The following is a 72,089-nucleotide window of genomic DNA, read 5'->3' as shown; positions in this document are numbered from 1 at the left end:
GGCCACCCCAAAAGTGGAGGTGACCCCTTTCCTTTCATTTTTTTTTTTTGTTGTTATTAAAATTTATTTTAAGTTTTTAATTTCATTAATTTTTACTAAGAGTAAAATTGTCACCAACTGATTAGCTTTGACGTGACATGTTAATAAAATTCGATAAATGTTTTGACAAAATTTTATTATAAAAATAAATTATTATTTTGGCATACAATCATATACTCTTTCTACAGTAAATTAAAAAAAAAAAAAAAAAAAAAAGAGAAGAAGAAGAAGAAAGGAAGCCCCTACTTTAGCTTAGCCAAGTGTTAATTTCATTTGACAAAGCTTTTTGCATTTTAACCCCCCCCCCCCCCCCCCCCCAAAAAAAAAAGCATTAACAAATAATTATAATCTCTTAAAATATTCAAAAGTACTTTTATCTTTATCCCACGTCAAAACATTTTTTTTTCAACTAATGCTCTATTTGTTTCGATGTAAAATGGTTTATGTCGTAAAATATTTTCGACGAAATTATTTTTTTTAAAAAAAAAAAATTTCAAAAATATTTTCCGGTATTTGGTTCGCACGAAAAAAATTACGAACGGTGAAAATGCAACTGTCGCCGGAATCCGGCGACGTTCGGTCGCCGTTGCCGAATTCCGGCGAGCATGTTTGGCCGGATCCGTGACCGGATCCATCCAGATCCGGTCAGATCAGTGGCCAGATCCATCCAAATTCGGCCGGATCCTAGCCATTTTGGCTAGATCCGGTCGAATCAGTGGCCGAATCCATACAAATCCGGCCGAATCCCGGCCATTTTGGCCAGATTCGGTCAGATCTGGCCGGATTCCGACCGGCTTTTGACCATGGCCAGATTCCGGCCAGTTTCAGCCGGGATCTGGTCCTCCGTCATCCGGCGACGGTGGCCGGATGTCGTCGGATTTCGGCGCCTGCAATATTCCGGTGGCCGGATGTTGTAGAATTCTGGTACTGCTTGGATTCCGACGACTGACCATTGCCAGATTTCGGTAATCGAATATCAAACGTGCGTGCAAGGACGAAGAGTTTAATTTCGGAAAACGATTTACGGTTTTTAAAACTGTAAATCGTTTTCCAAAAATTAAATAAGGTTTTACGGTCAAATCGAAAATGATTTTTGTTGATCATTATTTTCGCCTCTACCAAACACCGTAAAATGCCGAAATTATTTTCAGAAAACATTTTACACGGAAACATACGGAGCATAAGAAAAAGTATCATTCAAAATGCGTTATAAAAGTGACCAGAATTACAAAAAGAAAAAATAAAAAAAGAAATTCAAAAGTTAAAGAAAACAAAGGGAAAAAAATATATATTATTTTAGATTGTAGTGGCTCATATGGAATTAATCCTATAGTGAAACCCCTTCTACCCTATTAAATGATAAAAATTTCCTACAAATCGGTTTGTAATAAATTTTACACAATCCATATATAAGATTGACATGTGTCCCCCCTTAACATGTGAGAAACACATGTTTTAATAGCATGTGCTTCTCATATACTTTTTTAATAGCATTAATAAAAAAGGACACAAGTCTTTTTTATATTTTTGTAGGAATTTTATGTCCTTAAAGGAAATGAATTCCGGAGAAAAAAAAAATGAAGAGTTTTTTTTGTTTGAATAGTAAGAGCATCTTTGTCAATAATAGTCAAAGTATCTATTGAAAAAGTGCAACCCTCTACTTTAACTACTATTTTTTTCTATACTCCCTCAAACAGATTCTCTTTTATACTCTTTATTTTATTTAAATATTATTTTATGTGGAAGAGAGTGTGAAAGAAGATAGAGAGAGTGAAAGAAGGAAAGGAAGAGAGATAAAACAATATAAAAAAATGGTAATAGTGTGAATAATGAATAAGAACTTCTGCCTATTTAGAGCATCTTCAGAAATAATAGCCAAAGTAGCTATTGAAAAAGTATAACTCTATTTTAGCTATTACTTTTTCTATATTCTCTCAAATAGATTATCTCAAATAGATTATCTTTTTTTTTTTAGTATTAATAGATCAATAGATTATCTATTATACTTGCATTTAAATATTATTTTGTGTGGAAAAAAGTGTGAAAGAAATAGGGAGAAAGATAAAAAAGGAAAGATGGTGACAAAATAATAATAAAATCTTTGTAGTGTGAATAGTGAATAGGCAGAAGAGCCTATTAACCATTGAGATATGATACATTGTTACTTCAAGGCATAATTCCTGATCACCTTTGCCTACATGATAATTTTTACTTTTACATTTTTTTTATGAGAAAAAAATATCATAAAGCTAGTTAAGGGACCACCTTGCCACATGGGCAAGCTGGTCAAGAGTTATGTCTTAGGGTGACAAAAGATCATATCTTTTTACTACTCACATTAGAAGGAAAAAATATATATTTTGCCTATGTTGGAGACGAAAAATGGTTCATAATAGTCAAATTTGACTATTATACATGAACGGAGTTAAAAGCTCTTATGGGCGGGGGCCAGGGGCAAAAAAAAAATTGTTGGTATGGACTAGTAGGCTATTTATTTATTTATTATTTTTTTAACCTATTTTTTTTTTCTTTTTTTGAATTGAGGGGGGGCCATGCCCCTACCGGCCCCCCTAGTTCCGTCCATGCTATTATGAACTATTTTTTCGTCTTCAGGAGAATAAACATAATAATTTTTTTTATTATAGTGTGAATAATTAATAGGCAGAAGAGCCTATTCACTATTTACATTACAAACAATTTTTTATTGTTTTTTCTCTCTTTCATTCCTTGTTTCATACTCTCTCTATCTCTATTTCTTTCACAAAAAATAATATTTAAAGAAAATAAAGAGTATAAAAGAGAATCAGTTGGAGATAATATAGAAAAAACAGTAGTTAAAGTAGATAATTATACTTTTTTAATAGTTACTTTTACTATTATTTATAGAGATGCTTTGAACCATTTATCTATTCTGTTGGAAATGCTCTTACTATTCATACTAGAAGGAAAAAATATATTCTGCCTTTTGTGTTAGACATGTAAAATGGTTCATAATAATTAAATTTGACTATTATGACTCTTAAAATTGATTTTTATTCTCCCAAAATTGATGTGGCTTTTAAAATCACCATTGAATCTATGATAGATCATTATCGGATTTTGATCCAATGGTGATTTTAAGAGCCACATCAATTTTAGGGGGACAAAAGGAGGACAAATGAATGATATGTAGCATTACTCTTATGAGTCATTTGCCTATTCTGTTAGTTGTAATGCTAGAACTCTTTGTAGTGTCATCCTAGAGTCCTTCTATGCTACCACGACATCATTTTTTTTAATAAAACAAGATAGAAAAATCAACATGCAGTTTTTTTTTTTTTTTTTTATTAAAAACAGGATGCCATATCAGTATAGAAGGACTCTAAAAAAATATTAGAAGGAGGTTTACCATTTTTCATTAGGTTAGAAATGCTCTAATAAAAAGTGATTTATATGATATGAAGGTGAAAATAATATTGGAATTTTTTTTTTGTGAAAAAATGATAATAATTTTAAAAAGATATTTATTTATTCTATTGTTTATGAAGAAGTGAAGAAAAGGATAGAGTTTATTGCCAAACGGTACAACGGTACAAGCAAAGCATAAAAAACCGCGTCTCACCTGTTTTATTTATTTTATTTAATCGTGAATCCAAATCAATTCATCCTCTGTGTGCAAGTGGGGTCTGAACAGAGACAGTGAGTGGGGGGTGGGCCCGGTGGGGGGTGGGGTATGCGTCTTTTCAGTCTCAAACTTGGGCAGCAAGTTCCTTCCCCAGGAAGTTTTTTTTTTTTTTTTTTGTTAAAGGTTTTATTTTTGATTTTTTGATTTTTTTTTTTTTTTTTCATTTTGTTTACAAGTTTTTTAAGCACTAAAAATATTTGAAGTTTTTTTGTCTCAAACTTGGGCAGCAAGTTCCTTCCCCAGGAAGTTTTTTTTTTTTTTTTGTTAAAGGTTTTATTTTTGATTTTGATTTTTTTTCATTTTGTTTACAAGTTTTTTAAGCACTAAAAATATTTGAAGTTTTTTTGAACACAATGCCAAATAGGTTTCGTATACATGTGGGTCTGTGTGTATATATATAGCGTTGCAGCTGCTTCGTTCTTTGCAGTGCTCTTGTTTGTTTAAGTTCTCTGAGATATCTCTTCCTCTATCGTACCGTTTGGAACTCTCATTTGCAGTCCTTTCTCTGAATCGCTGTGAGTTTTCGACTTCTGAACTCTGGCAATGCCATTTACATTGAAATTTTGATCTGTTTTTGTTAGAGAGAGAGAGAGAGAGAGTATTAGTAGAAGTGGGTTTGAATTTTTATTGGAATTTTTTGGATTCATTGGTTTTGTTTTGATCAATGATGGTGCAGAGAGAAGCAGAGAAGACAATTACTATGGAAATAGACAGATCCCAGCAACTATCTGTTGATCCTCTTCCATTTGCCAGAAGGTAGTTCCTAAATTTTCTCTCTTATTTTTTTGGTTGATGAGGAAAATGACGAAAAGAAAAGAGCAGAAAAATATACTCCTCCATCAAACATCTATTTTCCCTTTATCTTCCAATCACTCCAACATTGGGTCATTACTATCTTCTCAAATTGATTTTTTTTTTTTCGTAATTTGTTAATGTCCTCTAAATCGGGCAGTTGTTGTAGTCTAACTGTTGGGTTGTTTCTCATTTTCTTTTTCTTTGTTTGGTGATGGTAAAATGAAGTAAAATAAAGGACCAGAATTTGGTTTTAATTTTCTCTTTTTCTCTTTCTTTCTTTCTTCTTCTTCTTCTTCTCTCTTTCTTTTCTTTTCTTTTCTTCTTCTTTTTTTTTTTTTTTTTTTTTTTTTTTTTTTTTTTTATGTTCTTTATACTGTGTGTTTGTGTTTCTTTGGGTAAGTAAATATGGGGTGTGTTTTTGTTGCAGTTATCAGCTTGAAGCTCTGGAGCTGGCAATCAAGCAGAACACTATAGTGTTTTTGGACACTGGCTCTGGCAAGACTCTCATTGCCATCATGCTTCTGCGCAGCTACGCCTATCTTCTCCGCAAGCCATCACCTTTCATTGCAGTCTTCTTAGTTCCGCAAGTTGTCTTGGTCTCTCAAGTATGTTAACCGCTGCCTCCCTCTCTCTATCTCTTCGTGCTTGAATGTATGTATTTGGCATAGGTATATATGCTTATGCCAATAGGAAATATATATACCTTTGAAGTCTTGGATTTTAATGGGTTTCATCGTATTTCTACACTATTTTTCAAATCTGAGTTGATAATTTGGAGTTGTTAGTTAAGGATGATAAAACAAGCATTGTAAGAAAATTTTGAAAGTTGTTTCATTGGTGGTTGTTTTTGGAAAATTTAAACTTCATGTGTCTCATGCATATCTATGGCATTTGAAATTCTCAAGTTTGGGCTTTGGAGTTAAAAGTATCCTTATGTTTCCTATTCAAGTTTTAGCAGTAAAATAAAGTTAGATATGGGCATTGAAACTGAAATTCAGAAATTTCATTTCTTATATACATTACAACATGGATAGGAAATTCTGGAATTACAAGTCAGCAGCTATTGCAGATGAAAATCAATATTCAGTTCATGTTTTTGTAATTTTGTTTTTCTCTTTATTATTAGCAAGCTGAAGCTGTGAAAATGCATACCGACTTGAATGTGGGTATGTATTGTGGAGATATGGGAGTTGACTTCTGGGATGCTGCTACATGGAAGGAAGAAATAGGAAAACATGAGGTGAGAATTTTTCATATATACTTTGATTAGAAAAAGAGAAATCATTTGTATGTATTTGATCTAAAGAATCTGCTTCGTTTGGTTCAGGCCATTTTTATGTGCTTAGTATTTAAGTTTCCAAGCTTACAATTTCTCCATTAATTTCTTTGTTTCCAATTTTTGTGTTCCATGAAAACCTTTTATTAAATTACCAATTATCTTAAAAGTTTAAGCATATAGGAAATGATGAATTTAATAATTTGGTTAATATTCTAACACTTTACTTCACATGTAGGCTCAAACTTCCCCTCAATAATTGAATTCTAACACGTGGAATATTTAGTTGAAATGGAAGGTGAATGACAAATCACCACTTATAAAGCTTAAGCTTATAGAAAAGGAAGCTTATAGAAAAGGGTGGACTTTATCATTTAAATTAATATTCTAACAGCTTTTGCTCAAAAGCCATCTATTTTTCTAATTTCCAGAAATGCAGAGTGTTGGACTTTGGCAGCCAGAACATGTAAAGTAGCCAAACCATGTAATTTTCATAAAAAATTGATTGACATGGTGCTTATAATTGTGGTCCTGTGAGGTTGATGGTGTGATATACTCTCTTCAACTGCTGTGCAGTCAAGAGCCCTTGAACAATTTGTTTCCTGTTTTTTGAAGCTTCTATCCCCATCCCTCACCCCCCTTGGCGCTATGTGATTATGGTGTTTATCATCTTTGTTCTAATATATTATATTCCCTAGTTTTGGAAATTTGCATGGACTTTCCTTTGCTCTTGTAATTGAAAGAGATGAAAGTGCATTAAAAGGCACACTGATTGATGCCTTCTTAGCGATGCATAAGAACTGTGCTTTAAGACATTCTATGTGGATTGTAAACAAATCTCAAACAATAAATGGCATCTTTATATGCTGTTTTCTCACATAAGAATTCCTGTCCTGTTTGCAAACCTCTACGAGGAAAGATGGTTTCATTGTTTGCATGAAGGTTCTGTAATGTTTTATATTTTTGGATCAAATTATAATGTGATTTCCTTATTTTAGTAACATGTGGCATACTCAACACTAGTGGTCCTTGTACAAAATGGTATCCTTCTCTTCCCACAAACAAGGGGAGGAGAGTGAAATCATAATTCCGCATGGGTGTGTGGCTTGTATTTTCCTATGAAAGAAAAAGCTCAATCAGCAATAACTTACAGTTATTTATTTATTTTTTGCTTTCAGGTGCTTGTGATGACACCTGCAATTTTGCTTGCTGGTTTGAGGCATAGTTTTTTCAAGCTAAGCATGATAAAGGTTTTAATAATCGATGAATGCCACCATGCCAGGGGTAAACACCCTTATGCTTGCATTATGACGGTAAGTTATCTAATCTTGTTTCTTTCGGTATCAGCAGTCCATCTTTAGCATCGTAACGATCATCATTGCGCTCAAGTGCTTATCCACTGAAAAATCCTCTAATATAATAGGTTTGACTGCTCAATATTTTGGGGATAAAGTTTTTCACATGTCTAGACTTGTTTTTTTATGGGATATATAAGCCGTTTCATTTTGATTTGGATTTGTTAATCTTAGATGTATTTTGTATTCTGAACTAACTCGTTTGTAAATCTTTGGATATAAAAATGTGCAATCATATTTTTATGTATATTGGAGGCGGGATATTCTTTGATACTTTGATTGACCATGATGGGTAAATTTAGGATGGATGTAAATTAGTGTCAATAGTTTATCTAGGTTTTCTGGAGTGTGTTTGCAAGGGAAATGCATGATAGTTGGGTTTTTGGACTTATAATGCATGACAGTTGGCAGATATTGTACTGAAGTTGTCATTGCTTTCAGATTGGGTTGATCTAATCACTTTCAATTATATAACTGGGAGTTCATGTTGCTTTGTTATTGCTTATTGATATGTGTTTGTTGCCTGTAAAACGCTTGGTTTTGCCATATTTGAAGTATCTGGAATGCATTTGCAGGAGTTCTATCACCGTCAGCTAAGTTATGCTAGATCTGATCTTCCTAGAATATTTGGGATGACTGCTTCTCCCATAAAGACAAAGAGTATGCAAATCTTTGACAATGGTTTATACTAATTTTTAATTTCTTCTTATTTTGTTTGGTGCTGAATATCAATCTTTGATTTTAAACCTTTTTCCCCCTTCCTGTTAATATAGGTGGAGACTCTGAAAACTCTTGCTGGCAAAAGATTTCCGAACTTGAGACCATGATGAGCTCAAAGGTTGCTTCTGTTCTTTTGTATATAAGTTTGTCCTCTCACTCTGTATGTGTGTCATGTCGTTGACCTGATGATCATGTTATTCTCATGTGTGGACAAGTGATTGACTACTGGTTTTCATTCCCTGTTGGTTCAAGGTGTATACTTGTGCTAGTGAATCTGTGCTTGCTCAGTTTATACCATTTTCGACTCCGAAGTTTAAATTCTATAGCCACAAGGAAATTCCATGTACCTTATATGATCGATTAGCTCATGATTTGCAGAGTTTGGAAAAAAAGGTAAGCACATTTTATCTATACTTATTTTGCAATATTAAATTGGAATCTGTACTTCATGAAATGTGTGTAAAATGGAGTAAATCTAGTTCTTGAGTTTCTATTTTAATTTAGTGTTTGAGGTTCAATAAGGAAATGCGTTTAAGTAGTAGACAATTCTTTGTTTCAAAAATTGCCATGCTAATCTGTTGTGCTTGGAACCTCTGCATTTCAAAACAAAATTTTAACTTCCATTATTTAAATATAATTTCAGTTATATATACTTGTCATGTAGTTCTTTTGCCATCAGCTTGTTCTTTTATAATTCTATATGTTTTAACTTGAAAAGAACTAGTTTGCTTTCTTGAGAGTACTGACAGTTGATTTGTTTCTTATTAGCATCTACGCTCACTGAAAATCCTTGGTCTCGGAGAATCTGCTGCAGATGCTACTGGCAAAAAGATAAAAAAGATTTTTTTAGCTTTAATATTCTGTTTGGATGAGCTTGGTATTTGGCTGGGTCTAAAGGTATTAATCAGTTTATATCTTCTATGTTTTTGGCTTTGCTCTATTTCAATGCTTTTTGTATGGCGAACATCACTGATTGTGCATTTGTGTAACAGGCTACACAGTCCTTTTCATGCAATGAATCTGACATATGTAATGACACTGACTTAATTCCATGGGGAAAACTGGATGTGCGTAGTCAGGCAATTGTTAATAATTTCAGTTTGGCTGCATTTGATGCATTTGCCTCTTATGTTCCATCAGGTACTTCAATTCTGAATAAATGTTGTTGATTTGAGTTTCTATTCGTTGATTTCATTCTTTCTTTCTTTCTTTCCATCATATGTTCAGGTCCAGATTGGTCTATTGGTGATAATGTTGAAGCCAATGTGGATGCAGGGCTTGTAACTTCAAAAGTTGCCTGCCTCATTGAATCTCTTCTCGAGTACAGGTTGGCATGTTGTGCATCATCATTATCTTTGGGACACATGTCAAATTGTGATTATGTATATTATAGTAACGTTTATACTCTACGCTCTCCAATTTGCACTTCAAGTACTTGAAAGTTTGTGAGTATTGTTCCTGCGTTCGTAGGAAACATTGATCTCTCTAACACAATGATAATTTCCTACTTGTTCGCCACTACACTAAGTGGATCAAGGGGTTTAGTTTCATTGAAGGTTCCATCACAGAGTAACCTTTTGAAGGAGGCTTGAATAATCTATTTTCTAACTTTGATGCAAATCTATATTAGGAAGTTTTGCTAATTGAGGCTTCAATTATAGAGAAGTCATGGTTTGGCCTGAATTTGGAAGTCCTATTCTTTCATTTGTTTGATTTTCTGTTAAACTTGTCTAACATTTTTCTTTGTTTCAGTTGTACATCATTGCTTGTTGATGAGTTACCATGCATTATGTGAATACAGGGATTTAAAGGATATTAGATGTATAGTCTTTGTGGAAAGGGTCGTTACAGCCGTTGTCTTACATTATCTATTGAACGAGTTGCTTCCGAAATACAGCAGTTGGAAGTCTAAATACATTGCAGGCAATAACTCTGGGTTGCAATCCCAGACAAGGAAAAAACAAAATGAAATTGTGGAAGAATTTCGTCAAGGCATGGTACGCTCTTTCCCCCACTTAGTTTCACAAGAATGTGTTTTGTCACTGATTTCCTTGTTTGATTGTGGGTGTCAAATGTGTTTATAGGTGAACATCATTGTTGCAACATCAATTCTTGAAGAAGGTTTAGATGTTCAAAGCTGCAACTTGGTGATTAGATTTGACCCATCTTCCACCGTTTGTAGTTTCATACAATCCAGAGGCCGTGCTAGAATGCAACACTCAGATTATATATTAATGATGAAGAGGTAAAGTTCTTTAAAACATCATTTGACATTACACATTTTAAACCATGTTCATTCAGGGAAGTGCTGTAGAAAGCTTTTTAGGAAAATTTCTTTCTTTATTTTGTTTCCAATTTAAGACTGCTGCACCGCTTTTAAATAAGTTCCAGTATTTTTTTCTCCCACTAATCCTCAGATTTACTGTTTCTAAATATGAACTAAGTGTTGATCTTAGAACATATATGGTGTACTTGGTATTCAATACTTGTCTTTTGATAAACTACAGTGAGGATTTTGCTACTCGATCTCGACTAGAGAAATATCTTGCTAGTGGAGATATTATGAGAAAGGCATCCTTACGCCATGCTTCGCTTCCTTGCTCACCCCTTCAAAGTGATGTAAATGATGAGGAAGTTTATTATGTCGAAAGCACTGGAGCGTCTGTGACACTGAATTCTAGTGTTGGTTTGATATACTTCTATTGCTCACGGCTCCCTTCGGATTGGTTAGTTTATTCCTCATTACTAATCTTTATTTCCATGTTGCTATGTATGTTGTTCATAATTTATTAACTTTAAGATTTGCTGTGTACTTGACCTCATGTTGACTTGGTTTTATTTCTTCTAGCTATTTTAAACCAGCTCCAAGGTGGGATGAGAAGACTCGCACTCTACATCTTCCCAAGAGCTGTCCTTTACAGAAAGTTGTTGTAGAAGAAAATATCAACTCTAGAATTATGAAGCAGATTGCCTGCCTTGAAGCATGTAAGAAACTTCATGAGATTGGTGCTTTGACAGATAATCTTGTTCCAGATATTGTTGTGGAAGAAGGCACGGTGCAAGAATGTGGTAATTTTATTGTTTTGGAGCCTTTTATTCCTTCCTGCTTTGATTGTCTTCCACTTTACAATGTTTTTTTTAACATAGGGAGAAGTCTGGCCTTTTCTCCCCCAGGCCTCCTTTTTTTAAACCTCTTGATTGCTACTTTTGCTTGTCTGACTGTTTAATAATGTACAGGGAATAAACATTATATTGATGAGCAACCCAGTTACTTCCCACCTGAACTGGTCGGTTGTCGTCCAAAGAATTCTAAAATAATGTATCATTGCTATTTAATTGAGTTGAAGCAGAACTTTGGTTATGATGTTCCAGTTCATGACATCATGCTTGTCATGAGAAGTAAGCTAGATTCTGATGTTGGAAGCATGAATTTTGACTTGGACGTTGACAGGGGTAGCTTGGCAGTGAACTTTAAATATGTAGGAGAGATTCATCTTAGCCCAGATCATGTAACTTCTCTTTTTTTCTTTGCTTGCTTTGCTCTTTATCTGGTGTATTGAATAAATTTATAAAAGAAATTTGTTTCTGTTTGTAAAACTTTGTTTGCAGGTCCTTTTGTGTAGAAGGTTTCAGATAACTCTTTTAAGAGTTCTTATTGATCATAATTTGAATAACTTAAAGGAGCTTTTGGATGGAGATTGTTCAGGAGATAATATTGAGATTGACTATCTTTTGCTTCCAGCCAGTGGCAAAGATGTGAAATCTTTGATTGATTGGGAATGTATTACTTCTGTTGACTTTTCATGTGAAAAGTTTTGTGAATATCACTTGAATTGTTCTCTGCCCAAGGGTCATGCTCGTTGTGTACAGACCAAAGATGGTTCTGTATGCACATGCATGCTTCGGAATTCTTTGGTCTATACCCCTCACAATGGTCATGTGTACTGCATAACTGGAATTTTGGGATTAAATGGAAACTCACTTCTGAAGCTCAGAGATGGCAGAATGGTTACATACAAGAAGTACTTTCAAGAGCGGTATGTTATCATTATTAACTGCTGAATGAAAAGATATTGTTGTTCTTTCATCTAGATGGAATGTATTACAATTGTGCAATGCTAAATTGTAATTTATCTGAACCCTTCCAATACAGGCATGGCATCAAGCTGCATTTTGATCAAGAATCATTGCTTAATGGGAGACATCTTTTTCAGTTGCAAAATTACCTTCAGAGATGCAGAAAACAGAAAGAGAAAGGTTTAAAGTTCTTACTTCTAATTGGTTACATTCTCATCCTTTCTTTTTAGCACAAGCAAAGCATGTTTAAAATCATTGGTCATGTTCCTTCCTGTTCTTGCCTCTACTCTCTCAAAAGTAGATCGTAAACTAATCAATCATCTTCATCCATCATGTATCATGATTTTTCTTGGATAGGCTTTCAGTCTAAGGAGGTAGTAGTCTTGTTGGTTCTGCCCTCTATTTGTAATATGGTTTGTATAAAAAGGAATAATTCAGATTCTTTAAATTTAAAATTTTATAAATGCTTTTCTTTTTCTTTTTTCTTTTTTCTTTTTTTTTTTTTTTAATTTTTTTAATTTTATCTTTTTGCCAATGGTCCTATGTAACACAATTATTTAGATTTGTATTGTTGGTTTTACACTTTATGTATTCATTTAATTATGTGAGCTAGTCTTATTTTTCTCTGGAAGTTGTACTCTTAGTTTACTCCCCAAATCCAGGTTGCATTATAATATTTTGATGAGAAGGGAGGCAGTGAGAATGCATAGGATGCCCTAGAGGAACTTTGTTTGAATAGACTCTTTAAAATGATTAGATCTATGATATTTCTTTATGAGGATTTCAGTGCTTCCATTAGATTCAGTAATCTTGCGACTATAACATTATTATTCTCTTAGTAAACATTACATATTTTATTTTTTCAGAATCAGGTCATACAACAGTTGAATTGCCTCCAGAACTTTGCAAAATAATCATGTCACCAATATCAATCACTACATTTTATTCGTTCTCATTTGTTCCTTCGATCATGCATCGGCTTGAGTCTTTGCTCATGGCTGTCAATTTAAAAAAGATGCATTTGGATCATTGCATGCAAAATGAAGTTATTCCAACCATTAAGGTATGTAATCCTTCTTGTAATTGTGCTTGTGTTGTGGTTGGCATTTTTGTGCTGAAGTTTTAGTCCATTTCATATGATGACACGTTTACATTTTTTGCTTATATGATATTGTGTGTCTGTTATCACAAGTATGCACAGTAGAATGGTTGTGCAAAAATAAAGCATGTGTTTGACATTAGAACAATGGAGATAAACTGTATATATATATTTCTGCCATGTGTTTGGCAGATAAAGCAAATAGTTCCTGTTTCATTTTGTGAAAATAATCGGTTTGAAGCATGAAACTTTCTTGTATCTGCTTGTAAAAATACACATCACTACATTTACACTTAATTTTAGGCAAACTTGCACTTTCCATCGACACTCAGCTTTTCATAGATTAAGCATCTAATTTAACTATATTCTATATAGTTAAATTTGCTGTATCAGTACATTTAGCATCAGTAAATTTATTTAGTGTGGGGAACATGACTCTACAATAATATACACTGCACACCACAGCCTCTCTCCTCTCTCTCTCACTGTGGCCTGATCAACTGTATATTAATGATGTCCCTATCTCCGTTAGTTGTATATTGAGTTTTTGTTTGAACTTGTGCTCAACATATCTTCATGGTAGGTCTTGGAAGCAATTACTACTAAGAAATGCCAAGAGTCATTCCACTTGGAATCCTTAGAAACTCTTGGAGATTCTTTTCTCAAATATGCTGCTACTCAACAACTTTTCAAGACATATCAAAATCAACATGAGGGTGTCCTTAGTGTGAAGAAAGAAAAAATAATTTCTAACGCGGCTCTTTGCAAGTTTGGATGTGACCGCAAACTTCCGGTAAATTTTGTTTTCTAATAATTCCTTAAATTCTTGGTGTCTTCAATTCTCATGAATTTGTTGCTGCTCTTCACTTTTTCAATTTCTGTATTACACTTATTGTTGATATTTTATACTTCAATTCTATTCGGAATCAAATTAAATCCTAGAAGATTGTTGACTTTTCATTTAAATTGTAGTTAGTATGAGTTTCTGTTTCTTCACCATCCCTCATCAAAAGGTGCATTTTTTTAGTCTAATATGGAGATGGTTTAATTTTTTAATGTAAAAGTATACTGTTCTTCGTCTTTTCTCTTTTCTTGAGACTTTAACAAATGGGTTTGTTTTGAGTTTATATGATATCTGCTTTGATCCTCTTATGTATTGCATCTAGGACTGAAGTTCTCAAACATGACAGCATAAAATTGCATGCCATTCTCTTTTCACTTGTTTTCTTGTTGTATGGGCTTGCATGCCATTCTTGTTGGCCTCATATTTTTTTTTTTTTTTTTTTTTTTATTTTCAAGTTGTAAATATCAATTTGGAAATTTTAGTTACTTTTATTTCTAATGTATATACTGTCTATGAACCCCGCCTCTACTCTTGGAAATATTGTTTCTCAAGGATCCTGAATTATTGATGTGAATTAACTTGTAATTCAGCTAAAACTCTTCCTTTATTGGATTTGTTGTTAGAAAATGTTTTAGGCCTGTTGCTACTTTAGATTTCATCATGTGAATCAAAAGTTAAGGTCGTTTTGGAGCTCTCTTTGTGACATAAGTATTTATAGATTGCTTAGTTGTGAGGATGTTTTCAATTTATATTTTTTATTATATTGAGACTCATTTTCCATTCTTCAAATTGTAGGGATTTATTCGGAATGAGTCCTTCGATCCTATAAAGTGGATAATTCCTGGAGATAGATATCAGACTTATGCATTAAGTGAGGAGTTGTTCCTTAGTACGAGAAAAATCTATGTTAGGGAAAGTAGAAAGGTGAAAAGTAAAACAGTTGCTGACGTTGTTGAAGCACTAATTGGTGCATTTCTTAGCACAGGTGGTGAAACTGCAGCCTTATTATTTATGGATTGGATGGGTATAAAGGTAGACTTCCATGTTACACCGTATGAGAGGCACTTCCAAGTTCATGCAGAGAAGCTTCTAAATGTCAGACATTTGGAGTCCTTGTTGAACTACTCATTCCGTGATACCTCTCTGTTACTGGAAGCTCTGACCCATGGTTCTTACATGCTTCCTGAGATTCCAAGATGTTATCAGGTAAATTTGATGACACTCTAGATTAGAATTATGCCATTAATTTCATCAGTCAACCTACATGTCAACTTCGTTATATTTTAGCAGTATATGTTGCATAACAGTAGGTCTTTGAATTTTATGTTAATACAGAGACATACACTCAAACACATGTTCTATCTCTTGATATCACAAATTAAATTTGACATCAGTTAATCTCTTCTTTTTTACTCTGTTAAAAGTTTGTTACTCGTGCAGCGACTTGAATTTCTTGGGGACGCGGTGCTAGATTATCTTGTGACCATGCATTTCTACCATAAATATCCTGGGTTGTCTCCAGAATTGTTAACTGACATGAGATCTGCTTCTACAAATAATGATTGTTATGCACGATCTGCAGTTAAGTTTGAACTGCACAAACACATCCTCCATGCCTCACAAGAACTCCACAGGCATGTAGTGGAAACAGTTAACAATTTTGATAAGTTATCCTCAAAATCAACTTTTGGTTGGGAGTCGGAGACAACTTTCCCCAAGGTTAGATTCTTGTGTTTATTGTTATATTTGTTTCTTCTTAAACTTTATGCTGAAGTTTTCCTTCTTCCTTTTTATTTTCAGTTAAGACATTTCCCCCTTTTTCAAGTTCCTTGGTTTAATTCGATAAATTACGTAATATTTTGGAATTTGTGGCAGGTACTTGGTGATGTTATAGAGTCTTTGGCAGGTGCCATTCTTGTCGATTCGGGGTACAATAAGGAGATAGTCTTTGAGAGTATGAGGCCTCTTTTGGAGCCTCTGATTACTCCTGAAACAGTGACACCTCATCCTGTAAAGGAGTTAAATGAGCTATGCCAAGCAAGGCATTATAATCTGAAAGAACCCACCAAGACCCGCAATAAGGGTATGGCTTTAGTCACAATAGAGGTTGAAGCAAATGGGATCTCTTTCAAGCATACAGCCACGGCTGCTGATAAAAAGACAGCGAAAAAGATAGCATCGAAAGAAGTATTGAAGTCACTGAAGGAACAAATTCCTATGAAATGAACAAGTCCAGACCAAAGTTTTGAAAGACAAGTGTATATTACAGTTAGTGTTGTAATTTTGAAATTGTATTTGTTGCTTTTGCAGCAGGCTCAAGCCTGAGAGCTATGGGCCTGTTTGTTAATGCTTTTTAAAATGTATTTTTTTACTTTTTGGTTGTGATGTGATATAAAGGTGAAAGTAGTTTTGAGCACTTTTTGTATCGAGTTGTTTATTAATAAAAACCATTAGCAAACAAGCCTTCGAATTTTGTTGGTTCAAAATTACTTTCTCACTTTCTTCTTTCTATAACAATTGTTTTAAATCAAGCCAAGAGATATAAAATAGGTAGCAATTATAAGCTTATTCAAGTTGGTTGCAAGGATGGAAGCAAAAAGAAAAATGTAAGAAAGTTTGATTACCGAATAGGGCTTGTATTCTTTTCTTTTTGTACCTATTATTGTAATTCTAAATCAGATTACAGGTTAAGGAAGCATATTTGTCACATGATGATAACTCTTAAACTTAGCAAAACAGAGAACCCCAATTGCCCATCTACCAGTGCAGCAACCCTTCAGCCATTCAAATCCATCACACTCAAAGGAATACCCCAATTTTCACAAAGCTTGGCATTAGTGGTAGTGTATCTGAACATCCCTTTTCCTTTCCCCATAATCCTTGTACCAATCTCCCAACAAATAGACTGTAGAATCTGCTCATCAGAATTCACCCAATTACAAAATTTGATATTATTACGATGGTTGCACCCAAAGCCAATCTACAGACAATGCTATGCACCTTTTTACCCGTCTAAGCCTTCACAACCTCATCCCAACCAAAACAAATGGGTTAACAAAGCATTCAAGCATCACTTCTCTGCATAACCTTTTACTCCAACCACATTCAAAACATAATGCTCCCTGCATTCAATACTACGGTGGCTGAATAAGCATTTCATATCCCCTACCGTACCCCATTTTAAAATTTTAACATCTTATCCCTATAAGATAAACTATCCTGAATCACCTGTCACAAGAAAAACGAGTGTCTAGGAATAGCAAAAAGAAATCATACCAAGTTATGTCAACCACCTTTATATGTAAGATGCCGTTAAAGAGAAATGCTATACTTATTAAATTTTTCTCTAAAAGTTGGTTCTTAAATGATGTGTCGCCATCTCATGCGATCCATTGTTTTGGAAAATGTATCACGATCTCATGGGATGGTGACACATCACTTGGGAACCAACTCTTGAAGAAAAAAAAAATTTAAAAAGTGTAGCATTTCTCACGTTGAAATGGTGACTATTATATTTGTAATAGGTGTCACCTAGTTGGACAAGTCGAATCAATACATGGTTATGGTACATCTCTTAAAACTTTTCTATTAAGTACATGAAAAATTAGCTGCATAAGGTTTATAAAAAGAAAGAGACTTGAGTATCACCACTTGTAATTTCTAACACTCCTCCTCAAGTTGGGTCTAACTATATTTAAGATGATGTTGAAATGGTCACTCTATCATATTTGTAATAACGTGTCAGCTAGCTATTGGTTATGAAAGGTGAGAAATAGTATAACACACGTTCAAGATTAGTCAAATGCTCATGGAGCTTCATTTTTTTTCCCTCTCTTCTTGTGAGAGACCCATCGTCTCCCTAATGAGATTTAAGTTATTTTATAAAAAGACGAGTCATTTTGAGCATGTTAAAAAAATAAAAATAAAACAAAGGTGAAATAAGAGGGGTTGAAACATGAGGTATCGATATTTTAAATTTTAAATGATTACAAAACTGTTTACACTTCAGGTGTGTAAGTGAAATTTTTCTATTTTTTATTCAGTTTTGTACTTGATTGCGCAGCTTTTTGGCACCGTTGCCTCTTTCTCAAGGCAGTTACTGGCTTGGTAACTTCCTAATATATCAATCTATACATGATTAACCCTTTCTATCAAGTGTAAGTACACATGCAAATTAAATGATTGTGTTAATTGTGCTTTTTCAAGCAATTCCCACAGATAGCGTTGCGGCAGAAGTGGGAGCCATTGAAGGAGAGTGGTGATGGAGATCATCATCACCTTTGCTTTGCTTTACACAGTGTATGCGACAAGGGCTCACTAGGCACAATAGCCCCTATTGCCATTGGCAAAAGACGTCCATAATATAGACTCCACTAGTTCACTCTAGAGATCCTTTCACTATAGATAGATTTTTTTTTATTTTTCATGGATTTCTCAAAAAAAAAAAAAAAAAAAAAAAAAAAAAAAAAAAACGAAAAGTGATTACCAATTAATAACTACTTTCTAATAATCGCATAGTTGCCGGTTGCTAATAACTGCATAACCGCAATCGATTGTACATTCCTACTCGTAACCACTTTCGTGAAGCAATGAGTCATCAGAGTCCCTTACGACCCATATTTTCTTACGTTGAGAGGGCTCGTAAGGGACCCTCAACCTCCCACAACCTGCCCCAATATGGGAGGAGGTGATCCCTCTAGCACTCCACTTAAGAAAACATGAAAAAAATATAAAAAAATATAAAAAATGGAAGAATGCGATGATGCCTATACATTCATTGCCTCTCAAGATCGAAAACGGCTCCTTATGACGATCCGTAATGAATTTGACTCCACCGGAGCCACCCCGCTTCATCGAAACCTCTTCCCATTCTTGAGAGTGCTCTAAAGAGATTTAATATATAAAGAAACCATATTTGTCCCATTAATTAAAATAAAATTGTTGGGAAAACTCGTGCCCTATTGAGCCACATGAAAATTCATGATGACTACATTCTCCCTTTCATTGTAAATAAGTATAGGAGCACTCCACCTATAAAAGTCAAATTTGTCAATCTTCGAACAAAGAGAAAGAGAGAGAGAGGGAGAGAGAGAGCAAGGAGACAGGAGTGCATGTAATCATGGTGGAAGTTTGACTTGCTAAGCTAGAGCCAAGAGCCATCCCCCCAACATAATTCATTAAAGCGAAAGACTATTTCTTTCATGGACGAACAAGAAGCTTCACTCAAGAAAGTAACACAAACATTAGCAGTACAAAAGTAATACGGCAAAACTTAAAGAGTAAACATCAAACCAAACAAACTCCAAGACAAATTTATATATAGGGTGATGGCGATGATGATGGCGGTGGATCGAGCCCAACCTTTCTTTGCTTTTCACACTGCCTTTATGAACTTGATGCAAACAAGTACATAAGAAATTAAATCACCTGTGTAAACCCAATTAACCAGTACATTTTCCGGTGGAATATCTTGCCTGCAGATAAATAAAGACTCGATCGGTGTAATTAGATCAACCCAATTAAAAAGAAAAGAAAAGAAAAGAAAAGAAAAGTAAACATGCATGATGACATTTTAGCCTTGTCACATGACTTTAAATGATTATTGTAATATGTTACTAGGTCTCTTTCGTTGAGCCAACAATCATGAATCATAACTCATATTTAGCTCATTAATCCTTGATTTTTTATTTTTATTTTGAACAAAAGTTGACTCAATAACGGGAGAATTTCACTTATAACTCTTGAACTTTCACTTCTTTTAAAAAAAAAGATACCTAAATTTTAAAATGTCTCAATTTAAGGTATTATTTTTTTAGAAAGTTTAAATATTAGTCATCCGTTAGAATTTTTCGTTAGATCCCATCAAAATTCTCAAAATACTCATGTGTTTATTTTTTTTAAAAAAAAAATTATAAATTTTTTCAAAGATTCAGGCATGAGTATTTTTGCAAATTACGTTAAATTCTAACTAACACTTAAATCTTAGCAATTGTTTTTTCTTTTCTTTTTTTCCTAAAAAAATGGGGTATTTTGGAAATTTTGACAAGATTTAATGGAGTACTGAGATTGAAACATACTGAAAAATAGATACTTTAAATTGAGACGTTTTAAAGTTTAGGTATCTTCTTTCAAAATGGGTAAAATGTCAAGAGTTATAAATGAAGTTCTCCCTTCAATAACTGATGGATATTGTCACATCAGTCAAATAGAATGGGGTGTGGTTTTTAACAAGACTCAAACTTATTTGCTTAGTTATTGTTATAGTTTTAATTAAAAAGGAAAAAAGAAAAAACAACTTTTTTTTTTTTTATTAGCTTAGAATTTGTTGGGTTTTCTTAAACCGGCTTAGTTTAACACATTATGATTTTATGTTCTCTTTATGATATTTTATGGTCGACAATTACAAAGATATTTCACCATACAATTATAATAAACAATTTAAACCGTGTATGAATTTTATAAAAAACGACTTTGCTTTGCTATTCCTTGATACTTCACAATCTAATTGCCTTTTTCTTTTTTTCTTTTTTTTTTTCTTTTTTTTCTTGTGAAAAAGGTGGGTTCAATCCAGTACAAAAGTTTAATTCTTTGGGATTTATGGTCGAAGAGAATTAAAGATACTTCAATCCTATGTTGTAAAATATAAATAAATAAAAAGTTTACATATTTCCTTCAAACTATCTGTCTACCACTCTATTGTCAATATTCACCCAAAAGCCATTGTCAATATCCTCCACAAGTCAACAAAAAGACAAAAATAATTTAATTTTTTTTTAATAAGATAAAAATAACTTATAAATTTGAAAAAAAAGAGAGAGAGAGAGAGAAAGGAAAAGAAAAACTAATTTTTATTTTTTTTTTAAAAAAATAAATGAGGTTAGAGAGCTAATTTTTGGCAGTTTTGTCACTGGGAACATTGACAATTTTTGGCAGTTTGGAGGAAATATTGACTTTATCAATAATTTAAGGCAACATTGACAATGTGGTGATAATTTGACATGAATGTTTGATTTTTTTTCTTTAAAAAAAAAGAAAAAAGAAAAAAGATTTTGTAAGTAAATGGGGCAAAAGGGAAAAAAATTGTAACAATCCATATATAATGGGTTGGAGTGTTATAATAGACCTTCTCGTAATTCAATAACCAATTTATCTTTTAAAAGAATGATAAACACTCTCTTTTTTTAATCATTTTTTATCATATGATAAATACCTTTTAAGACCAACCCCCCCCCCCCCCCCCCCCTTCCCAAAAAAAAAGAAAAAAGAAAAAAGTGAACCATATTGATGAATTAAAATTGTTGGAAATAATCCCACTTATCTCGGCCAACACCAGGAGCTACGAGCTTTTCATCCCACGTTAGCTCATGTGAAAATATAGGCCCAAGGCCCAACAGATATTAACCAGCAAGTATGGGTGTCCGGGAGCCCGAGGAAGGTATTGTCTTGAGACTAACACAGCGGATCGGAAGTCTGTTATACGCAATCTCAAATATTCTGGAATCACACACCCGTCCCTAAAAATTCGGGATTGGCATTAATCTCGGATTTGTCTCCGTGAATCTCACCTTGAGACTATTAAGGGAAGAGTCCTGGTTTGGAAGGTGAGCAATTCCAAGTTGAGGTCGGATTTTGGCAGTGCGCCTAGGTCAAGGGGGATGAAAGAGGCAAAACCCTAATGCGGTAAAGGTATTTATCGCTCACACTCAACCTATAAATTGGTTAGGACTTTAGGTATGAGAACAAGACTGATATTATTACACTTAAATACATTATACACTCAGAAACTAACTTAGCTATCGGAGGGAGAAATGTCGATCAACTCTCAATGTATTCTCTTAACTTTGCAGGCTCTGCAACAATCGGAAGACAAGATCACATACAAATAGCGAGTTGTCACGGTCGTACTGAAAACTATACCGACAAAAATGAAATCATCCTGTCAGGACCTACAGTATGTAGTTAATGCACATCATTTATTGGGAGTCACTTCTTTTATTTTACTTAGCTTTAAAAGGTAAAGAAACTAATTAAAGGGGGAGGACCAGTTGCCCCCACGTAGATATGTGGTTGAAATGGATAGGGTGTGGCGATTGCCTCCGCCACTGCTTCATTCTGCGTCACAACCCGATTGTTAGCCAATAAATGATGTTGTTAGACCTAAACAAGCTCTGATTGGTGGACTGGGCCACCCCATTTCCCTCGCAAATAAAATCTCCATACCTTTTTATAAATATTAATCGTATAAATTACCATCCTTGAATAAATGTTTAACTTTTTTCCGGTGCAACTATAATGTCGGTGGCAGATATTCATTCTACCAAAACATGTCCGTAGAATTATTTATTTATTTATTTTTTTAAAGTGCATTCAAGAAAAGTAAAACCAAAAATAATTAAAAGTGCGTTTGTGATTGCGATTTTGTAGATAAAAAATACGATTTTAAACTAAATCGCGAAAAAAAAAAAAAAGGGTTGGGATTTACTTTTGAAAAAAAAATTTTAATTTGAAAAACGCAGCAATTGCCTTTTCAAATCACAGGTAATGTGATTTTTTTTAAAAATACAAAATTTTGAAGGCTAACCTGCAATTTTAAAAGCCAAATTGGGATTTTGTCAAATTTTTAAAAATTACTTTTTCAAATGGCATAATTTAAAATCGCACTTTTTGAAATCGCAAATTCAAACAAACCCTAAGAAACAGAAGAAAACGTTACAAGCATTTTAACATAGGTGGATTTTTTCACTACAAATAAGATAGATATTTGATTCCAGTGTGTGGGGCACACCCTCATGTGAGGGGTTGTTGTACACTTGTTGTGTTGGTGTTGTAAATCTAACATTTTTCAATGAGAATGCATCGTAATGAGATCTGGCCGTGAACCCAATACGCTGCGTAATGGGCGCAAAAATTGGCTAATCCCTTGTATAAATCTTGACTAATCCTCAATACTTTTTTTTGTTTGGACTAAATTTGATTGTTAAAATTCAATCACACAATCTCGAGTAATTGACTCTAAATCCCAAAACTTAGGCAGCAAATCTGAAATATGAGTGACATGAATGTCATATCCAATGAAAATCAGGATTTGATGTGAAATGAGGACTTGAGGAGAACCCGCATGTGCAGGCGAGAAATAAGACTGGTTGAGAGAGATCGCCACATGGTTTGGTCTTTTGTGATGCATCACCTGTTTGGGTAACCGCAAAAATTGAATCATATTATTCATACTCCATTATGATTTCAATTGAAGTTGAAAGAAACTCAAATCATTGTTTTTACTAATTTTATTTAACATTTTGTTTGTCAACACCCAATCTCAAACTAACTTTTGTTAATACCTGGTATTTATTATTATTATTATTATTTAGAATTCAATTCGCAACTTGCTTAGGTTTAAGTTTGTAATTTTAGAAAGTGTAATTTAAAAATGTGCAATTTAAAAAAGTGATATTCAAAAACGTTATTAAGCATTTGGCAAAATCGCAGATTAACCTTTAAAATTCTACATTTTTAAAAAAGCATTATATTGCTTGCGATTTGAAAAAACAGATTTTATACGTTTTCAAATCGCAATTTTTTGAAAACCTAATTCCCAACGATTCATTTTCTTTGATTTAGTTTAAAATCGTACTTTTTATCCATGAAATTGCAATCTCAAACGCATCCTTAGTCTATATATAATTAGCTTTTAATGCACTTAGGTTACGTTTGGTACACAGAATGATTATTCCATTAAAAAAAAAGTAATAGCTTTCATTGAAAATAGAAGAATGTGGAATAAAATAGCATTAAAATAGGCATTCCCTCATGTGTAACGGGGAAGACTATTCCAAGTGCTAGAGCCTTATCATATACTTTAACACCAAGGTTATTCTATTCAACTTTCTTTCATTCCTAATAATTTTTTTTTTTTTTTTCCTAATAGAATAATCATTCCACGTGCCAAACGTATCCTTAGTGTACATTTGGTACGCGGAATAGCTCCATAAAAATGGAATGGCTATTCCTATTTGAACTGTACAAACATATGGTTATTAACCGCTAACTGTTCTGGGCGGTACGATTAGAGGTGGCTGTTCCCAATTAACCATCTAAAGCGGTGCGGTTAGTGGCAGTAGGATATTAACCACCTCTGCCTACTCTTAATAAGTATAATAAAACGATGTCATTTTGATATAGGGTTTCATACCAAAACACTAAACACATACACACAAATACTTTCAAAATCATCTAAAGAGGCACAAAAAAAGTCCAAAATGTACATATTTGTCAGGCGATTACCATAGTGCGGCTTGGGTATAAATAACTACTAAGCGGCGTTACTTAAAAACGTTAACATCTTAAGGCGGTGCAGTTAGAGTCAATAATCACTAACTGTCACCACCTGTGTACATCCCTAATTTCAATGGAATAAGAATAACCATTCCTCTGTTTAGCTGCACATTAAACCAAAATAGTCACTCCCATGAAGAATGAATATTCAATAAATTGTGGAATATACTATGTCTTCCAAACAAAAAAACAAATTCAATGGTTATTTATTTATTTTAAGAAATGATAATAGATATCATTAATCAATAGGAAAATCTTGTTCAGTAAGTGTAATACTCTGAATAAAAGGACACTCCTCTATCCAAACTTGATCTAAACTCTACGATAAAGCTACATTGGCAATTCGATGGGTCGCTATGTTGGCGTCTCGTCGAATATGCCGCATATCATGAAAAGGAAAACTATTAAGCTTAGTCTTAATATTATCCAACAATTGCACACAGACTAGCCAACAAGAGGAATTTTGTTGCAAAGCCGAAACGACAATCAAAGAATCACCTTCAAAGACTGCTCTCTTAAACCCCAACTCGCCGCAAACTGTACTGCTTGTCACGCAACCACTGCTTTTGCAACAGTTGGGTCGGTAATGAAAGGAATGGTCTTGGCCATTGCTGCTTCCACAAAGTCGTCATCATCTCGCACAACTACCCCCACTCCCATTTTTTTTTTTGTAAAAGGTCAAGAGATGTGTCCTAATTATTTTTTACCTGCCCTCCTTCCGGTTTGTGGCAATGGTGCCTAATATGTACTCGCCCCATTTTAACAGCTCCTCATTTTTTTAATGGAATATTTATTCTACATATCAAACGTGTATATATATATTGGGAAATGCTACATGCACTCCCATGTCTACACTCTTAAGTACACACTTCCTAATGTGATAGTTTAGATTTAATGGTAATTTGTACTACCATGTTAGAGAGTGTGCATTTGAGAGTGTAAATCCATGTAGCATTTCTTATCTATTTTATATAATATTCAAATCTAACGATGCAAAGCTAATATTTTAAAAAGGTTAAGAAATAAAGAAAATAGCAATAAAAGTTTTGAAGAAAGGCATGGTTTGGTGATTATGAATCAAATTAAAAAGAAAAATACATGTACACAATATATATATATATAATATCATTACATTTTTTTTTCCTACATCCAAGTTACAATTGCATGTTTTAGTTTTGAATCCACGGTGTCTTATTTGCGAATCATTGTCAATATCATCTTATTCATTAAATTATCAAAAAAATTCATTGTTATTGTAACAAATTATCAAAATTTATAAGTTAAATTTAAATTTCGTTTAGTGGGAGAATATGCAACTGAAAAAGTTAAATTTAAATTTAATTTTTGTGGGAATATGTCCATAAAAATTAAAAAACCACATCTTAATACTTGCTTGTGATGATAATGTGCATAATTGGAAGAATCAAATTTATAACTAATTTTTGGTAGAAATTTATCTATTATTCTAACCCAAAAAGTATCAAACCTAATTAGAACCGATTTTCTGAACTGAAAAAATAAAAAATAAAAATGAAAACCCAATTATACTATTAAGTTGATAAATGACATACCAAACATCCCTTTAAATTGAGAATTTCCAAATTTGATTAGTATTAGTCACCTTGAGTCTCATTGATGTCTTGATGAAGTTAGATTAGACTATGACCTAATTGGACTTGAGGGACCACATGCGGCAGGGGCGGTCCTACATTGGGGCTAGGGGGGGCCTGGCCCCCCAAGCCCCAAAATTTTCCCTCAAAAAAAAATAATTTCAAAAAAAAAATTAAAATTAAAATTTTATCCCCTAATTTTTTTAATTTTTGTAGTTTTGCCCCCTTAATTTTTTTTATTTTTTTTTTAATTTGACCCCTCCATTTTTACAAGCTTGGGTCCGCCACTAACATGCGGTTTCTACCGTATAAACCCTTCTAGTGCGATTTTCAACAGACGTGTTATCATGATCACGCCTAAATAAAGTAGTCACTCTAGTCGGTTTCTCCTATTTTTTCAATTAAAAAAAAAAAAAAAAAAACCTGTAAATTAGTCACCCTCCACCATCCAAAGCCAAACCCCCGCCAACAACACCATCTAACGTGGCTGATGCAGTTTGTGTTCCCTAGCGTGACCACTTGAACAATGACCCTCGCCTTTGCTTTGTCAAAGTACTTTTTCTCTTTAAAAAGTTGATCAACCCCACAGTCTCCACATCAAGCGGCTTGGATTGGCACTCAAATCCATTATCAACAGCTACGATTAGCCCAGACGACAGGCGTATCTGCAAAGGAATAAAAATCCGTGGAGACCGTAGCTTTAAGTAAGGCAGCGGGCAGCCCAAGTCCTCAAAATTAACGGATACCACGGCCCTATAATCGCGGGCCATGTGTCGAGTGTATGTCGTGAACACGTGTCAGTTCATGTGGTCGTTTTGTGCTATGTCAGCATGCGGGCCACATTTTTGTTTGCTAATGTGAAATTTCGGCGAAGTTTGCGGCTAGGAAAATTTGATAGGAGGATAAGAATAAAGAAAATAAAGCAAATAGCCGGCCCAGCGGGCCTACAAGGCTTAGAGGGTTTGATTTTGAGTACAAAAGCATGTGCTTGTGTCACGAGGATTTGGGGGGTAATTTATTATTTTTGAATTTAGTTTCATAAAATAAAATAATAAATGATTCTTTCTCATTGAAGTGGGCGTTGAGCGACCGAGCATAACAATAATGGCTAATATTTACTCCTTTATCCCTAAGTTACTCAAGGGATCATAATGTATGTATGAATATAGCTCATAAATATGGGTAACGCCAATTAATATGTATCCATATTTGCAGCCTTTAGTTTTTGATATATTTATATTTTATTGTTTTATATTATATTATATTATACTATCTATACACGTATACTTTATTTTTGTTGTGTGTGTATAATAAATGTATATATTGTTCCAATTAATTAATCCGATAATGGGATACATAAGAATAAGATCCATGAATATATTTAGTAACAAAAAACATACGCAAACTTTTGTTGGTGAGATGGACATTTAGAAAGTGTTCAAATGAGTTCCTAATATAAAATATTGAGATAATGCTGTTTATTAGAATAGTTTTTTTTTTTTTTTTCGTGCCAAAATACCAATCGAGCAGTGCTTGCAAAATTGCAAAAGAGAGATGTTGAGAAAATTGTTATTCTCACAACCCATATAGGCATATGACTGAGTTTGTGGGCCCATTCGGTCCATCAAGCCCAACAATGAATCATGTTTCATCAGAGGTCTATGAAGATTCGATCGGTCATAAATGCCTCAGATTTGGCTCATAGGGACCTTGGATAGAGGACACCTCAAATACTTATTACTTAGAGAATTTCATGAATAATACTCAATCAAATACTCTTGAATACAAATATCCCTCAGCTACTAGAACCAGGGATACATATAGTCGATAAGTCTTGGGACATCATTGTCCTAGGAACATGAAAAGAATCCATACGGAATGCCCATATCCAGATGGTTCAGGGACTGGATTTCTCGGGACTACTACTAAGTGATTGTGATGAAATATACAGGGATCCTTATCTCGGTATTATAGAAGGGAGTTATGGGGAAGATCTGACCTATAATCTCTGGAAAGGTACTGGAAGATTTCAAGCCCGGATCCTCCAGAATAACCTCTTATCCCGCACGATAAAGATAGGAGACTTATTTGAATTCAATAAGGGAATAGTCCCAGCCGAATAGGACTCTCCCTTCTGGGTGAATTCTAATCCCACACTATTTGGGATTAGAGTCCTAGTTGAATTCTTATCGTCAAGAATCTGACTTAAGCATCAGAGTGAGACCTCGTCGGCACACCCGACAAGCTCATTTATTTAATCTTTTTTGTCTTGTAGGTTGCGGGGAGAGTGCATTTCGAGACGACACATTGCCAAACCGAAAATTGTACCAACAAAAGAAAATTTGTAAAAGAGTTTGTCGGAACAGGCTGATGGGAGATTACTTTGATGCTTAAATCAACAAAAAGGTTCAAGGAGAAGAAGAATGATGCTAAAATAAGACTTGGGCTAGAGGAAGGAGACCTAGGTCCCCTTTTATCTATCGTGGGCTACCTTTTATGAAAGACTTTTTCGTAACGGTTTGCCACGTGTCATAATGCTATTGGAGATCCTCTCTGCCGATGAATATTCCACGTCCCATTTCCCTCGCACGCTTTTTGCCTCATATCGGGAATTATGGAGGCAGTTATTGACATAGTATGTGAAGGAATTATGTGTGGTGTCATAAGGGTGTTCTCGATTTGATGGGTTGAAGGATTGAATAACGGGTACATAAGCCTAACACCATTAATCTAAAATGTAAATAGATGAGTTTAAATGCAATTAAGTTGTATTATCTACTTTCTATTGTGATTTACATACAATCTAATATAAGGTTTTATTAAGTGGATTCTGTCTTACGACTTTGATAGTTTGGTGTGAGAAATTATCTTTTACGACCGGTTTAAATATATTTTTCTAGGATATTAAACTATCATTATCTTAGATTTAGTCTACTCGGAGTAGATCTGTTCTTTAACTATTTTTGTACATGGGTTAACGAAAGATGAAAGTCATAAATAACACTTTATTGTGAGAAGTTTGTTTGTATCTATGACTATATAACCTTATAGTATGTGAAATGCTTAAATTTTTTGTTAAAAAAAGAAAAAGAAAAGAAAAGACAAAAAAAAGGTAAAAGTGGATTCTCTCTTCTTTGCTTCTTCCACCCCCCTTACAATTAATGTATTTCTATATATTCCAACCTAATGTCTTTTTATTAATTTCTATCTGTCCTTATCAACGTGAAAATGCAAGAAAGAGAAAGTAAAAGATATGTCCTCTTGTACCTTAAATAAATAAAACCCTGTTTAAGAGCAATCAACTCTAACAGCTAGCTTACCTAGCTGAAGGTGATAGGACACGCATATGGTGAGGAAATAAGGATAACAAACAAAATTATAATCGGTTGCTTTTAAGTTTTAAGATCTGGATACCAATTAAGATCGTCGTTGTCGGTGTGTTTTTTTTTTTTTTTTTTTTTTTTTTTTTTTTTTTTTTAAATTTTTTTTTAATATACATATTGGTTATACGTAATACGTGCAAATGCAAGCACACAAATTGCTCAATATTTATGCTAATTATTTTGTCGCATATATACCTACCTCTATGTGTTTGTAAGTTTTGTATAGAAAAAAGAATTATTTGTATTTTTTTGGGCTCAAATCCACCGCTGGAAAATGGTGGGAAAAGACAGATTTCCACGTCATGTAGCTTAATATTTATATTAACTTTTTTTTTTGATAGGATATTTAGACAGGTAAAAAACGATTTAAATTTTTTGCAAATTAGTTTGTAGGAAATTTATACAAATCAGTCTTGAAAAACAACATGTGTTTTTTAAGCTATTAAAAAAAGTATGTGAGAAACACATGCAATTAAAAAAATTATGTGCTTTACTATTAGAAATTGGTTTGTATGAAATTTCTTATAAACTTAGTAGGAAATTTCTATCCGATTGTAAAGTGGATTAAAGCATTCACAATGGACTTTTCAAATTTTCTCTAAATTTGACTTTAAAAATCTACTAAATATCAGACTCTCTAAATATTACCTACTTTAACGAAGTATTATTTTTTATTAGTGAAACTAACTACTAGAATTTAATTTCTCTGCCCAACTACAACTTTAATTCAAACCATAGTTGTGCATAAGGAGGAAATAATATTACAAAAAAAAAAAGAAGAAGTTAATTTTTGGTTTTTTTACTCTTCACATTTAGGCCTCATTTGGTTTGCGGATTAGACCCATGGAAAGGAATAGCTATTCCTACGGAATAGCTATTCCTTTATTTGGTTATATATTATTTAAGGGAATAGTTAGGAATAACTATTCCCTTACGAAGAGGAATATGTATTTCACTCAAAAAGGAGTGGAATACCTATTCCTTTCCTGTGGGAATAAATAAAATTCGTCTTTTGCCCAAAAACCCCAACCCTCTCAACACCCAAGTCTCTTATCCCTCTCTCTCTCTCAACTCATGGTGTGTTTGGATACGAAATTTTGACAATAAAATATAATTCTGATTCTACTTTTTTCAGAAATAAATCATATTTTATTCAAATTTTTAAAAAACAAATTATATTTTATTCAACGTTTTATAAACAAATCATATTTTATTCAATTTTTTTTCTAAAAAGTCAAATCTCAAAATTCGCAAACAGAATAAGAATTTAATTCTGATTTCAAAAATTTATCACTCAAATGCACCATCAGTATCTCTCTCCATCTCTGCAATTATATTCTCATCGCCCTCTCTTTGTTTCTTAACTCAATTTAATTTGTTGTAGGGTAGTCTTTCTTCTTCTTCTTCCTTTTTTTTTTTTTTTTTTTTTTTTTTTTTTTTTTTTTTTTTTTTTTTTTTCCTCCTCCTATGATTTAGCCTACAGAATGCACTTAGACGTAGTAAAACGTGTACCTCTTAATATCGGGGGGACCCCAATTGCCTTGCGGAGGTTTGAGAAAAACTTTGTAAGCAAAGAACGAATGTTTGTTGCTGAATATAAAAAGGGTTTTGTAGATGATTTATTTTTTTATGATAATTATTTATTATTTATTTTTTTTTCTCTTATAAATCATTTTACTTTGTAAGCAAAGAATGAATGTTTGTTGCTGGAAAACAAATAAAAATGAATAAAATAAAAAGGGCTTCCCAGATGATCTATTTTTTTATTTTTTATGATGGTGATATGATAATTATGTCTGTGTGTGTGTGTGTGTGTGTTTTTTTTTTTTTTCCCTTATAAATCATTTTGTAGCGTAATTGTATATGAAAAAAACAAAAAAACAAAAAAGGTCATAGTATGATTGTTTATGTTTCTTAAATTAAAAAAAAAATATCCTTAAGAATATAAATTATATTTGTATTATAAGGGTGTTTTAGGAAATTTGATTATAATATGATTCCATTCACCAATCTATTGCATTGTACCAAACAAAAGAATGCATATGCAATGTTCTATTCCACCGTTACAACCAAATAAAAGAATAGGAATAGTTATTCCATTCCACCTTCATCTATTCCCATGAATAGTTATTTCTTTTCCTAATGGAATAGACATTTCGCAAACCAAACGAGGCCTTAAAGAGGAATTCTGACCAACATTAAACATAACATGGGCTAAAGAGCGTGTTATATGATTTTTTTTTTTTTATTAAATTTTAGAGTAAAACCAAATATAGAGAGCTCATTAAAAATGTTCTTAGCTAAGATCATTTTTCTTCTTTACCATCTCGAAAAAAATGTTTTGAAGTTTTATGAAGTATGATTTTTTCCAAATCACTTTTTAAAGGTTTAAATTGTATATTTTTACTCTATAAAGTTTCAATTGTTATTAAAGAGAAATGTTTCTCTTAAAAGAGGTGTGAAAGAGGTGTATGAAAGATATAGGAGAATCATTTCTCGATTTCTCGTTATTAAATAATCCTCCTATTCACTTTTCATTAATTTTTTAACGGTACTGCCACGTCATACCTTACCAAAAGGTAACATGTGTCCATTTAATAAAAATTAATATATATATTAAAAAGAAAAAATAAAAATTATAAATATAAAAAACAGAGGTACCCCACTTCCTTTTTTTTAATTATTTTATATTTATAATTTTGATTTTCCTACTTTTTTTTTTTTTTTTTTTTAATTTTTGTTTTTATATATATGTTTTTTGATATTTTTATTAAAATGGACACATGTTCTATTCTTATTGGTTATGATGTGTTAGACCTTTCAAGGAATTTTTTCCATTATTATAATTATTATTTGAAAAAATTACAATTTAGTTCATCAAACTATTGGCTGTTTTGTAAGTAGCCCTACAAACTGCCAATGCTTGGACTCTAAGCCTCAAAACTATCAAATCGTTTAAAAAATGCCTATTTTTGTTGAAATATGTCTATAATACTCATGTCATGTGTCATTTTTCAATTAATTTTTTTTTTAAATTTTTTTTTTTTATAAAAAAAAAAGGAAAAAGAAAATGAGTGTTTTGGGGGTGGTTGCCGGTGGCCTGCGAGCCACGCCCCTCCCCAAGGGCAGTGGCTGTCTTTTTTTTTTTTTTAAAAAAAAAAAAAATTAATAAAATTTTTCGATCTTTTAGTTTTTTTAATTGAAAAATGACACGTAACAAGGGTATTATAAGCATATTTTGACAAAATTGGCATTTTTGAAACGTTTTGGTAGTTTAGGGGTTAGAGTCCAAGCGTTGATAGTTCGTGGGGTTACTTGCAAAACAACTAGTAGTTTGGAGGACTAAATTATAATTTTGCCATATTATTTTGATTTTTGCTGCAGAGGAGGAACAACTTGTACATATGGGAAAGTAGAGTTTGGATTATATGGGCATTTGATAAAAAAGGGAATCAGGGAGATCCGGAGATCCACGGAGAACTTCTTCCATTATACTTTATTTACAAAGTTAAATTTATCGTATTTGGGGTTTAATTAAGCAACGTACGTACGTACCAACTTGGGGGGGGGGTCTAAATTTGAGTAGATGGAATGATTGCGTTTTTGGACTCATTGTAACTGTTAAATATTATGATCCAGCCGAGAATTTTCCTTTTTTGATTTTATTTTTTTTACTGTATTTATATTCATTAGCTACCAGCCTACCATGATTCATGGGCTTGCTTAACTGCCAAAACTACCGAAATCGGAATCCCGTAAAACCAGAAATCACGAAGCACAATGGCCCCACATGTTTAGTTTAATCACGCCATTTAGCCCGGGTTTTTTTATTTTTTTATTTTTTGACGTAATTTAGCCCGGCTTTAATCTCTTTATATACGTACACTCCCTCCTCTTCCATTCATATCGCACTCTCACTCACGCATTTCCTAAGCAAAGCAGAGAGAGTCGGAAATGGCAGTCCCTTCACTCCCTCTGCTCATCACTTTCCTCTTGTCTCTCCTTCTCCCAACCCTCATTTCCTCCTCCCCTGTTCAAGACCCAGAGCTTGTTGTACGACAAGTACAAAGGTAAGAGGCTCCACCGGAAAATACTTGTTTGTGTTTTTGTGGGTACGTACAATGGTAATGTGAAGAATTATAATGTGTCTGATTTTTTGTTTTATGGCAGGAGCATCAAGAATGCGACGATGGCGGCTAGGAGGAATTTGGGGTATCTCTCTTGCGGGAGCGGCAACCCGATCGACGACTGCTGGCGGTGCGACCCGGATTGGGAGAAGAACCGCCAGAGGCTAGCTGATTGTGCTATCGGGTTCGGCAAGAACGCCATTGGTGGAAGGGATGGTAAGATTTACGTGGTCACTGACTCCAGCGACGATGACGCGGTGACCCCCAAGCCGGGGACTCTCCGATATGCTGTGATCCAAGACGAGCCGTTGTGGATCATTTTTGCACGTGATATGGTGATCAAATTGAAGGAAGAGCTGATTATGAACTCGTTCAAGACCATTGATGGGAGGGGAGCGAGTGTTCACATTGCCGGTGGTCCATGCATTACTGTTCAGTATGTGACCAACATTATAATTCATGGGATAAACATTCATGACTGTAAGCAAGGAGGGAATGCTAATGTGAGGGACTCCCCAACGCACTATGGGTGGAGGACCATATCTGACGGCGATGGGGTGTCCATCTTTGGCGGTACCCACGTTTGGGTGGACCATTGCTCACTTTCAAACTGCGCCGATGGGCTGATTGATGCAATCCATGGGTCCTCTGCCATCACCATTTCAAACAATTACATGACTCACCATGATAAGGTCATGTTGTTGGGGCACAGCGATTCCTACACTCAAGACAAGAACATGCAAGTCACCATCGCCTTCAATCACTTTGGAGAAGGGCTTGTCCAACGAATGCCAAGGTAATTTGATTTATTTTAACACCAAAAAGGCCAAAAAGAAAGTGTGAAACTGTAAAAAGTGTTTGAACATTATAGGCTTTCGCATTACGCAGATGTAGGCACGGCTACTTCCATGTGGTCAACAATGACTACACCCACTGGGAAATGTATGCCATCGGGGGGAGCGCTGCCCCTACCATCAATAGCCAAGGCAACAGATTTGCTGCACCGGATGACAGATTCAGCAAAGAGGTGAAAACTGAAAATTAACCATTTTATTATCTCAAGTATTTTTCTTAATTTGAAGAAAAATGTCAAAATTAACGAGAATTTGTACAGGTGACGAAATATGAGGAGGCGCCAGAAAGTGAATGGAGGAACTGGAATTGGAGGTCTGAAGGAGACCTGATGCTGAATGGTGCATTTTTCACAGCATCAGGGGCAGGAGCTTCATCAAGCTATGCCAGGGCTTCTAGCCTAAGTGCAAGACCATCTTCTCTTGTGGGCACAATTACAGTCACTGCGGGTGCACTGAATTGCCGGAAGGGTTCTCGTTGCTGATTGTGATTTTTGAAGTGTTGTTGGAAGATGATAAATCTATAGAAAATTGAGGAGAGACTGAAGGGGAGGGGGAAGTAAAAAAAAAGGGCACAAGAAACTTTAAGAGTCAAATCTCTAGATTTACTTTTCTTGGCTTTTTTTTTTCCCCTCTAGATTTTCTCTTTTTATCCATTTATTTCTACTCTTTTTTTCTTTTTTCTACTTTTTGACTTACTGTGATGGTCACAAATGTACAACCTCGGCCTGTTTCTCTAGATTCCCTTAGGGAAAGCAAGCGCAGAAGTGTTGCTATATATACTAAATTATCTATTTATAGATTTTATTTAAATCTCTCTCTCACTCTCTCTCTCTCACACAAAAACACAAACATACAAACAGGCGCTCAAAGCACAAAACCCAATGAGCCTCGAACAAATCACGGGATTAAAAAAAAGAGGGAAGAATAATGCAAGAAACAAATCGGACCCAAAAAGACAAAAGAAAGAGAAAATGAAAAGCTCAACCCCAACCAATGAACCAATCATATTGATTCAAGTGATTAGGAAAGTTCAACCACCACTATAACTGTTACCTAACTGGCTAAAACAGAAGAAATGAGCATTTTTTATTTTATTTTTTTTGTGCTTATTGTATTCTTCAGCCAAAGAAATATAGCATTAACTAGGAAAATTACGGGGAAGTAGTCCAAGAAAAAGCATCCAATCCAAGCAAAAATTCAATTCTCCCTCCAAAAGAAGAGGAAAAATACAATAATCACTCCGCTAATCCCCTTAGGTTCTCGTGTGGACGGGGCCACAGCCCACATTGGGGAATACAATAGGAGCGAGGGAAAAAAGGAGAAAGCACATGGTTGGCTTGATTGGGATCTTCTTTTGATGGAGGCTTTTGGTGTGGACTGAAATTGGTTACAACTACATGTTTGACAAATTTGCGTATATCAAGATTCAAACATGTCCCTTTCTTGATTTATGAGTATCGAAGACTACTAGCTATCCATGATGCAGCAAGGCACATGCACGTTCAAGTAGGGTACATTAAAAGTATCCCCGTAACATGGCTAAACTGACCTATCCAGTTCCCAGTTCCCAGTTCCCACATGGATTCGATCAGCTCCGCAGGCACTAATAGAGCACTCCAGTCCATTTCCAACCTCTCACATCAGGGTTTTAGTTTGGCCTCGTTAGCTTCTTTTCTTTTTTTAATGAGAAAAGTCTTGCGCATTGTTGCACCATATAATCCTTATCTTTATGTTCATGACACAAAGTACTGTAAGAGCAGATACTCAACCAACGGATAAGAAAATGAGCTATAGGTGTTCGATGAAATGTTTCTGACAAACTTAGTGTAGAGATTTCACTTGTGTTTATATATTATATAAACACCCATTTACATAAACAACATTTGAAGTTTGAATTGTTGTTTCTATCATGAACTTGAGCAGTGGCATTGTCTCTCTGTTTTGAATTTGAGTTGTTGTCTTTAACTTGAAGATGAACTCCTGCGTTACCTTGAGATAACATTTTAGCCGTTGGTTGAGTATCTGCTCTTACAAGTACCAACTTCAATAATTTTCTGTCTAATCTGTATGGTAATGAACCTCAGGGGTTGGATCAAGTGATAAGTAACTTGACCCTAGTGTCTCGTGAAATATTAGGTCTAAGGTTTGACCCTCATTGGGTGTAAACAATTTCTTGTCATGCTTGCGGGCAAAAGCTAGAGCCTTAATTACCCGACCCGAATGTTGGAGGTGTTTTGCACATTGCTGCGTGTATGTATTGATCCAACTGAGAATCTCTTGAAGTAAGATAAGCATAACAAGTAGTAGAAGATAAGATGGGTCCTCACATTGCTCAAAGATGATGGGCCCTTCATGAAGAAATTTCTGGGATGATCAGCAGCTCATGATCCTTTCACGAGGGCCGTATTAAGGGTGTCATTGTCGTCATGGCCTTTGTCCTTAGGAACACTGCACTCTTATAATTGTTAGTAACTTCAACGAATGCTCTAGCAAGTACAAAGAGGGTAAATGAGTTAATACCTCTCTCTAACATACACAACAACACACAAGTATAATTTGAAGAGTCCGTTTCCTTCCATGTCGGTGACAAACATAGCATATGTTGATTTATTTATTTATCCTTTTTTTCTTTTGAGCCAGAATAAACATGGAATAGCGATTGCATTAATGGGTGAAAAAAGTAGTGTCGACAATGCAAATGGTATTTGATGGCTCAACTCTTGTTTCTATTATTGATGGTAAGGATTGAAATGATACTGTATCACACTCAAAGGAAAATGGGACAATTTGTCATGTCTGATAGTTGGCCAAATAAGTGTCATCACTGCAAGGTAATCCATCAAATGGGTGTATTTTCGTATAAAACATGCACTGAGGGATATACTCAAACATGTGGCAGACAATTAGTGGAAACAGACCTAATTGAAATACGACCAGTACCAAAGAGATCGACGATGCATGTGACAATTGTCCATAAAGCAATGGCTTGTCACGCTCACCATAAAGCCACGCCCGGACCCAATGCAACTTGAAGCTTAAGCCAATTATACCAGAAGAAAATGTACGCACGGGTGCGACTGTTTTTACTACAATTTCCATACAAAATTAACGTGACACTTCGTAATTAATAAAATAATTAAGCTTTTATACCCAAAGCGAAAGAGTTGACAAGAATTATTTCACGTTTGAAAACTTAATAATTATAGGTTGAATTAATGAAGAATGACCATGAATATAAAATGTGCTCACTCACCTACCGCACCCCATGATGGATGCAACTCATGTCAAAGAGGTCAAGCAGAGATTGCGGTGAAGACTGAAGACCGTGGCCGACCCAGTTATGATGGTCTAAGTTCTGGCAGTGCCTTTCGTTCAAAACCTTAGAGGTCAATGTTCCCTCAACAAGCCGGAAAAGACTAATTCGGTAGTGGGTGGCCGTCTTTCTAGAAGAAGGATATATAAATTCCCCAATTTAACAGAATAAAATCACTCTATTTTTTCCCATCTAAAATTGATATGATTTTTGAAAGGAGTAATTGCACCATTAGTCATTGTGATATGCCATAATTATTTTTTACTCCTTATGATTTAAAAAATTCATGAAAAGTCTTTGTGGTTAGTAATAATTATAAATCGATCCCTGGAATCAAATTATTCAGTTAAAAATTTTAACAGATTTTGTCAAATGCCATGTCAGCACCACACGTGTCCATCTTAATAAAAAAATATAAATTTATTAAAAAAGAAATAAATATACTTATTTTTTCCTATCCATTATATTCAATATTGATATTGACCTCTGTCATAAATAATAATAAAAAAAAAAAACCAGTTTCTCACAGCTACTTAGGCCTTTATCAACGACCGTGCTCAAAAAAAAAGGCCTTGTTTAATCTTAGTGTACTGAAAAAAATGATGCATCTTCTGTTATTTGTTTCCGCTTTCATAATATTTTAGCACCTACCTTAGTTTAGAAGTGCCAATGACAAAGGTTGTGTCATTTATTACTGCTCAATAAACATCTTTTCATCCCAAAAAAGCAAAATGCGGCCTCTGGACTGATTTTCGGCCCACAGCACTTTGTAATGTTATTTACAAAATCACTTCTAAAGTGCTAGTAAATCGCCCCAAAGTGGTTCTTCCTTTCATTATTTTTTTCCGATTAGAGTGCTTTCATTCTAGGGAGATTAATTACGGATAATATACTCGCATCCTATGAAACTTTGCATTCCATGCAAACTAGACATTGGGAAAAAATAGGTTATGTGGCGGTAAAATTAGACATAAGTAAAGCTTATAATAGGGTGGACCGAGAATTTTTGTTTGGGGTTATGAAGAAAATGGGTTTTGCTAAAAAAATGGTGTGATTTGATTATTCAGTGTATTTCAACGGTTTGATTTTCTTTACTTATAAATGGACAACCAACAGAGTTTTTCACGCCTACGCGTGAAATTCGCTAAGGGGACCCTCTCTCTCTATATTTATTTATTATCTGTGCGGAATCTCTGAGTACTCTTCTTTCACAAGCTGTAGTTTCGAGATGGCTCACGGGGGTCCCCTCTTCTCCAAAAGGGCCTCGCTTGAATCATTTATTTTTTGCAGATGACAGTCTGTTGTTTTGCAGAGCTACCCCAAAAGATTGTGGAAGATTGTTTTAATTATTAGAGTGTTATGAGAAGGCTTCAGGTTAACAATTGAATAAAGAAAAAACGTCCTCTTTTTTTTTTTTTTTTTTTTTTTTTCTCAGTCTTAATAGAAGTCAAAAAGCGTGAGACTTCATTCTTCGACTATTCGGTGTTCCTAGTACTCAACGATATGATAAATATTTGGGGTCACCTGCTCTTCTGGGAAAATCAAGGATCGGGTGTGGAAGAGGATGCATGATTGGAAGACCAAATTTCTTTTCGAGGTTGGGAAAGAAAACCTTTACAAAGTTGTGATTCCAGCCATTCCAATGTACAACATGAGTGTCTTTCTCTTTCCTTTGGGTTTGTGTTATGAAATAAACTCTATGATGAACAAATTCTGGTGGGAGCACAAAGAAAATGAATAAAAAATTCACTGGATGAGTTGGCAGAAATTAGGTTTTTCAAAGACGAATGGAGGTTTGAGCTTTCGTGATTTGAGGTGTTTTAATAAGGCTATATTAGCAAAATAGGGATAGCGACTTCTTCATAATCCTACTAGTTTGGCATGACAGATTATACACGCTAAATATTTCCCAAGGGGAAATTTCCTTGGATGCCCAACTAGGTAAAAGACATTCTTTTGCCTGGCGAAGCATTTTTGGTTCTAAAGATCTGATTAAAGAGGGGCTAGTATGGAGGATTGGGGATGGTTGAGATGTGCAGATTTGGCGGGATAAATGGCTACCTACTTCGACTCTGTATGCCATTCAGTCTCCACGAAAGGTACTCCTTGCAGGTGCCATAGTGATTTAATTGATATAAATTCTAAATGGTGGAACAGGTCTTTCTTAATACTCTATTTTGTAAGGAGAAAGCTCAAGTTATTTCACGCATTCTTCTGAGTAACTATAGTCATGAGGGCTTGATTGTGGTGAATGCTATAAATAGATCCGGGTTTAATGAGAAATGCTAGAAATGCACCCTTCATCCCCCCTTTGTCTCCCACTTTCCCTTAAAAAAATTGATTTTAAGAAAAAAGTGGTCTCTGATGTCACATCAGAGACAACTTTTTCCTTAAAACCAATTTTTTTATTATAAAGGGAGGATGAAGGGGGGATGAAGGGTGCATGTGTAGCATCCCTCGGGTTTAATTGGAGTTTGTATGGGAATCTCATCCCCGATATCCAGAGTTTTCTCCAGGCTTTCCAAAATTGGACAGTGTACTTCACTCCACGTGGGGCAAACTCGGCAATACAATCATTGGCTAAAGAATGAGTTAAGCAAGCAGTTGATCGTATATGGATGAGGTGTATACCTGATTGCATTAGAACAATCGTTTTATCAGAGTTTAATCTCTGATTGTTTTAAAGTTTTTATGCTCTAGTTTTATTCATATTATGAATGAGATCAGTACTATTTTCAAAAAAAAAAAAAAACCCCTATAATTAGTAGGTTAATAAAAATATATATATATATATAAAAAAACTCGAGCCTTGTAATAATATGAAAAATCAAACAATACTCATTCAGCAATTACAGTGTCGAGAATACAACAAGAGACTTCTTCCATATGAATTTATTCGTTCGTTAGAGAAAACACTTTCTTAGCTAATTTATGAACTACTACATTCGTCTCCGTTTGACATGATTCACGCTCCAAAACTACAAACTATTCGATATAACTTTGACATCTTGGGTCAATATTGGCCTCCCTAATGACATGCCTTGTTATTTAATACAAAAGAATGAGACTCACAATATTTTTCCAACAATTATGCATCATATATGGGGTCTCTGCAGGCCATCAATGACTCCTTATTTACACGCAAACTAGGTCGTCTGAGCCCAAGTCTCATTTTCATTTTTCATGAAGCATTATTTTCATGTGGCCCATTTTCTATTTCATTAATTTTCTTTGATTATTTATGTTAACGATAGTTCAGGAGATAATTGTGGAAACAGATGTGTCATTATATTTCTTTTCAACAGTCCTACAGTATCCAAATTGATAAAGGATTATTGTATAACTGTAGACATAATTTACGTGACAGTTTATTTTATTTGTTTATTTTTTTAAGCAAATAATCTAGCATTTTTTTTTCTACAGTAATTTCATCATTTTTTAAAAGAATAAATTAAAAAAAAAATGCCGCGTAAGCAAATTTAGACGAAAATTATGTCCGATTGTACATCAATCATTTCTTGTCCAAATTTACCAATACTTTTGACAAATTTTACTTACCATATACGTTTACCAAAATTCTCCATTATTTTAAATATATTGTACCCGTTGTAAATGTAGATGCTCGATTTGGCTGAATTGGTGAGGGTGAAATTATGATAATTTAATTTATTGGTCTATGTGTACCACACGTATACTTTTCGTAAATAAATTTAATACAGTTGTCAAAAAACATTTCTGACACGATTCCGTAAATCCCAGTTCTAATTCTTCAAGTTAGAAAAAATAAAATTAATTCCTAAAGTATAGGGATTGCTTACGAGGACATAAGCTATTGGAAATTTAGTTGACACGAAACACTGCCACCCTCTTTTTTTTTTTTTTTTTTTTTTTTTTTTTTTTTTTAATGTTTTTCGTCCAAGTGGCTATGCAAAAGATATAGACTTATTCATTGGAAAAAAAATAAATGAATAAAAATGAAGAATTTCACTTATAATTTTTTTTACTTTCACTTATTTTGAAAGAATGTATTTAAACTTTAAAACGTCTCAATTTAAGGTATCAATTTTTTAGAAAGTTTCAATTTCAGTCTTTCGTTAAATTTTTTTGTTAAATTATATCAAAATTTTCAAAATATCACTTTGTTTTTTTTTTTTTTTTAAAAAATTATTTTTTTTTAAAGATTTAGCCATAGGTATTTTTGCAAGTTCCGTTAAATTCTAACCAACACCTAAATCTTAATAATTTTTTTTCCTAAAAAAAATTATGGGTATTTTGAAAGTTTTGACAGAATTTAACAGATTATTGAGATTAAAACTTTCTGAAAAAATGATATCTAAATTGAGATGTTTTAAAGTTTAAGTACTTTATTTCAAAAGTGGAGAAGAGAAAACATTCATCTTATAAACTCCAAAATCAAGGCAACGAATGAGAATTTTGGAGTTTAGAAGATGATTGTGGAAGAGAATAGCAAATAATTTGGTGTTCTCATATTTTTCAGTTTTTGTGTTTTACGCTAATGTGTCATTATCTTATTGGATGGCGCAAAAGAATCTAATTTATGGTAAGTCCATTAAAAAAAAAAAAAAAAAAAATTTCTCAGGAACTATTACTCAAGAAAAGCCAACCTTCCCTGGAATGATGTTGGGGCTGCCCACATGGTAGTTGAGTTTTGGGCCAGTACTGTGCTTCACTGCTTTGTAAAGGAAATATGGGGTAGTGATTGAGCCACACCCACAGTTTGGGGCTGTGATGGGAAGATGCATGGATTTCACCCTCTTTAAACATCTTGGGCTCACTGCGAGTGGGGATGCTGGCCGAGTGTCAAGATGCCTAGGCCCTTTGTCCCTCAACACCCATCGGTAGACTAACAATATTGGCATTCAAAACTTAATATCTACTTGACAAAAAAAAAAAAAAAAGTGAAGAAACTCATAATAAAATGAAAATTTTAATTGAAAAGCAGAATAAAGAAAAAAATTACAGATAAAGATTTACGGGTAGTTCAATATTAGATATTTACATCTAATAAACAGGTTACAAATGGGTCAACCCGTTTGACATGTTTAGATCCAAAAACGACCCGTTTAACCCGTTTTACCTAACTTAGACATGAACCGTTTTGACCCAAACACGACTTGTTTGACTTGTGTCAACCTATATTTATTATGATATATATAAAATTTCATAAATGGGTCAAGCGGGTCAATATTGCGTTTATGACTCGAACTCGTTAATGTCGTGCTGGTTCGTCTTACGAAAAAAATTGCCAATCCTATCTATCACTAGAGAAGTGCTCTACAGCCAACTATATGGCTACATTGTGCTCTTATTCTTGATGATCTTTACAGTAAAAAAAAATAAAAAATCATATTTGTAAGAAAATTGAGGTATGTGAAGATAAATATAAGTATGGTAAATTACCATCAAACCTAATTACTATTATTCCTATAAGGTAATTATCCTATAAGAAATATATGCCTATTATGTAGCCATATCATATATTCTAACAATATATACATTATTTATATATACCTATGAAATTCAAATGTTAGACTGCCTTTGGAAAAAAGGTTGTGTTATATTTTACTGTCTTCTATGCCTTACGGGTGCCAGGAAACGAATTTCATATACTATGGTGGGCTAATAATATTCTGGCTGCCGTTGATGCATCCTACGGTTGCCAGCTAATCAATAGAGCTCGGTACGTTTCTTCGTTGAAGTATTGTTCTTTATATACAAGAAATGTGATATGCTTCATAAAAAAACGTCATGTACAAGTCATATGTGGGATTTTTGGTCCATTTAATTCCAAATGAAAACCGAGGGTGTAATTTATAACATATTGGTAGTTTAGAGTAGACATGGAGAATGCATGTTGGCTTTGTCTATTGTCAAAGGATATGTGGGGGGACTGCATAAAAATTCAAAAGTGTCCCAATGGCGGGAATGATTTTCTTTAAATTATAAGCGAGTTACTAGCAAAGAAGGAGAATGATGATTTTTTGAATTAATCGCCATAGTAGCCAAAAGGATTTGACGCTATAGAAATACAGTAGTTTTTGGAGGAGATCTCCTACACCCGACACAACTTGTAAAAAATGCGAAGGAGGCTATGGAAGAATCCTACGAGGCGGAACAAAAGGCAAAAAAAAAAAGGAGGTATGTATGATAGCTACAGTTGTACTAAGATAGATGGCTTATTCTTGTGGTGTTATCAAAATTAATTAGAATGTGGCTATTGATAAAACAAGAAAGAAGATAAGAGTGGGAGTGATTGTCAGAGATCATGAGGGACAAGTATTGACATCGATGTGTTCATCCAAACCACGTATAAATCATGTGACTATTGCTAGAGATTTGAAAATATACAATATTATTTTAAAAGATGATGCTCTGAAAATAGTGTACGCTTTTCAAAAAGACAATCAAACATAGAATAGATTTGGTAATATGAATCATATGATTGACTATGCAAAGATAATATTGCATAGACTATAATCATGGCCCGTAATTCTGAAATTACATAGTAAACATTGATGTAATTGACCATCTAGTTTTGGATTCTGTTCCTAGGATTTCAAAGCAAATTCAACTTTAAAAAAAAAAATAAAAAAAAAGTAACTGGATCGGCTGGAGCAGCATGCTACCTAACCTAGGGACTCCAGATTCCAACTTTATTGGCTTTTTCAACCGTTGCACCGGTCTAAGATCCCCCTGGTCAGAAAGATGCAAAATACTCCCACTTGAATTAGAATTAACCAACGTTTTCCAAGTGTCCCCAATCCCCATAAACAAATCCGACCATACCAACCACGCCAATCCTAAGTTTAAATTCTTTATTCAAGAAGAAATGTCCACCAAACAACTATACTTTCTTTAATCTATATATAAAAAAAAAAAAAACTATACTTTAATAAACTAAAGAGAAAAGAAAAAAGAAAAAAAAAAAACATAGGATAATACTGAACTAAAATAAAAAGGCCCTACTTACCAAAAAATTAATAATAATAAAAAGGCCAGGTCAGGTCCGACGCGATTTGGTATATATATATATATATATATATATATATATATATATTAATGGCACATGTACGGCACCAATGGCGTCAGCTTATTAGCCTGGGTCAAGTTGCTCAACAGAAGCGGTGGAAAACGCTGAAATGCTACGCACAACCTGAAGTCTTTGTTAAGTTGGAGACACGTGGCAAACGCTGGTCTACTTGTCATCTGGCAGGTAGACAAGTGGACAGAGTCGTACTTGTGGAATGGATGAGAACGAGACACACGTCAGACTGAGCGAAGGGCGCTTCTTTTCTCTTTCCCCAAAGGCCGTTTATTATAGCCCGGCCTTGACCCCTTGGGGGACGGTGTCGTTTATCCTCCCACGTCAGATTCAAAAAGATCATCCACATATCTCAGATATTATTCTTAAAAAAGCCACTTTCCAAGAAGGCAGGTGTTTATTGTAATTACTGCCCCGCAAATGATGGTTGTCTGTCTGCCACGCGCACTATGAGGAAGCGCTCCATCAAAACATTATGAGACGATATTTGTTTAAAGATAAATGATTTTTAATACATCTTTTTTATATTAGTATTTTAAATTAATCATTAAATTTATAAAACTCATAAAGATTTACATGTGAGATGTGTTACATGTACGTCTTTTGTGCATCAATTTTGTCAGAATCTGAATTAGTCAGATTCTGGGTTAATAGTTGGAATCTAGCCAGTACTCCCAGATTCCAGAAATTAAATATTAAAATTTGAGAACTTTCGACGGTAAATTCGGATTACCAACAAACTCTAATGCTCGGCGGTGGCGGATTCCAACAAACATACGTGCAAGAATGAAGAATTTAAATCCAGAAAATTATTTAAAACTGTAAATATTTTTTCAAAAATTAATGAACTTTTTACGGTCAAACTAAAAATGATTTCCGTTGACTATTATTTTCGATTGCACCAAACACCAGAAAATATTTTACGTCCAAACAAATAGAGCATAAATAATAATCTTCATCAATGCAAGTTATTTTTATCATTAAAACATATCATTGTTAAGTATAATAGTATAAGTAGATATTCCTAAAGCTTTTAAAAATTACCTTAGGTGGTAGTAATTTTTATTTTTTATTTTATTTTTTTAACTACTTAGACTTTGACTGAAACAATAAAAAGATAGAATGAAATTGAATAAGTATTAGATTCATATTGTAATTACCAAAAAAAAAAAAAAATCAAATTTTGTTTTTATTTAAGTCCAAATAAAAAGGTTGTGAAGTTTTTTAGTTGTCTATTGATTCAAAATTGTAGCTATAAATCAATGTGATTTTTTTCTTTGTTATTTTATTATTTGTAATAGTTTCTAGGGTTTTATCTTTTCAAATTTTTAGATTAATGTTTAAAAGACTTATTAAAATTATAATTAATTGCTCAAGTTAAATAATATATATATATAAACATACAAATGAGTAGATATAATAAGTTAAATAAAAATGTTCAAATATAATAAATATTGCGATGATAAAAAAAATATTTGATAGAAATAAATGGTTTTGGATTTTACATAAAATTAATGCTAAATACTGTACAAACATCTCACAAAATTAACTTGACAATGTCTAATAGTCTTTGTTAAAAAAGGAAAAAATAAAAAGAATTAATGATTACTAAACCTTATCTATCCAGCATTACTCTTTGTTCTTTACATAAGATATTAGTAGGAACTTTCTTTAGATTTTCCTTAAATGTATATTACAAAATTACTATTTACTTTTCTACCCAAATAAATTCTACAATAGTTTACATTATTCTTTAAATTAAATTAAATATTCTTTAAATTAAGTGTTATGAGAAAGAGAGAAAAAAAAAATCATTTAAATATTGTTTCAAATAAATGTTAGAAGAAAATATATATAGAAAAAAAAGTTTATATATTAAAATAATGTTAAGAAAATCACTTTTGCTTTTCTAAATTTATGGTATAATTTTTTCTTCCTTAATTTTGGGGAAAACAACAAAATCTGTTTTAAGAATTTTTTTTTTTTTTTTTAAAAAAAAAGTTTACATTTAAGGAAGTAAATGAATTTTAAGAAAACTGCTTACTCTAAACATGTGAAAATTTGGCGCAGCCTGAAAGCGCGTGAGAGTGACGCCAAACGTTTTTCTTTTACCTTTTGGGATGCATTACTTACATTCGTAAATCGTGGTTCGATTATTCCCTCCGCACTGTCTATAAAGCTGGGACCAACCCAACATCTCCCAGCTCGCATATCAAAGACCAACAGCGACTCGTATTCCTCTCTCTCTCTCTCTCTCATGGAAGACAATCATACCATTTCCGTCAACCTGTACGGTCAATCTCCATCCACGGCCCGAGAACTGCCCGAGCCCGACGTCCACATCATCACCTCCGGCGCACTGCGCATCCCGGCGCACGCTAGCATCCTGGTATAGATTCCACCACGACCTCCTTTCATTTTTCAAAACTTTCTCTAACTTCTTTCCTTCAATTGCTTAGCTCGATATCTTCTATAAGCTCTAGTCATTTAAATTTGACATTTCTTTCATTTTTTGTTAATTGAAGGCTTCGGTGTCACCTGTATTGGAAAATATTATAGACCGGCCACGTAAGCACCGGAGCTCCGAGAAAGTCATTTCGATCCTCGGCGTTCCTTGCGACGCTGTCGTTGCGTTCGTTCGGTTCCTCTACTCCTCAAGGTTGGTTGGCAAGTTGCGTTCCGGCTTTTTCACGCAATTTCAACCGTCATGATACGGCTGATGAGATTCTCTGCTTTGAGAAAAAATATTATTTATCTTTCTAGAATTTTAGGTTACTTAGGCAAAATATATTGAGATTTTGCTATTGAGTGATCTCTTTAAATTTCAATCACTATTTTGAAAGTTAATTATTTTGATTTGATTTTATCAGTATTTATTATCAATTTTATCTTTTTTTTTTTTTTGAAGAACAATTTTATCTTTAATAAGTCGGTGAATCAACATCATTTTAGAGAAATTAATAAATTTCTATAAATGTTAATCATTAAATAATTCAAAATTTATGAGATCAATATTTGGACAAGGATCCTATACCTTAATTTTTTTTTTTTTTTTGATATCCTTAAATACATATTTAATAATTTATATATTTTTAAATGAAACGTGGCTACTGGTAGATGACAAAACTGCACCTGATGCAGGTGCACCGAGGAGGAGATGGAGAAGTACGGGATTCATCTACTGGCGCTGTCTCACGTATACGCGGTCCCACAACTGAAGCAGAGGTGGTGCACGAAGGCTTTGGGTGAACGGCTGACGATCGGAAATGTTGTGGATGTGCTTCAGCTGGCGAGGATGTGCGACGCACCGGATCTCTACCTCAAGTGCATGAAATTGGTCGCCAACCATTTCAAAGCTGTGGAGAAGACTGAAGGGTGGAGGTTCTTGCAAGAACACGACCCTTGGCTTGAGCTACATATCTTACAATTCATGGATGAAGCAGAATCGGTAAATCATCTTAATTCTTTATTGAATTTTCAACTTTTCAGTTAATTAGGTCGTTAGGAGTTAATTAATCGGAGCTATGAACTTGAAATATTTTGGAATCCTCATTAATTATGATGATCAAATTTAATAATAACAGAGGAAAAAGAGATCAAGAAGGCACAAGGAAGAGCAGAGGTTGTATCTACAGCTAAGCGAGGCAATGGAGTGTTTGGAGCACATATGTACGGAGGGTTGTACAAACGTAGGGCCGTATGACACTGAACCCATCAAGAAGGGGCCCTGTAGCAAATTCTCCACGTGTCAAGGTCTCCAGCTCTTGATTGGGCACTTTGCTACGTGTAAGAAGAGAGTAAACGGTGGGTGCTTAAGGTGTAAGCGGATGTGGCAGCTTCTGAGATTGCACTCCTCAATCTGTGACCAGTCTGATTCTTGCAGAGTTCCTCTTTGCAGGTAATTAATCCACGGGTCTATTTAGATTGTTGATTATTTGTTGTCAATGGATTTCAATTGTCCATTATTAAAATTGAGAAAGTATAGGCTTTTGAAGAGAAAAAAAAAAACAAAAATATTTGGACTGTAGTCCCTGAATTTTATAATTGACCGACCCCAGCAAAATCAGAACACGTCTCGCATTTGTACCCGTGCGTTAATAAAATATGAGAAATGCTATTTTGTACACCAGCATCCCACTGCTATACCACTCAACCTACGTGGATTTTAATTTTAATTTTTAATTTTTTAGTTTCTTCCTTTAGAATCCCAAACGTGCCTCTCCCTCTACGAGACCCCCATCTCTCTCTTCTCTCTCTTCTCAGTTCTCTCTCTCTTTGTTTTCTTCACCGGCAAATCTCTCTCTCCGGCGGTTTCTTCCTTTAGAATCCCAAACGTGCCTCTCCCTCTACGAGACCCCCCTCTCTCTCTTCTCTCTCTTCTCAGTTCTCTCTCTCTTTGTTTTCTTCACCGGCAAATCTCTCTCCGGCGGCCGGCAGTCCTTCTTTCGACGGAATCGCTGCCGGATTTCGCCGGAAAATCTCTCTCTCTCTCTCCGGAATCCATCTCTCGCCAAAAAATCTCTCTAGACGGAATCTCTCTGCCAGATCTGCCCGGAACTTGACGGACACGCTCTCTCTCACCGGATCTTGACGGAAACGCTCTCTCTCGACGGATATTGCCGAAGCTCGTCGGGCGGCCGGCTGGAGAGAGAAAGAAAAAGATGAAGATGCGTTGGGAGGGGAAATTAAATTTCCCCTCCAAACTCGTTTTTCATTCAAAAGACAGAAAAAAATAAAAAATAAATAAAAATGAAAAGCCACGTAGGACTGGTGGGATGCGGGTGGGATAGCAGTGTACAAGGTAGCATATCTCATAAAATATAGCGTTGCGCCGTTGCCTTTTGCCACGTTTTCTTTTACCCAATGATGGGGATGGCTATCGCATTGTCGTTTTCGATGGCTAGTTGTCGGTGATGATTGATGAATTGTTTTGGGTATGTGACAGGCAATTCAAGTTGAGAATGCAGCTGGACAGGAAGAAAGATGACGCAAGGTGGAAATTACTGGTGAGGAAGGTGGTGTCAGCCAAAGCAATATCTTCCCTATCGTTGCCCAAGAGGAAAAGAGAGGAACTACAAGAGACGCACGATCGTGGGATTGGGAGCTTCAGATTATAATTACAAAATTAGGGCAATTTAAGTGTGAATGTCGATTATTTAATTTATTGTGAAAGAAATTGTGTCATACTCGTTGTAAATGAAGGAGGGCTTTGCTAGTCATGCTGTGCACCCGTTTTAGTTGTGCGAGTCCTAAATATGATGATTATGAAATAATAGTTTTAAGTCGGTATGTATACCCTTTTCGTTTTTTCTTTTTTTTTTGAAGAAAAGTCGGTATGTATACCTAGAAGGTAGTAGGTGGAGTGGTTTCTTGTAATTTAAAATCTCGCCATTAATGCCTACGGAATTGACGCTTCGTTTTGTTCTTTGGCGTCCATTTCTTGAGCTGTCATATTGTCATATCATAATTGCCAAATTAATATTTAGTATACTCTATTTTTGGGTAACAAAAGATTGAAAATCGATTTATTTATTTATTTATTTTTTAATGTAAAATTGGTATTTCTATTTGGAATTTAAAAAAAGAGGTTAGGTTATTCCTAAATTCGTTGAAAGGGATTGAAGTAATGCTACTCCCTCATTTTTTATTTTATTTTTAATAATAATAATGGCCATTTAGAGGTGCATGAACCCCTAGATTGTGGGTGGGGTGGGGTGGGGTGGCCAAATCGTGGTCAATGGTCATAAGGTGGTTTGGCCATTTCTAAACTCCTAGAAGGAGTAAATTCACAACCTCTATGTTTTTTTTTTTAAATGTATTTTATATTTAATTTTTAATATTTTTTTTAATTTTTATTATAAATAACACGTGTCACACGGTAATTAGTATTGGTATAACTCATTTACGAACTCCGTCAATTTTCTTAAAAAATTTGAAATTACTTGTTTTTTTTTTTCTATATAACTTATGTAGTCTACTTTGGTCAGACTAATAAAATAATATTCTTATCATTTATGTGATCTATTTTTCTTGTAAGTTGATTAAAAGTCTATGCATAAATTAAGTGCGAAAAATATGAACTTACTTAGACGTTAGCATTTATTTCTTTTTGACAAACAACTGAAGAGAATATATATATATATATATATCCCTTTGTATACGCTCCGATCGGTTATTGTGTGAAAGAAAAAAAATCCGTAAATAACACGACACAACGAGATTAGCTCATAAAAGAAGAAAAATAAAAAAATAAAATAAAATTGAGCATCAAAATTCTCCCCTGGTGAAAACATAAATATTTTTATGATTTTATATATAATTTTACACTATATAAAATCATAAAAATACTTTTACATATAAATAATTAACCGACTTCTCTTCTCTTCTTCTCGACCGAAGAAGATCCTAATCCCAAGCTTCTCGAGCCCCCTGTCTGAGCTACTGTGTTGTTGTACTTTATGCAATCAACACATTCGCCACCAGTTACCACGCTGGGAAGACTGAGACGTTTTCCAGTTCCCCATAAAGCAGGCATGCTTGCTTGCTTGCCTAACCAATTAACGTGTCAAATTCATCCTCTTTTATAGCTTTCAAACTCAATAAAAATTGACCATTGGAAATTCGTGGAAACTGGAACATTCGAGTAGGATTAAATCACCCTCAGACCACTATTTACGCAAAGCTAAAGGGATGACGCGTTTGCATGGTCCACTTGGTTTGGGAGATATAGTATAGTTGATAGGCATTTGCAGCAGTTAGTACTTTTCTATTTTTACTAATCGGCTCGTCTCTAATTCATTTAAACCGGAGAAGATCTTTGTCCCAATCGATAGAGCTCCGTTCTTACAATTGAGTGGTTGCGATTACCAGTTAAATGTCTAATTATTCAAGAGATAAGGGTAGTATCTTGTACCTAAGCCGGGTGGCATACTTTTTCTAAGTAGTGAGAAAGAGAACCCCACTGAAAAACTCTGTTTATTATCATACGTTTGTCATACTGTGGTGGTAGGGCAAAAGTACTCGCTTTAGAAATAAAAAAGTGCTATTAATGTAATAAACCATATCTTAAAAGTAGTTTTTTTGGTGCGTTACACTCTCTCTGACTTTTTTAGTAATTATTGTGCGTGGCTGAGACTGAAACCCTTTATCTTCATTAGTTACCGTTTGTCATTGTTATCGGCCCTTTGGCTAATTAAGATCATGAAACAGCATCAAAGGCTGTTCTTCCCTTAATGGATTTTATTGACCGAGAAAATGCTTGTGAATATTTTGTGCTTTCCTGCTTCAAATACCGCAGAAATCCTAGAAAAAAGTTAAAACCCTTGCAATGGTTTGATATATCTTGGTAAAACTATCGTTTCGTTTAGAAGAACAAAGTGATCGACGGATAAAAGATCACACAAAATGAAAGCAAAAGATTAAGAAAATAAAATGAATTCGAATATCCAAAGAGGTACGTAAGAAATCGTATTTGTTTTAGATTTCTACTATATTTTGATTTATGCTTTTATATATTCTGGAGATATATTCAAAAGAATCTTTAGGGTATTCTAACGGGTAAGTTTCTGAAATCTCAATCGTTGTTTTCAGATCAAACGACGGAGATTTTGTCACTTTAGTATTCACCATTTCATTATCTATCATATTTGTCACCATAAGATGATATGGTACTAAAATCTCCACCATTTAATTTGAAAACAAATACAATGGTATAAATTTGAAGAAATTTATCCGGTCATTATACCTTGGCATATCAATTTAAGGATTAGGATAATTTTTTCTCCTAATGAGGGTGAAACAACTCACAAGGCCAGGGCCGGCTACTTGAGTCCAGCTGGAGTGAAACAAAAGAGTTGCACGATTGGTTGTCATTTGGTCTAAAAAGAAGTTAATTTCATGATAACAAACAAATTAAAGGTAATCAACATGTTCAAACAAGGAATCTTCTCATGATGGCCCTACTTGCATCTAACCTTTGGAATTGCATTCTTCTTTTAGTACGGTTTCCAAATTTTTCTACCACCTTCTCCATAGTGCTGAGAAATCAACGACAGGGACGTGGTGTGTTAGAGGATAAATCAGTAGCTCACCTCTCCTCCAGCATGAAACTCAGCAAGCAAGAGACTTCCACATTTCCTGCTGACCAGTCCCCTTACAGCACCAGCTACACTGCAGGCTAAGCTCACAATCTCTCCTGGATTCCTGCTGAATCTTGTGCTCCATGTTTTCCGGATGCACCTTCCCCGTGTCATAGCTACACTGCAGCAGCCTATAGCACAGACAAGCAAGCAGCGTCACAACCACACTGCAGCAGCCTCTAGCACTGACCAACAGCAGCTACAAGCAGCCCCGTTTCCTCGATTCCTGCTACCAATGTTTCCTGCTGCCTTCTCCTCAAACTCAGCACATAGTCAAATGTTTCCCTCGTAGAACTCTGTTATAGTTTGTCTTATGTTTCCACGTAGGTTTCTGCAATAGTTTTGTCCTTACGCTCACCGAGCATACTTTGTAAATCCTAACCGGTTATAAATAGAACAAAGAACTCTGCTCTTGGTATGCAACCAAAATCAGAGCTTCTTTCCAAATCTTTCATGGTATCAGAGCACTTTGGCTAACGCCCTACGATCTTGTTGTTGTTCTTCCTTTGGCTGCAGCACAGCCCGTGTGAGCTATGCTCACACAGCTCACACGGGCAGTGCCTTGAGGAAGCTCTACAAGAGCTTTTCTTACTCTCTACTCTCTTTTAGACTTAGCAACCGTGCAAACATCGTTTCTCTACCACATCCATTATGTCTGCAACGTCTTTTTTAGCTCAGCCAGAAACAATCCATCACCTTCCCCTCTGTTTCTCCACCCACACAGAAACCATAACATAATCCTCTGCCCAACCTTTTATACCCAACACCACATAGACAGATTTCTCTCCTCTTCAACCAAGGAGGCTCCCATATTTTCTGTTCAGCCGACCCTTTCCATTAACCACAGCCTTGCTTCTCCCACCATGTCCTCAACAGCTAACTCTATCAACAAATCTTCTCTTTTCTTCCTGAAGCTTCTCAACGTCCTTTTGTCAAACACCTTACCCACAGCCCCTAAGACCCACACGTCCAGCTTGGTCCACCTCCGTTTGCTTCAACTTGGTCCTTGCCCTTTTGCTCTGGGAACCACGTACACCTGCAATCAGAGCACCACTTCTTGCTCTCACTCGAAATACCCATTAGTGGAAACCTCATCGCCCATCTCCATCCAGAAGAGCTCACTGCAAGACCTCCCAGAGGCGTCGCCGAAGCCGTACAAGAAAAGCTTCGTGACCACGCTGATGGAGGCCGCCACGCTTCACTCTCCTTCCTTTAAGGAGGACAACTACCTCGTCTCCCACTGCCTTTGTCAAAATTGCAGTTTCCTTTCTTCTTTTGTTTTGTTTCCTGTCTACCGTCATTTTTAGCGTATACTGTCTACCATCATGTGTCCTACGTGATACTGTCTGCTTTGGTGTCCTGTAGCGTATCTGTCTGCTGCCTTTTATTTTTTATTGAAAAAAAAAAAAAAAAAAAAAAAAAAAAAAAAATCAAAGAGGTATCTAGTTGCCCATTGTTGGCCCAAATTTCTTGCTTGAGGTAATGTTGAAAAACCCAAGCCCTTTTTAAGCCCTATTTTCTTTTGGCCCAATTTTTGACTTTGTGGTCATGTTCTAAGACCCAAGCTTATTTTTAAAAGCCATTTGGCTGATTTTGCTGTTTTCTTTTAATTTCTTCTCATTTTCTCTTTTATTGAAAAAAAAAAAATAAATAAATAAATCAAAGAGGTATCTAGTTGGCCCATTGTTGGCCCAAATTTCTTGCTTGAAGTAATGTTCAAAAACCCAAGCTTATTTTTATTTTGGCCCATAGTTGGCCCAATCTTGGCCTTGTGGTACCGTTAAAATGCCCAGGCCTTTCTTTTCTATATTTTGGCTTTAAGGTATTGTTCCAAAACCCAAGCCTTTTATTTACAAAAAAAAAAAAAAAAAAAAAAAAAATCTCTTGCCCATAGTTGGCCCTCTTCTCCTTGGCCCATTGTTGGCCCAATTTCAAGCTTAAGGCAAATATTCAAAGGCCTAAGCTCTTTTAAGCTCTTTATTGTCTCTTTGGCCCATTGTTGGTCAAATTTCAAGCTTAAGGCAAATGTTCAAAGGTCTAAGCTCATTTAAGCCCTTTATTGGCTATTTTTCTCTTTGGCCCAAATTTCTTGCTTGAGGTACTGTTAAAAAAAATAAAAAAAAAATAAAAAAAAAATAAAAAAAAATAAAAAAAAAACCAAGCCCATTTTTAATTTCTTTTGGCCCATAGTTGGCTCAACCTTAGCCTTGTAGTACAGTTAAAATACCCAGGCTTTTCTTTCCTTTTAGCCCTTTAGTGGCTCTTTTCTTGGCCTATAGTTGGCCCTACGTTTGGCTTTTGAGGCACAGTTTAAAGACCCAAGCCAATCCCAAGAAAAAAAAAAAAAAAAAAAAAAAAAAAAAAATGATGATGAGAATAAAAGTCAAACTGATGGAAGTTCCTCCCATCAGTTTGCGGGGGGGTGTTAGAGGATAAATCAGTAGCTCACCTCTCCTCCAGCATGAAACTCAGCAAGCAAGAGACTTCCACATTTCCTGCTGACCAGTCCCCTTACAGCACCAGCTACACTGCAGGCTAAGCTCACAATCTCTCCTGGATTCCTGCTGAATCTTGTGCTCCATGTTTTCCGGATGCACCTTCCCCGTGTCATAGCTACACTGCAGCAGCCTATAGCACAGACAAGCAAGCAGCGTCACAACCACACTGCAGCAGCCTCTAGCACTGACCAACAGCAGCTACAAGCAGCCCCGTTTCCTCGATTCCTGCTACCAATGTTTCCTGCTGCCTTCTCCTCAAACTCAGCACATAGTCAAATGTTTCCCTCGTAGAACTCTGTTATAGTTTGTCTTATGTTTCCACGTAGGTTTCTGCAATAGTTTTGTCCTTACGCTCACCGAGCATACTTTGTAAATCCTAACCGGTTATAAATAGAACAAAGAACTCTGCTCTTGGTATGCAACCAAAATCAGAGCTTCTTTCCAAATCTTTCATGGTGATCTCTTAATTATGCCATCTTTTCATCAGGGCCGGCTCGATAAATTATTAGATATAAAATAAGTTAAATTTTTAATTTTTAATTTTTTTTATTTTACAATTTATTGGATATAAAATGACTTATCATTTAATTTAAAGACATAAAATAAGAAGATTTAATGGAAAAAAATGGAAATAAGTTATATAACGTTGATTTGTTGGATATTTAAGACTCATCGATGGTGTAATTTTATCTATTATGCACAACGTAAACAATGAGAATTTATGTACTTTGAAGACTTTTCATATTTTTTTAAACATTTAATTCAAATAAACGCTAATTTAATTAATGTAAAAATGGAGCTTTTAAAAAGAGTAAATAAATGGGACTTTCCAAGAATTTATAGATTTTTTTGAGAATTTCAAATTGTAATTACTTTTACCATGATTGAGGGTCTTAATTAGAAACTATTTATTAAATTTTTACCATATTAAAGTCTTAAAATTTGTTTTGAAAATAACATTTATTGTACAATTATTAAGTGGAGCCTTAATTAAAGAGCATTTTATTAACTTTTTGTCATATTAGAGCCTTAAAATATGTTTTTGAGCCTTAATGATTATTATTTTCTTAAAAAATATATATAATTATTAATTAAATGTCTTATTTAATTGGCAGTCTTACGCGACGGCTCGAGACACCCATGGCTTCCGAATATTACTGGAAAGTTGGTGAAAAGGATCTGAATTATCTCAGACAACTCCAATTGATTTAGTAACTTTTGATACCCATTTACCAATAAATCGTAGATATTACTAATAAACAGTAAAAAAAAGATGTGTAGGGCCTCATCTCAGGCCACCAACAAATTAAGCTCTTTTTCTTAAATTCGATCACCAAAAAGCTTTCCTCGAATAAAAACTTTGTAGAAGCTGAAGGCCAATAATATATCACAAGGCCCAACACAAACTTAAGGTAGGGCCTTGTGATTGACCACAATATGCCAGTTCATTGAGTCTTAGAACCTCGGCCCATTTGGCGACACCGAGAAAGGCAATTGAATGGGCCGAATGGCATTGTTTGGTGCGTGACAACTACGCATTCAACATGGACGCTAAGACGACTAGGAGCCGTTTATTGTAATTCACATCATATATATATATATGAAAGCCAAGTTTCAACTAAGAGTTAGCATAAAATTATGACATGCGACATGAACTCATAGTTTTTAAATACTAAACCGGTCTTTTAAATAGAAAAACCGATGAATATTAAAGGTTAAACTCGTTTTGTCATGATTTTATTAAATTTATTATGCTTTAATGAAAATGTTATGGGTGTGAATCTTCATGAGAAATTAATTGATCAATTTCTAGAATAGACTCGGAAACCAAATAAACAGATTCATCCTAGAAATAAAAAAATTAAAAGAAACAAATGCAAGATATAATTGGTATATTCAAATTTTAGATTTTATTAAGTTAATTGGGAGTTTACCTATGCCCATAAGGAGTAGTCCTAGGTTTGAAGGAAATCTCCAGACAAATCTGAAAGCAAATCAGACCTAATTAAAATAAAAGATATCCTGATTTGCATAAAGAGAAATGATTCCTACACTCATTTCTCACAGCAGCCCCACAACAAGCTGATGTGGCTAGTAATATTTTATTATTTTTTTACAAAAAGAAAACAAAAGAAAACAAAAAAAATAATAAAATATTGAGAAATGATTAAAACACTCACACTACACAACACCAAGGCACAATGGAGTGGGGCCCATGTGTGGGCCCTACTCCATTGTGCCTTGGTGTTGTGTCATTATTGTGTAATGTGAGTGTAATGATCACTCCCCTAAAATATTACCAGCCACATCAGCTTGTTGTAGGGTTGTTGTGAGAAATGAGTGTAGGGATCATTTCTCTTGCATAAATTAACAAAATTGGAACAGTTTGAACCAACAGTCAACCTGTCAACTATACTAATTAATTACAACTATTAAGTTGCGAATAGTTTCTCTTTACAACTTTCCAAAACGTAAACAAAATTAGCATTTCATTCAAGAGAACATAAATAAATAAATAAATCAAATCCAAATTTGTGAGAAACATAGAAAAACATCACCAAATCAAAGGAGAACCAAGGATAAATTGACGAATCTAAAGGAATTGGACCTGCATATTACATTTGACGAGGTCCAGAAAAGTGGCGGACATGTGAGTGAAACCGCAGCTGAGGATCCCACTAGCCGTGCATGCGGCATAGAGGGTGAGTGAATACATCTTGATCTTCACGTATGTTTTCATTTTTTTTTTTAATAAATCACATGTGGCTTGTGCCAGATCATTGGTGTGATTATGGTTTTCTCACACTGGTGTGTAGCATAGCATTACTCATTAGGTAGTAAAGAAAAGTGTTCTCTACTTATTATGGAGAAAAAAAAAAATATTGAAGCACGTAAGCTTTTGTATTTCACAACTGTAACATGATTTACTACAGCTTTCATGTGTGTTGGTAGCAACAAATAAAAACAGGTAGTAGGTATTATGCGTCAAAGATGTGAATTAAGTAGCAAAGAAACTTTTGTATGTAGTTTTCACATTTGTTTGACAAGAAAGATGAAACACGCGCCCCTCTTCATTTAATTGTTCCGCACGTTTGTTAGAAAAAAATAATGCAACTTTCTTCATCCGCTTTTTGAGAAATGCAAAGGAGCCTACCGACAGAATGAGAAAGAAAAGGTAGGCTGCATTAAAATTTTGGCAACCGAATGAGCCAAAGAAGATCAAATATTAAAGAGACAAATTGCGGCAAAATAGTTCTAAAGTATCTTAAGCCTTCGACTATAAGAATAACTGACGTTCTTCCTTTATTTCCTACCATTTGTTTTGTTTATGAGTATTCTATCTTCAAGAGACAAAAAAAAAAAAAAAAAACATTTTTCTTTTCTTTCATCCATTGCACACATAAATAGAGCAAGTAAGAAATAAATTGGTAGCAACTGACGATTAAGTGGGGGATACACTTAGCAAACTCTGGTGGCCAAGTGGGAGTATACATTTGATTTACGGGAAAGATGAATTGAAAAATGAACATTTAAATTTGGAATGTGATTAATGAACTTGGTAATGTATTTCTTATGTGAATCAAGCATGTGATATGATATATATTGTTTTATGTTTTATAATTTTCATTTTTCATTAACTTGCTATAAACTATTTTACTACTCCATAGTATGAGATGTGTGGTTTGATATGTATTAAATACAAAGAAAAACATTTGGGGGTTTTTATAAGTATGTATTAACAAAGCTTTAGGCTTGATTTACAAAACGAATATAAAATTTTAGAAAGTAAACACTTTTTGTGAAAACCATAAACGAGATAACTGTTTAGTAAATGATATTTTATACTTGCTTAATGGTGGACTCATACATTCCTCCTGTAAAACTGTGGTAATTTTACAGATGTTGTTGAGTAGGAGATAGATCATGACTTCTATGCTTGTCTAGGCTTTTGTTCACTAGGCCTCTCACTTTTTGAAAGACTAACTCATGTTGAGCCAATATTAAAATTATGAGTACAAGTGTCGTTGTGACATCTTTGGATTTGATGTCAAGACAATAGCAGTTTCATGTTGTCATAACATAGGCCCTGTTTGCTAACTCCCCATACCCCTTTCCCCCCTCCCCCACCCTCGACATTTTACTGTGCATGCAGGACATGCACAGTCTTTTGGCAGAAAAAGGAAAGACTGTCCATCAGCCTTAAGTGAAGATCAAACCTGTGAAGCTTCTTCAAGAAGCTTCACTCATGCATTGTGTCCAAAATGCCCCTACAAGCTATCACCCATTGCCTGGAAAGGCTGTTTAGGTGAAGGGGTATTTTGGACAAAATGCATGAGTGAAGCTTCTTGAAGAAGCTTCACCGGTTGACTTGCCGATTATGGTTGATGGGCAAGTCAGCTTTTTCTGCCAAAAGGTTGTGCATGCCCTGCATACACAGTGAAAATGTCGGGGGTGGGGGAGGGGGGAAAAGGGTGTGGGGAGTTAGCAAACAGGGCCATAATGTTTAATTTATAATATGTGAATTAAGATAGAAGCTATGGTATTATTTGCTGATGAGTGAGTTGTCGTTTATTTAACGAAAGGATTGTAAGATGGGTAATATAGAAATAGACATTTACTAATAAAATTATTAATTGTATCTTATAAATCCCAGAAGCACTCTGCTCCGAATTTCAAAACTTGTGACCCAGAAGCTATGGAGACTGGCGGTTGAAAATTAGCACTGGGCTCTTCCATCACTCAACATTCTCGATTTGTTCTTCTTCAATTCATTTAATGGGTTGTTTTGGTAGTTCTCGAAACCGTCCTCTGAAATGCCTCCCTTCAATTTATCTGATGGCTCGTCATGGCCGTCCTCAAAACCGTCTCCCGAAACCCCTCCGAAACAGCCTCTCATTCATTGAGGAGATAATTGCGATTAAAGCAAAGCTTGAACCCATGAAGTGCAACCAAAAAAGGATGAAGTATGAGATCTCAAGAGATTCTCCAAATAAAAAAGGAAGTCCGAAAGCTTTCGCAGGAGACAAATCGAATGAAGTTGAAATTTTACCAATCGAAAGCTTCATTGCGTTATAAATAACAATCGAATGAAGTTGAAATTTTATGGATTTGGGTTTTCTTTGGAAATATTATGTGATGTAGGGTTAAATATTGATTTTTGAACATGTAATACTGATTTTAGGACACGTAATATCTGCTACTATCATTTGTATTCACCTTGATTTTAGGACAACGCTGATTTTCGATCTATAATACTGATGTTAGTCTTTTGGATATTACTTTCTTCATCTTCTCCTTATTGCTTATTTCATTGCGTTTGTCTCCTGCAAAAGCTTTCTGACTTCCTTTTGTATCTGGGAATCTCTAGAGAATCTCATACTTCATCCTTTTTTGGCTGCACTTCATCGTTCAAACTTTGCTTTCAGCGCAATTATCTCCTCAATGAGTGAGAAGCTATTTCGGTTGGGTTTCGAGAGACGATTTTGAGAACGGCCAAGACGAGCCATCAAATGAATTGAAGGGAGGCTTTTTAGATGACGGTTTCGAGAACTACCAAGACGACACATTAAATGAATTGAAGAAGAATAAATCTAGAATGTTGAGTGAAGGAAGAGCCTAGTGCTAATTTATCCAATGGCTCATCTTGGCCGTTCTCGAAATCGTCTCCTGAAACCCCTCCAAAACAGCCTCTCACTCATTGAGGAGATAATTGTGCTTAAAGAAAATCCTGAACCCATGAAGTGCTGCCAAAAAAGGATGAATTATGAGATTCTCCAGATGCAAAAGGAAGTCCGAAAGCGTCCGCAGGAGGCAAACACAGTAAAGCAAGCAAGAAGGAAGAGATAAAGAAAGCATTATCCAAAAGATTAATATCAATATTACAGATTGAAAATTAACATCGTCTTAAAATCAAGGTGAATACAAATGATAGTAGCAGATATTACGTGTCCTAAAATCAATATTACATGTCTGAAAATCAATATTAAACTCAAAATTCCATAATATTTCCAAAGTAAACCTAAATACATAAAATTTCAACTTCATTCGAGTGGTAAAAGCACGTTGTTCCACCCTTCCACGGCCAGAAGACACATTTCCCAGTACAAACGTCACAGTGCATCTGAATTTTCTATACTTCCTTAAAGGGAACGAGATTGCTATCCAGTCGAAATATGAAATGAATGATGTGCTTTTCCTGAAGAAATACAGAAGATTCAAAGGCACTGTGACATTTGTGTTGGGGAATGCATCTTCTGACCGTGAGAGGGTGGAAGGGCTTGCTTTTGACAATCGAATGAATTTGAAATTTTATAGGATTTATGGTTTAATATTGCTTTTCGGACATGTAATATTGATTTTAAGACACATAATATTTGTTAGTATCATGTGCATTCACCTTGATTTTAGGAAAATGTTGATTTTTGGTCTGTAATATTCATATTAGTCTTTTGGATATTGCTCTCTTCATCTTCTGCTTCTTGCTTGCTTCACTGCGTTTGTCTCCTGCGAAAGCTTCCGAACTTCCTTTAGTATTTGGAGAATCTCATACTTCATCCTTTTTCAGCTGCACTTAATGGGTTCAAGCTTTGCTTTAAGCGCAATTATCTCCTTGATGAGTGAGAGGCTGTTTTACGGGGGTTTTGGGAGATGCTTTCGAGAACGGCCATGACGAGCCATTAGATGAATTGAAGGGAGGCGTTTCAAAGGAGGGTTTTGAGAACCACCAAGACGAGCCATCAAATGAATTGAACAAGAACGAATCGAGAATGTTAAGTGAAGGAATAGCCCATTGCTAATTTATAACCGCTAGTCTCCATAAGCTTCCGGGTCACGAGTTCCCCAATTTGGAGCCGGATGCTTCTGGGGAGTATAATATATAATTAATAATTTTATGAGTAAATGTCTATTTCCATATTGCTCCTCCTTGGCTTTGTCTCTAATCAAATAGAAAAACGTTGTGTAACCATCCCAACGTCAACCATAATTCAGTAGACAATTAAAACTTAAAAATGGTAGTTTATGTAGTTACCACTTTTTTATATGTAGTTATAGTTATAATACACGACATTAAAGTTTAATAATTGCATATAGCGGCTTAAGAGCATTCTCATCCGATTATGTATATTTCAATCTAAAATAGCCAACCAAAACCCATTTTTTCTAGTTTAGTTAATAGGTTTTAAAAGTTACTATACATCTGATTATCTATTCTTAACTCTAACTCTATTCTTTCTTTATTATTTTTTTCATTAACGTATTTTTTCCCTTTTTTTTTTTTTTTTTTTTTTTTTTTTTTTTTTTTCAAACATTCTTTTTTGAATCTCTCAACCCTAGATTCAAAGGAAAGTGCAAACTATTTTTCAACTAAACAAACAAACAAAACCCGTTCAGCTCTCCCACAAAAAAATCCTCCAAAAATACAAACACGACAACTCTCCAATCAACCAATCCAAAGTCCAAAACTAGAATTTCCTATTGATCTCATCCTTCATAATCAATAATCGAAACAAACTATGAAATTAACCTCAAAATCGTAATGAACAAAACAACTTAATTCGACACTTTACCTATCCAGTGTTTCCTACAGGACAAACCTAGAAATTCTAAATCCCCATTTGATTCCTCTGCAGAAAATCCTTCACAAAATCAACCCCAAAACACAATATCCAATCATTAAAAAATATAAAAAAATCAAAATAAAAAATAAAAAATTTTCAATACCCATTTTGTTTTATCGAAAACTTCTTCAAAAAACAACCTAGAAATTTTGCAATAGATTTCACACCTATTCGGTTTTTTTACAAAGAAAAATCCTCTGGAACTTTCAAAGCCCATTCGATTTCTCGTCTAAAAAATCAAACCTATCAACTGAAATCAAAGCCTAAGAATTTTACTTACCCAAAAATGAATTTCTTCTTGTTTGGGTGCCAAGAAAATTGTAACAAGTATTTTAACTATTATTGAATTCTATAGAAATTCTAGGTTTTGTATTACTGAATTGAAAATGGGAATGAAAGAAATTGAAAGAACAATGAAGAACAGTAAATCGGTAATGGAAATTGCATATGAAAACTGTATTGAAAATGGATAGAATTGGACTATTCAAGATGTCCGGTCTTCACGAGCATTTCGAGGTGCTCAACCTCCATGAGTATTTCAAGGTACTCTCCCTCCATGAGTGTTTCAAGATACTCCAACTCCTTACAATCTAAAAAACTGAATACAACTTCCATGCCATACCATTTGTTGGGTCCCCTATATATAGATCTACCACTACTAATATGGATCATACCAACTATAATATGGTAGACCCATTACAACTCAAAGGCCTAGTAAACTACTTAGGCCAAAGGCCCATTAACCTAATATATTCAAACAAAAACGTCGAAAATCCCAACTCCTTGACTTCACTGGCATCGAGTCGTGACCCACCGGCCCAGGCGCCATCATCTACCCCAAACAGTGGCTAGCCCACTACACGCCTCCCTTAAGCTCTCTGATTCTCTCTCTCGGCTGGGTCTCACTCTCAAGCTATCTCTCTTGGTCTCTCTGATCTCTCTCTCTCTCTCTCTCTCTCTCTCTCTCGGTGTTCGAACAAAAAGGAAAGAAAAGAATGAGAAAGAAGAGGGAAGAAGAAGAAAAAGGGGGCGGGGGATGTGCGTGTGATACAAAAAAAAAAAAAAAAAAAAAAAAATCACCCAAAAATAATCACTTAGAGCACTCACAATGGCTTATGAATATCTGATCATAGATATTTAAGGACTTCTTCAAGGTTTCCAAAAATGGATAGTAAATTATACTCCACGTGGACCAAATTCTGCACATTTATTGGCAAAAGGAGTTAACCACCCTAATGATCGCATATGGATGGGGTGTATACCCGAGTGTAGTAGATCTACAATTTTATCAGAGTCTACATGTATGATTGTTTAGAGTACTTTGATGCTCTAGCTTTCTTCATGATATGAATCAAATAAGTATTTTTTTTTCTCAAAAAATAAAATAAAAGCTAACCAAAACTCACTTTATCTAGTTTAGCTGATGGGTTCTAAAAGGCAACATACGTCTGATTATCTATTCTTAATTCTATATTATCTTGATATGCTTTCGTTATTATTTTTTATTACTTTTTTAATTTTTGTATTTTTTGATTATCCTTTTTTTTTTTTTTTTTTTCTTTTTCTTTTTTAAAAAAAGGTCATATTTGATCATATTTGTCAACGGTCTTCTTATTAAAACGATCATTTTTCTAACTCAAATTTTTAAACAATAGTTTTGTTAAATCTGTCATTTTTTTAATGCAATAATTTTTTAACGGTCATTTTTCTAACGATCATATTTTTAACAGTTGTATTTGTCAATGATAAGTATAGATATAATATCCTTGAGAACAACTCTCATTTTTCCTCTCTCACTAATCAAGAACAAGCAATCCACACTAAAGCCCCAATATCAAACTTGAAACCAATAATCTAAACAATATACCAACTCACCCATATTTGGCCATTTAAGTAAACAAACACCCAAAATTCATTAACTTAATAAATCATCAAACTTCTCCATAAATAGCTTCCATATCCACAAATCAAAAGCCAACCAAACACTCAAAGCACAACATCAAAACCATCTACTACCTTGGTAAATAACCACAAAAATAAACCGAAGCAACTCAAAACTTCTCATCGATTTCAGCTACATACCCAATTAGTTACCATCCTCAAACAAATATCAAGAGCCGCAGAACTCCCATTGGAAGTGGTCATTCAACGATTAACACAACAACCAATCTAAATAAACACCCATCTCAAACCATCCTCCCAATACAGCCACCAAAACCCAGAAAATTTATCACAGAAATCACCACAAAACCATTCGGCTAACACCAAGAAAACGCCATCACGATCACAATTCACAGCAAACCACAACTCACCCAAAATTACAATTACCATGATCGACCACCCCAAATCACCCACATCAGCCAAGCAACTTGGCCATCTAAAGAGAAAATTCTCAAGCCTTAAATGAAAGTCGGGTTTTTACCGATTCAGGATCAACTTCTTAATCGCCGATAAAGAGCAAATTCTCAATTGTCAGTACTGTGCCAAGATCCACAGGTACAGGATCAACTTCTCAATCGTCGGTACAAAGCAAATTGTCAATCGCCGGTATTGTGTCGAGATCTACCGTTCGAGCCGCCACAAGCCGCCCACCGACGGTGACCCATCCTCCACGTTGCCCAGATATAGGTCCTTGAGTGGAAGTAAGGCCAAAAACAACGCACACGCATGGACAAAGAAGGGATCAAGGTTTGTTTGGCAGTAGGAGAAGTAAAAGCGTTGGTAGGGAAAAAAAAAAAAAAAAAAGAAGAAGAAGAAGAAGAAGAAGAAGAAGAAGGAGAAGAGCATGAGAGAGAGAGAGAGAGAGAGAGAGAGAGAGAGAGAAAGAGAGAAAGAGAGATTCGAATTGAATAATAAATACATCTGTGAACAGTGCAACACAACATATTGTGTTGCACTATTCATGGAACTAAGCAAAATCTATTTTAGCTTTTGTTTACATAATCCAATGGAGTATATTTTTAACCTTTTGTTTAGCTACTTTAGCTTAAAGTTGCAAATAACTAATCCATTGGGAGTGCTCTTAAAAAGAGAGAGAGAGAGAGAGAGAGAGAGAGAGAGAGGCAGAGACGAGAGAAAGAAGCAGGAGAGAAGATGATCGAGGGAAAGAAAATGTGGAGTGAAAGGAACAAAAAAAACAGAACTTTTCATCGTTTTTCGTTTGTGGGAAACAATAAAATAAAGATTCATTTGTGAACAGTGCAACTCCACATACATAATCGAAAGAAGTGTGTTTTTTTTTCCTTTTTGTTTAGCTAAACTAGCTAAAAGTAGGAAATAGATAATTCACTGCTAGTGCTTTAATGGGTTATTGTTGTAATGGTCATTAACCTAAAAAAAAAAAAAAAAGGCACTTCTTGCATTTTTATCTTTACATTTATAACAAATGTCAGGCTGATCTTTTCTATTGTGGCGTATTGTTGGAAAATGTTAGGTAACAAAAGAATCATTCCTGGAGTTTTACAATGTGCCTAAATCCAACCGCATTAAACAACATTCATAATATAACAAGACAATAGGACCTAGATTTTTGTCCCAACATTCACTGAGAAAATCATATACAATTATAGAAAGATCCAAAACACACCTTAACAGTTGTGATGCTGAGACTTTGGCGAGAAAGAAGGGTGGTTGCAAGAGGATAACTAATTTTTGTGTGTATATCTATGTGTGTTTGAGTTTGAGTTATAGAATCCACACACACACACACACACACTTTTGTGTGTATATTTATATGTGTTTGAGTTTGAGTCATAGAATCCACACAAACACACACACATACTTTATGTGTGTTTGAGTTTAAGTCATACACACACACACACAGAGAAAGAAGGGTGGTAGCGAGAGAATAACTAGTTTTTGTGTGTATATTTATGTGTGTTTGAGTTTGAGTCAACACACACAAACACACAAAATTGGTTTTTGTGTGTTTATTTATCTGTGTTTAAGTTTGAGTCACACAAAAAAGGGCTGGTTTTTGTGTTTATATTTATGTATGTTTGAGTTTGAGTCATAGAATCTTGGTTTTTGTGTCTCACACACACACACACATAGAAAGAAAACTGAGGAGAAAGTGACGGATCTAAAGGAATTGCACCTGCATATTGCATTTGACGAGGTTGAGAGAAGTGATAGCCATGTGAGTGAGACCGTAGCTGAGGATCCCACCGGTCGTGCATGCGGCATAGAAGGCGAGTGAGTACATCTCGATCTTTACGCATGTTTTTCAATTTTTTTTTTAATAAATCACATGTGGCTAGTGCCACATCACCGGCGTGATTACGGTTTGCTCACACCGGTGTGGAGTATAGCATTACTCATTAGATAGTAGAGAAAAGTGTTCTCTACTTGTTATGAAAAAGAAAATGAAGCATAGAAGCTTTTGTATTTCATGTCTATAACGTGATTTACTGCAGCTTTCACATGTGTCGGTAGCAAAAAAGGTAAAAAAATTGAAAGATTGATACACTAAATTAAGATTTTTTTAAGTTTTGGAAGATAATTGCAAAAGCGGAAACAATTCAGGGGTCAAGTAAAGTTTTTCCTATTTTCAATTTAAAGTGAACTACAAAATTTCTTATAAAATTGAAAGAACCGGCATAGATTTTTCTTTTCCCTCTTCTGGTTCACTGTTTTATTTTATATTTGGCGGTTCTGTAAGTTCCTTGAGTTAGGGTCTTTTGTAAATTTTATAAATGTTGGATGTGGATCATAGTTGCTAGCCATGGTTTCTGTTTGATTATTATGTGTTTCTGAGAAGTGAAACCAACTAATCTGACCTACGGAAACTGACTGACTGTAAGGGATCAATGGGTTGGTTTTTACGGGTTTTGGTTTGGTAATGGTTTTAGCTCAACTCCATGCTTGGGTCGGATGATGGTTTGCCACAATCTAACCAAACCAAACATGTGAACATATTTACTTCCATGAATCATCTTTCTTGCAATCCTTCAACACCGACCCTGTATATATCCTTTCATCTAGAGCTTTTGAAGCCCTACGGATGGGACATATGTACCAAATCAATGCAAACCCTTGGAAGCAACCCATTTTGCTGACTTGTCATTTGGTTTCTTGGCTTTATGTTGGTTCAGTTGCAAGACATCAATTGTTCATAGTGTAAAGTTATCCCACATAAAAATGGTTAAGATGGTCTATCATTCTCAACTCAATGTGACTTCTATCTCTGTCATGTAATCCCTCATTGCTGTCATCCACTTGATTCTATAGCATCTTCCATTTTCTGTTTGGTGTTAGGTGTCTATTCACGTTGATAACCTTCATAAACCAGTTTTCTGTCACACCATCTTTTTGGTCTTATTGCCGTTGCTCTACCTGCCTCCTTTAGTTTTTTTTTTTTTTTTTTTTTTTTTTTTTTTTTTTTTTTTTTTTTGTCACTACCTCTCTCTCTTTCCAATAATCATCTGTAATTCATAGTTTTTTCAAGACAAATTATTTCAAATAATAGATACATTCTTCCTAAGTTTAGTGGCTAGATGTTTGGTAACAAGAAGAATCTTGATTCTATTTACTACAGTGTTGGGTTTTTTTTTTTAAAAAAATCCGGATCCTTAAATAAAATCCTGATGCTACCCGAATTCACCCAAACTGATTCGAATGAAATCAGAATTCCAACGTAAAACAGACGCGTGATGTTGATGAGATAACCGTACAGTCCGAATTACATGCCACGTGACGGGCAACCTGCAGAAGCAAGCAATTACAGCTTGCTTTTGCTCAGTTCAATAAATGGCGTACATCATGTGTGAATATAATATAATATATTATAATAAAAAATTAGAAAAAAATAATAATATCTTATATTATATTCTACATAACTTTTCATACCACCAATCATTTGCTACCATGATTTTTCGTGAAAAAAATAATCTCATACAACTCTCACTCAAACATGATTTCAAATACAATTTAAATTCTACTAAATATCTAAACATTTTTTTTTTGTCTCGAAATTTGCACACTAAATAATAATTCAATTCAAATTTAAAAAATCAAACACCCAAACGTATTATGTTTTTCTTGACAACATGATTTCAGATAATGGATGCATTTCTTCTCGTCTATCCTTTTCAATTTATTATTGGTAGAAACTTGATATATTTTGGTCAAATTTTGAATCCACAACATTTTACTATTAATCAAGTAAATTAATCTCCAATTTTAAAACATGTGTACGTGGGAGAGTGGCTAAACAAGGGGTGATAATTATAGAGACGAAAGTTTGGCTAAACCTTTTCACATGACACAATTCGCCGATTGTTTCTTATCTTTTATAATGTCAAGAAGATCTTTTGAATTGATGGCAAAACTTTAAGAAATGTTTTTTGTTAAAAATAACTAATCAAATTATACATAGACTTAAAATATTAATTACATATTTTAAAATCACTTCAATAGTCATAATCATTAGAGATTTGTTTATTTATTATTATTATTATTATTATTTATTTTATATAAGTTAGAGGTATGTTTTTATTTTATTGTTTATTTGAAATTTTAACACATTGGCCTTCAAAGGAGGATATAACTAATATTTTTTACTCTTAATTTTTTCTGTTTAGACTTAATTTTACTCTAACACAAAACCCTTCAAAAAAAAAAAAAAAAATCACTTTTATGTCATGTCAAAATACTGAAAATAGTTTTTCAAACCAATAAAATAAAATAAAAAAAATAACCTCCTAAACACAAACTATCAAGAAAATCATATTTGCAATTCATTTACCTAAAAATATTTACAGAAACTGTTTCAAAACAATGTTATTTTCTTGGAGAGTTGCTTTCTTTTTATTGATTTTGAATACTCATATCTTTACATACCCATAAACCAATAAATTTTATAATTCTAAACCAAAATCATGCTACAAAATTAAGTTTTAGTAGGAAGAAGCCATGCTATAAATTTTCCCCAGCCAATTTAATTGGCCAATGGAGTTATGGTTCGGCATTCAAGGGAATTTTGGAGGGACAGAGAAAGAAGTTGCAGTGAAGGTACTAAATCTTCAAACCCAAGGAGCGTCAAAGAGCTTTTTGTGGCTGAAATCTAGTGAAGACCATAACTTCTTTGTGCTTCTCAAGGCCTTGCATTATATGATTTCAAAGCTCTTGTGTATATAAGTTCATGCCTAATGGGAGCTTTCGTGCTCAGGTGAATGCCCCATTCCTTGACTATCTTATAGCTCATTTGAAGTTTATATATATCAGGCCTTATATGCATACATTTCACATAATACACTTACATTGTTGCATTTGCAATTGTTATATATCCTCACACATGTAATATTTGCACTTTTTTTTCCCATGTACTTGTATCCCCTTTTTCTTTTTTACATGACATACAACAAACTCAAATCAATTAAGATTTAATCTCAATTAATAAATTGGGATCAGTTATAGATCCCCATCAAGAAACTGGGATAATATTTAATTTCCAGTTTCTCATTTAGATTACAACCATTGGGCATTTGCCGGGGTTTGACAAAAACATCAGCATTTTGGGTATTATTTTAACTTCCCGAAATTTTACTAAACATATATTGTATTAACTTAATTGTTGGCTTAGAAAACTACTTACAATTAGTTTTTCTTCAATTTCAAAATAATAATAATAATAATAATAATAATAATAATAATAATCATTAAAAAATTTCCAAATGATATTTCCGTAATTTTCAGAAAAATAAAACAACATTATGGGATGATTGACCAAGTATGTTATGTAGGATGCCTTCAATTTGATCTAGGCAGCCAAGCATATTTTACAGTGAACTAGGATCTTTATTGCATCCTTTATCTATGTGCTTCCCTAATTGCGTAATATCCATTAAGTCCATGTAAATGCATATGCAGAGTATGGAATGGGAAGTGAGGTCTCTATTTACGGTGATGTGTACAGCTATGGAATTCTCCTATTGGAGATTTTTACAAGAAGAGAAATGATAAAAATAAATTTCTTACACATCTAATTTTCAAATCTACCATTGGCTCTCACAAATTCAATGATAGATTTAAACCTTGATTGTATAGAGATGTGTAGAAATGTATGCATATCACTTCTCTTACAGGAAAGAGGCCTACCAACAAGATGTTTAAGAACAACCCAAGGCTTTGTGAGTCTGCGAAGACTGTAGTGGCAGAGCAATCATGGAAAATTGTGAACCTTGGAAACTTTGGAATCAATGTGATAAGCGTTGAATGTTTACATTCAAAGCCCCTTAATTTACATATGTTAAACCCTAGTTTGTGTTGTTAAATAATGTGTTATTATGTTTTAGTGTTTCATCTCTTTTTTAGGTCTTAATTGAAAACAAGAAAAAAATTAACAAGTTAAGCCTAATGAAGACATGTGAAGTTCAAGTGCTCCTGCCTAGAAGAGGAAAATCGATCAAGTATATTCGATCGATCGAAATTTCCTTGAGTGAAAAATCAATCGATCGATTCTTTCAGTGGAATTTAAATTGATCGATCTACATTCGATCGATCGAAATCTCCAAGGCAAAATAAATCGATTGATCGACTTCGGATATTTCAGAAAGATCTTTAGATGTTGGCAGCTTTTTGTGTGGCTCCAATTCATCCTCAAGTTGTGCGGTTTTAATCAGAAGTTGTCACCATCATTTTGTGCAGCTGAGAGTGATTGTTTGAGCCTGTTTTTTCTGTACCAAATCCTCCATAAATAGAGGATGGACGTGAGAGTGAAAGGGGTAGAGAGTTTTAGTTATTATTTTTCCTTTTAGTCTTTTTTGTGCTTCATGTGATGTACCCTTTCCTTCATGTTTTCCAGAGAGCTTAGCTTCAAGGTATGTTAATGTTGTAACTTATTCTAAATTCGTTTTTAGTAAAGTAAACTTGAAATTTAGTTAATGCAAATATTCTTTACATTTTCCAGCACTTCTTTCTTTCTTCTTTCTCTTGTTTGTGTTATTTTATGTTGAATATAACTCTGGAATCCTTAGATTTCAGAGCTCATAGCTTGTCCCTTAGTGTTCTTCTTAGATTTTCTTTCCTTTAAAGCTTGTTTTTGAGTATTTTTATGTGTTAAGTTAGATTCCTTTATTAAAGTTAGTTGTTGTACCTCTTGTTAGTGGTGGTTATAGTTTTTATATCTCTTAGAGGAATTGGTTCTTCTTCTTCTATAAGAGAATCCCATAACTCCATGAGTAGCTAATTTAATTGTAGGGTGTTGATAAACTCTTTCTAAGTGCCATGGGTTGATTGTGTTGTTCTTGGATTTCCATACAAGTATAATGATTACATAGCCTAA

The 72,089-nt window shown here is 34.3% G+C and overlaps 3 protein-coding genes and 1 long non-coding RNA gene across 5 annotated transcripts; 3 read left to right on the top strand and 1 right to left on the bottom strand.

The window, feature by feature from the left end:
* The first annotated feature begins 4,096 nt into the window (after positions 1-4,096).
* LOC133875522 (endoribonuclease Dicer homolog 2-like) lies at positions 4,097-16,330 on the top strand. Its single transcript, XM_062313684.1, has 23 exons — positions 4,097-4,218; positions 4,380-4,459; positions 4,926-5,103; positions 5,625-5,738; positions 6,953-7,087; positions 7,705-7,789; positions 7,903-7,967; positions 8,102-8,242; positions 8,618-8,746; positions 8,842-8,989; positions 9,077-9,176; positions 9,651-9,846; positions 9,934-10,094; positions 10,357-10,575; positions 10,698-10,918; positions 11,087-11,358; positions 11,459-11,886; positions 12,003-12,106; positions 12,793-12,989; positions 13,609-13,818; positions 14,665-15,075; positions 15,310-15,588; positions 15,745-16,330. Exons 2-23 carry the CDS (start codon positions 4,404-4,406, stop codon positions 16,093-16,095), a joined length of 4,200 nt encoding a protein of 1,399 aa, XP_062169668.1. The 5' UTR covers positions 4,097-4,218; positions 4,380-4,403; the 3' UTR covers positions 16,096-16,330.
* A 16,759-nt stretch (positions 16,331-33,089) lies between these two features.
* Positions 33,090-34,985, top strand: LOC133875676 (probable pectate lyase 5). The gene is made up of 4 exons (XM_062313877.1): positions 33,090-33,264; positions 33,365-34,117; positions 34,210-34,348; positions 34,436-34,985. The coding sequence occupies exons 1-4, from the start codon at positions 33,149-33,151 to the stop codon at positions 34,655-34,657; spliced, it is 1,230 nt and encodes a 409-aa protein (XP_062169861.1). The 5' UTR covers positions 33,090-33,148; the 3' UTR covers positions 34,658-34,985.
* A 1,015-nt stretch (positions 34,986-36,000) lies between these two features.
* Positions 36,001-37,600, bottom strand: LOC133876540 (uncharacterized). Of its 2 annotated transcripts, none has more exons than XR_009901560.1 (2): positions 37,429-37,600; positions 36,001-36,661 (listed from the first exon to the last, which is right to left on the bottom strand). It is a non-coding gene; the product is annotated as an uncharacterized LOC133876540 (long non-coding RNA). The 2 variants fall into 2 exon arrangements; XR_009901561.1 differs by having other exon boundaries at positions 36,001-36,623.
* A 9,152-nt stretch (positions 37,601-46,752) lies between these two features.
* On the top strand, positions 46,753-49,975 carry LOC133875452 (BTB/POZ and TAZ domain-containing protein 1). Its single transcript, XM_062313596.1, has 5 exons — positions 46,753-46,940; positions 47,077-47,210; positions 47,693-47,999; positions 48,136-48,449; positions 49,497-49,975. Exons 1-5 carry the CDS (start codon positions 46,809-46,811, stop codon positions 49,666-49,668), a joined length of 1,059 nt encoding a protein of 352 aa, XP_062169580.1. The 5' UTR covers positions 46,753-46,808; the 3' UTR covers positions 49,669-49,975.
* The last annotated feature ends 22,114 nt before the right edge of the window (positions 49,976-72,089 follow it).

The sequence above is a fragment of the Alnus glutinosa genome, chromosome 8 (assembly GCF_958979055.1).
Source record: "Alnus glutinosa chromosome 8, dhAlnGlut1.1, whole genome shotgun sequence".
Lineage (NCBI taxonomy): Eukaryota > Viridiplantae > Streptophyta > Magnoliopsida > Fagales > Betulaceae > Alnus > Alnus glutinosa.
Note: the sequence above shows the minus strand (reverse complement) of the source record. Positions and strands in the feature narration are given on the sequence as shown.

What these genes read in the sequence shown, in the direction of transcription:
- LOC133875452 (XM_062313596.1), top strand. Translation starts at nt 46,809, where the DNA reads ATGGAAGACAATCATACCATTTCCGTCAACCTGTACGGTCAATCTCCA. An exon ending in CGGCGCACGCTAGCATCCTG is followed by an intron (nt 46,941 to 47,076) that starts GTATAGATTCCA and finishes TGTTAATTGAAG; the next exon opens with GCTTCGGTGTCACCTGTATT. An exon ending in CGGTTCCTCTACTCCTCAAG is followed by an intron (nt 47,211 to 47,692) that starts GTTGGTTGGCAA and finishes CACCTGATGCAG; the next exon opens with GTGCACCGAGGAGGAGATGG.
- LOC133875522 (XM_062313684.1), top strand. Translation starts at nt 4,404, where the DNA reads ATGGAAATAGACAGATCCCAGCAACTATCTGTTGATCCTCTTCCATTT. An exon ending in GTATTTGGCTGGGTCTAAAG is followed by an intron (nt 8,747 to 8,841) that starts GTATTAATCAGT and finishes TTTGTGTAACAG; the next exon opens with GCTACACAGTCCTTTTCATG. An exon ending in CGGAGACAACTTTCCCCAAG is followed by an intron (nt 15,589 to 15,744) that starts GTTAGATTCTTG and finishes AATTTGTGGCAG; the next exon opens with GTACTTGGTGATGTTATAGA.
- LOC133875676 (XM_062313877.1), top strand. Translation starts at nt 33,149, where the DNA reads ATGGCAGTCCCTTCACTCCCTCTGCTCATCACTTTCCTCTTGTCTCTC. An exon ending in GTTGTACGACAAGTACAAAG is followed by an intron (nt 33,265 to 33,364) that starts GTAAGAGGCTCC and finishes GTTTTATGGCAG; the next exon opens with GAGCATCAAGAATGCGACGA. An exon ending in ATGACAGATTCAGCAAAGAG is followed by an intron (nt 34,349 to 34,435) that starts GTGAAAACTGAA and finishes GAATTTGTACAG; the next exon opens with GTGACGAAATATGAGGAGGC.